Genomic DNA, 72,089 nt, shown 5'->3' on the forward strand with positions numbered 1-72,089 from the left:
TATTTCCCTTAGCATCCTTCTGACCTTACTTGCACCAACGATAAGAATTAAAAAGATGCCAACCTTGGTTGTCTTTTGAACAACATGAGGCTCCCTTATGGCCCTTGATTCTGCAGCCACCATGTCAATTGTACTGGTGGTGATGGCACAAGTAACGCTTACAGTAGCCAACACATCTAACTTCCTAAAAAAAAACAGGGTCATCAATGACTACTATATCCTATATGTGAAGTGGTTAATAGGTAGGTGACATTAACCTTCTTTTAGATTCAGTTTCAAGACCTAATTATCCAAGAGGTTTTCCTAGTATTTAAGTCTCAGAACATCTGAGATATATTCGAAAGAGAAAAGATGCAATTAACAATGCATATGTAATACCCTATTTTCTAAACATAATAAATAACCTTGTGGAAAATTTGGGAAGAATAAAACAGGCGAAAAGAAAAGGACAATGGGCATGTGACAAGGTATTAACTTGTCAATGCCTACGGATTGTAGACTAGGGTTTAGCTGGATGTTGAGGGCAAGTAGATCTCGAAGGTTTCAGCCGAAAAGTACTCGACGAATATGAAACTAGGGTTTGAGAAACAATGATCGATGCTTTCTTTGTCCCTCGACTCCCACCTTATATAGGAGGCGGAGCCGAGGGATTCGTATTGTAAAAGTTACAGAGTCCGGGAAGGTTTCTAACTCCTCCCGCAAGATTACAAATAATGCTTCCTATTATAATTCTAGCTTTCCTTAACAATATCTTGGGCTTCCGAGTCTTCTTATTCTTCGGGTAGTGGGCCTTCAATAAACCCCGGGTACTATCATTGGCAGGCCCATTGGGGATGCCTATGTCAGTAGCCCCCGAGATTTTGCTTGAATCGTAGAGTCAGGAAAAATCTCCACTGTTTATTTTTACTCGATAATTTAAAACTTTTCTATATTTCTTCACATAAATTTCTATATTGTGCAGGGATAATGGTAGTTGGGGCTAGTTCATCTGACGGATCAGGTACTAGTTAACTACTCTAGTGGCAATCCGCAAGAACCTACTTCAAAATCACGTCCCTGGACATGATCTCGGGATACTGGTGTAAACTTCGACAGGTGCCGCTTAAGGTCTTACCATTCTGTCGAGTCCCAGTCATATTTATCGGGTACCTAACGCGTCCGTTAGGATTTTTCTTCGTATCTGTTGATACGGATAAAAGTAGCAAACCGACGTCAGAGACGGCGCCACGCCTCACAGAACGGATCTGGGGTCTTACCTTCGCAAAGTTTTGCGGCATTCAGAAATTGATCGCAACTTTGGCGTTCTGAGAATATATTGTCGAGTGCTTATTCGGCTGTTGGGATAGCACATTTTATTGAGTCAAAGATGACTTATATTGCTCTCCCGATGGGAGTATATGCAGAGTTATTTATAACTCGAAATATACTCTTTTGCCCTTCTATCTTTCTTCTTTTCATCCTTCTCTTTTTTTTATAATTTCATCGGGCACTCGAACAGCGTTCCCGATGGGAGTAGCCCCCGAGGCTACAGCCAAGGACTTGTACTTGGTTGTAGGCTCCACGCCTTATGCCGCTATATTTTCTTTCTCTCCCGAGGTTTTATAATTTTTCGGGTGCGCGAACAGCGCTCCCGATGTGAGTAGCCCCCGAGGCTATGAACAAATATTTGTATTTGATCATAGGCTCATGTCATTTCTATTTTTTCTTTCTTGATCTTTTCATTTTTTCAAAGTAGCCCCCGAGCATTTGATCAAAAGCTCTCCAATATTTTTGCATGTCGCCTTTTTATGCCGCTGTTGAGTCGAATTTTTCTCTCTCACAAGGTGACGTTATTGCTGACGATAGCCACGATTGCGAATCCGAAAATTGCGAGAAGTTTTCTCCCGCTGCCTTGCGGGCCCAAATTATCCATTATCTTGACACGTCGTGTAGGTGGGGGACACACGTCCTCCGCTTTTACTGGCACACGTACCGTAACTTCTCCAGTGTTAAAATACTTTTTTACCCTTGTTTCTACGTGGTTATCATCTGCCACACACTTTTTCCATCCAACGGTTCGCCGCTTCGCCGCACCTCTATATAAGATCTCCTTCTTCTTCCTCGAGCACTTCCGCTCGCGCCACTCTCCTGCTCTTCTTTGCAAAACCTCCTCCTGCGCCCCACAACTTCCTAAGCTCATCTTCTCCAAGCTGCATCCTGCGCCATTGTTGATGCCACCGCGTCGGTTGATCAAGCGCAACACGCCTGAATCGTCAATGGCTGCCGTAGATCTAGGAAGCGCGGAGTGGGAAAGGTCCAAAATTTCCTCTCAGGACATCAATCTCTTGAAGAAGCTAGGGATTAGCAAGAAGCCCAAGGCGCTGTGCTTCCCTAGTGAAGAAAGCTACCCAACCCCACCAATGGGGTATCGGGTAAGTTTCGTCGACCATCTCATCCGCGGTCTTTCCGCCCCCATTCATCCTTTCCTCCGTGGGTTGCTTTTTGTTTATGGTCTTCAACTTCACCACCTCACGCCCAACTCAATCCTCCATATCTCCATTTTCATCACCCTCTGAGAGGCCTTCCTTGGCGTCCAGCCTAACTGGGCGCTATGGAAGCGCATTTTCTTTTGTCGCCGCAATGGCTCTCCCAATGTCGCCTATAACATAGGCGGCGTTGTTATTTCTGTTCGCCCCACAGTCGATTACTTCGACGTCAAACTCCCTGACTCAGTTCAAGGGTGGCGCAAGAAGTGGTTGTACATTCAGGAGGAGAACCATGGATGTGCTGAAGACAACATCCCTCCTTTCGATGGTGCCGAGAAAATCCTTCGCCGCCGCTCCTGGGATGCGGAGGCTACCGAAGAAGAAAAAACTTCGACAGAGGCCTTGATGACTCGCATCCATGAGTTGCAAAATACTCACGGCAAAGAGTTGTCAGGTATCCAAATTACAGCATATTTTCTTAGAACCAGAGTGCAGCCTCTTCAGGCTCGCAAATATCCTCTCTGGAAGTATGCTGGCGACGAGGACGCAGATCGGTTGTCAGCGGATTTGGAGGTCAAGGACTTGGAAAAGCTTGTCCGAAAAATCTCCTCTCTCAGCAAAAAAGATCCTGTCCCTTCTTCTTGTCGTGTAACACCGTACAGCGCCACCAATGCGCTTCCCAAGGTAAACATTGTCGATTGATTTGTTATTGCCTTGCTATTTTTTTATAACTCCTTTTTTTTACATCTTCCCCTGTTTTTGTATAGAACCATCCAAACCTTGTCTCGCTTCCTCCCCTTCCTGAAGGTGGAGAAGTCGAGGAAAGGGCCGTTGTCACCGACGACAACCAAGATGCCCCCCCTTTTGTGAATGAACCCGCAGATTCTCGAAAATCTGCGGGATCTTATGAAAAGGAGGCTGCCTCTGAAGGCACTGCATCGGCACAATCTCCTCCTCCTGCTGTTTCTCCAAAGAACAAAAGGAAAAGGAATAATGTCGAGGATTCCGGCACCTCCAACGCCGAAGAAACTGTTCCTTCACGTCAAAAGGCAGCTTATGATCCATACCTCGAGGCCCTCATCAGTTCGTAAGTCATCCTTAATTTTTCTTGTACTCGAAATTTTTTGTCTATCTTGTTTTTTTTTTACGCTGCCAACATTTAATCGCAGTGATGATGAGGAAGAAGTACCAGCTTTTGATGTGGCTGCTCGAACGAGTACGTCACATACTCTAGTTGTTTCGGAGACGCCAGTTGTAGGAGAGGAATCCTCGCCTCCTCAACAAAACGTCGACGTTCCTACACCTCCTTCAAGCCCCCTTGTCCCTTCACCGAAAAGGGCAAGGATTGAAACAATCCCGGAGCCTACTCTCCAATTGAGTAGCTCCTCTAACCCTCTCTTGGATGATGTAAGTTCTTAATTTTCTTGTTACTGTCTATATTTCCTCTGTTTGCTTCTTTATGCCATCATATTTTTCCCATATCAACATTTTTTCTTTGTCCTTCTTTGACAGCCTATGATCAAAGAGCTTATTCGCATCGGTGCCCAATTCATTGGGTACCGTGAGTATGCCAGTAAGACTGAAGGTAATGTCTTGCTGCTTCTTTTTGCCCGTGCCTTCTTACTCCTTTGTTGTCGATGTTTTTAACTAAATTTTATCTTTTCTTGGCAGAAAAACTGGCGGAGGTCAACGAGCGTGCCAATACACTTGCTCAAAAATTAGAGCAAAGTGAAGAGGCTCGTAAGAAGGCCGAATCAGATGCTATTCAAGCTAAAGCAGAGGCTGACAAGGCCAAGACCGATGCTGCTGGTGTCGAAGATCTTAAGAAGAAACTTCACGATGCCGAGACTTTGCTGAGCGAGCATATAGCCGCACAATCTGCTCGCGAGGATGCGATTGTTAAATGCGTAAGGTCGCAAAACCGTCGCTTTGTCAGTAAGTATCTGAACCACTTCACATCCTTTGGACTTTCTTTCCTTCACTCGTTTGTTGATCAATAAGTTTTTACCTTGACAGGCAAAACATCTCAAGAATTTGAGCTTGAAGATCCCGACAATGATCCTCTTCTTGACACCCTTTCATTCCTTGAGTTTCATGGAACAGAAGCACGCGAGGGCATTGATCAAGCTAAAGCAGGGCTGTCGCGACTCTTCCCCTACTTCTTCCCGAAGAAAGAGGAACCCGCAACTTTCCTTGCTCTTGCCAAGTGCTTTAATCCGCCAGAAGATCTTGGGCTGAAGGTGCGCCAGGAAAATATGAAGGTCGATGTTGAAAGCACTGTTGCCTTGGTCGCTGATAGCCAACAAACTATCGACTGGGCGAAAGTAGGCGACACAGAACAGATAGAGCAGACAAAATGGCGATCGTTGATCAAGGCGGCAAAGCCCAACACGAAGAAAATCCTGTCCTATCTCGGGATCAAGCCATCTTCAACTCCTAGCTCATCAAAGCCGGAGGTCTAGTTGAATGCCCCTTCTTTTTATTTTTCCTGTTTCTTTAGCTATTGTCGCCATATTAGTTTTGGCGACAATTACCTTAGTAGTCCTTTTGAAGAACTCCTTCTGTAACATCCATGTAAATTTCTTGAAGATCAATGGAGTTCTGTCTTGTGCAATCCTTTGATATTGGAATTTTCTTTTCCAGTTGATATTTGATAACTACTCTGCCAATCCTCATTCTGCCGATACTTCTCCTGCTTCCTCCTTCTCGAAGAAAACACTAGTTAATGATAACCTCATCGAAGGTTCTTCGAGACAACATTTGTCGCAAGATTTGCAAGAATTGCGCCAACAACTCCAATCCATGAAGAAACATACTCTTGTGATGATGGAACAATCTCGACAAGCGTCCGAGAGAGAGAATATTGCTCTTCAACAGGCAAAAGAAGCTATTGCTGCAAAGGATGCTGCTATTGCTGAGGCTACCGAAGCTTCCTCTCGAGAAAATTATATGCTTCAGCTAATGACTGACGCCAGCCTGGACACACTACAAGAAGAACCCTCCTATAGCTATACATACTTAGCAACGATCCAAATATTCGTTGCAAATTTTTACGTAGATACGGACGTATGCGTTGCAATTTACTTCCGTTGTCCATAACTCGATATACTGATTGCAAAGAGTAAAAATTAACAAGCCCAGCCCATTAAGGTCCCTTAGGTATTCGTCAACCCCACTACCCCATCAGATGCAGCCACTAAGGAACGCCTGCAACCGCGCGGTCCTCTCCCCCAAAACCTAGCCGTCTCCCTCATCTCCCCAGGGCGCCGCTCGCCGGTTATCTCATCAGGGATGCTGCTCAGGCTGACATCTCCCACCAGTCATGTCTCCCACTGCTCGCCTTAGGACGAGGAACAAGACATCTTGAAGGGCCAATTCAATGATGGCTTTGTAGTCACGTACCGTGAGATCCCTGGCAGATTTGCTCCAAGTGCAACGATTGATTCGGGCTATTCCACGATGCTACATTTTCTCGAAGAGCCGCGCCGCGCACCGGCGAGTTGGAGCAGATGGGTCGCGGTTGAGCAAGGAGCGGCGATGGTTCAGGTTCCACGCACAACTTCTAATTTCCAGATTCCTCTCACCTTTTCCCTTACTTGCTGACACGTGTTCTGCTGTTCACCAGTTTTCTAGGATTTATATGGCCTTGCCAATTCCTACCGTTGGCAGCTCATCCCCTGAACTATTCATTTTCTAGTTTCACGGAGCTTCTGGAGCCTATATGGATGGATGATGCATCGAGGACAACCGGGCGATTTACTTCTGGTACTCTCGTTCCTTCTCCAAAATATGTTCGTTAATTTTATATTTGGTCAGTAGTCACACCACTGGAGTATTTGCAGTTACCGTCAGCAGTTGTAGAGATATTGCATCCCCACGGAAGCTGAAGGTACGCATCATATATACTCGGCACCTAACTGATTGCAGTAGGCCAGCTTAAATCTTATTTAATATACCTTGATCCAGTTTTGCCTTTGCTTAATATTGAATATATGTTTATGGGAATTAAAATATTATTGTATAACACCAACTTATTAACCCTGACACTCCTGTTTTTAAAACTAATCTTGACACACCTGTTGTATGTGTCATATCATATACTAGGCGTATAATAAACGTGTTAGTAGTTGTTTATGAAGTTTATCAAGGAATACTTGTTCATTGTGGTAATTCTAGTTATGAAGATTGTTTACCTTGATATTTAATCATCACCTAATCGAGTTATTTGAGGGTTGGAGCAGCTAATAATAAGCACACTGAACAACTTTATCATGGATTGTCTACTTAGATAGGCATATATACGAATGGACTTGTAATTTTGGTTACTTATAGTTCTTCGCCCCTGCGCTGTTTTGTATCTCTATGTTATATGACTGCGAAGGAGACATGAATGTTTATGATGAGCAATCTGGGATATGAGTTTCTGATAAATATTTCATATCTAAAGTTACTACCATTGGACCAAATTATTGATCATTTTGTCGCCATACCCTTATTCTCTGTTTTCTGCAACTAGTAATTGGATTCACTATATATACCTTTCCGGCCAGTTGTTGCCACTTTCATACTTAATAAGAATTTTCTTTATTGCAGGACCAACATATCAACAAGGACTTGCTATACTTGGATATAAAGCTCGAAACATATATAAAGACAGATTATTAGTAGGAGTATATGTAGTAGTTAGATTGTCATATTCTGAATCAAGATGTGTACTCGTCAGATTTTTTTTTCATGTATTGTGATAGTGATTCAAATAATATACATGATTTATTTCTTCATGCGATGCATTATTCTGTGATTTCTGTGTGTGTGTGTGTGTGTGTGTGTTGTGTTGCAGCTCATCTAAATTATATTCTCTTGTTGAGAAAAAAGATTAAACCACTCAACAATGAGGTACATAAAATAATTTATTTTGACCGAAATCACACGATTAATTATTTTCAAATAACGGTTCAATACTTTTATATTATCTACCAACGCATACAATGGTTGCATGAAATCTGTTGTTATTTTGCAACACTTTATCCATGGATTTACCAACGGATCTATATGCGTTGCATTGTACCCTTGCAACACCCAAAAACGCAACGCATTTTTATCCGTTGGTAGAGGCGTTAGCAACGCCCATATATGCACTTAGATACGGATATATGTGTTGTTGTAGGAGGGGTCTTCTTGTAGTGACATGACAGGTATGTTTCCTGTTTATAACCATGTTGGATGTTATTTTTGCTATTTTTCCTTCCTTGTCAATTTATTTGCTGTACCAGGCTCATTTTTGGATACTGCTGCCGAAGATCAACGTGTTGAAGCTCGAACCAATGTTCTGCTCAGACTGGCTACACAACATGGTTCTAACTTTTGGGTTACTCCTGAGTGTACCCGTCAAATTGTCAGATTCCAAGATCGCGCGGCTCAGGTCCGTGACTTCCTTGACTTCTGTACGAAGACTTTATTTTTAGTTTATGGAACCATGTTCCCTCACAACAAGATGCCAGAAACTCTTCCTGCATTAATGGAAAAATTTCGAGATGCTCCTCGAATCCATGGCTTTGTGCGGGCTCAACTCTCTGCTGGCGCAAGATTTGCTATGATGATGATAAAGATTTGCTATCCAAAATTGCCCATGAATCAAATTGTTCCCACGTGCCTGGCTAAAATGTCGAAGAAAAAGAGAAACATGGGCAAGATTGATGATCTGGTGACTCCTGTAGCCGAGGATATGATGGATGAACTTCTTCGGATGGACGCTGAGTTCTTTGTGAAGGGTAGCTATGCCGAGCATAGTACTCGTCCCTCTAATGAAGGAATAACCATAGACCATGTGCTAGGTATCCATTGAGGGTTTTTTCCTTTTTCTTGCTGTAGTTTCACCATTGATACGTTTTTGTAAACATGATCTATATTGTAAAGCTGTCAACTTTGTAAGTATGTATTGTTTCTTTTTTTTGATCGTCGAGCCCCCGAGCCTTTGGCTGGATCTTATGCTATTTTGTTATCCCTAAGATTTTTCTCTTATTGCGAGAAGGTATATATTTCGCTATCAATGGGCACGAGCCCCCGAGTGTCTTGGTGGTGACGTTCTATATTTTTGTTGCGAGGTTTTCAGACCAAAGCAATAACATTTTGACGAGTACACTATATTTATAGTTGTTAGCTTCCGATGTTCTATTTGGCGAGGTATTCTTGTACCAAGGCGAAATATTTCGGTAAGTCTAGTTTGTCTGTATTGTATATATTTTGTAACTTGAAGGCATTGAGCCCCAGAGCGTGTCGAAGAATAAGAAGTATATCTCCACTATCTTTATTATATTGCAGCACCGCGAGCCCGCCTCATTAAAAACCTTTTCGGTCCCACTCGGTGCCCCGAAAAGGAAAAGAGTGCGTCTGAAAACTCGCGGGCGTTTCAGTACATTGTATTTTTACAGAGGAGGACTATATTTCGACTCTAAGCGTAGAACCGCCTGAGCTGTGCCACGTTCCAGGGGTTTTTCTCGGGAACCCCTTTCTTCTTGTCTTTTATCCTGTACGCTCCTCCTTCGATTACTTCCGTAATGACGTAAGGGCCAAGCCATGGCGACTCGAGTTTTTCAGTACGCTCTTGATTGAGTCGCAAAACTAAGTCTCCAACTTGAAAGGATCTTGGTCGCAAACGTCGACTGTGGTAGTTTTTCAGGTCCTGCTGATATTTAGTTACCCTTGACAATACTTCATCTCGAGCTTCGTCGAGTGCGTCGACGTCGTCTTCCAATGCTTTCCTGGAAACTTCTTCGTTGTACTCTATGACTTTGGGGGAGTCGTGCTCTATTTCTATCGGCAGTACTGCCTCTGCTCCGTGGACTAGGAAGAACGGGGTCTCCTGTGTTGCTGTATTTGGTGTTGTTCGGATGCTCCATAACACACTTGGTAACTCTTCTGGCCAGGTATGTCGAGCTTTTTCCAGTGGTCCTAACAAGCGTTTCTTGATGCCATTGCAGATGATACCATTGGCTTTCTCGACTTGACCATTGGTTTGAGGATGTGCAACTGACGCGAAGTGCAATTTGATGCCTACCTCTGCACAGTACGCATTGAACTCCTTTGACGTAAAGTTGCTACCATTGTCTGTGACGATGCTGTGAGGTACTCCAAATCGAAAAACGATGCCCTTCACGAACTTTATTGCTGATGCTGCATCTGGTGAATTTATCGGCTTTGCTTCTATCCACTTAGTAAATTTGTCAACAGCAACCAACATGTACTCGTATCCTCCTGGCGAAGCTTTGTGTAATTTTCCCACCATATCGAGACCCCATTGAGCAAAAGGCCAAGATAAGGGTATTGGCATTAATTCTGCTGCTGGAGAGTGAGGTTTTGCGGCAAATCTCTGACATGCGTCACAAGTTCGCACTATTTCCTTCGCGTCCTCAATCGCTGTCAACCAGTAGAATCCTGCTCGAAAAACCTTGGCTGCAATAGCTCGACTGCTTGCGTGATGACCACATACTCCTTCGTGTACGTCCTTCAGAATTATCCTTCCTTCTTCGGGTGTAACGCACCTTTGTAACACACCCGAAATACTTCGTTTGTACAACTCCCCTTTGACCACCGTGAAAGCTTTGGATCGCCTAATAACTCGTCTCGCTTCAACTGGATCGTCGGGTATTGTTTTTCTTAGGATGTATGATATGTACGCCTGCATCCATGGGATTTGCACCATCAGTACTAGATCCTGTTCCTCTTCTTCTTCTTCCAATGCTTCTTTCGCAGCCCCCGAGGGTTTCTCGCTCTTCTCCTTCTTTGTTAATTTCTTCGGCTTCGTGCATCTTTCTGTTATCTCTTCCCAGAACACACCTGGGGGAATTGCGAGGCACTGCGACCCGATGTTTGCAAGAACATCGGCTTCGTCATTGCTCAACCTGCTGATATGGTTTACCTCGCATCCGTCAAATAGTTTCTCCAGCTCATTATACATCTCTTTGTATGCCACCATGCTATCATTGACCGCATCACATTGGTTCATGACTTGCTGAGCTACCAATTGTGAATCGCCAAATATTTTTAGTCGAGTTACTCCGCAGGCTTTCGCCATCTTCATCCCATGTATGAGAGCTTCATATTCTGCCTCATTATTAGATGCGTTTGGGAACGTCATCCGTAGGACGTATTCCAATTTGTCGCCTTCAGGTGATATGAGTATTACCCCAGCTCCAGCTCCTTCTAACCTTTTGGACCCGTCGAAGTTCATAGTCCAGGTTCTCGATAAATCCGGAGGTCCTGTGTTTTGCAACTCCATCCACTCTGTGATGAAGTCTGGTAGAATTTGTGACTTTATTGCCTTTCTTTTTTCATACGTGATGTCCCGAGGAGAAAGTTCTATTCCCCAAAGGGAGACACGGCCTGTAGCTTCTGGATTATTGAGTATGTTGCATAAAGGCGCCTCATTGACCACTATTATCGGATGCGCCGAAAAATAGTGGCGCAATTTTCTTGCGGTTGTGAATACTCCATATGCTAGCTTTTGGTACTGCGGGTACCTCTGTTTTGAAGGCGATAATACTTCGCTGATGAAATATACTGGCCTCTGCACTCCATGGAGTTTTCCTTCTTCTTCTCTTTCGACCACTAGCGCCGTGCTGACCACCTAAGGTGTAGCCGCAATATATAATAGGAGCGGTTCTTTCTCTTTTGGCGCCACTAGAATTGGTGGTGTCGAAATTTTCCGTTTGAGGTCCTCGAAGGCCCTATCTGCATCTTCGTTCCACTGGAACTTCTCTCCTTGTTTGATTAAGGCGTAGAATGGTAGCGCTTTTTCTCCCAGCCTGGCGACGAATCTGCTTAAAGCTGTGACTCGCCTAGTTAGCTGCTGTATTTCCTTCAACTTTGTTGGCTTCCTCATTGTTACGATAGCTTGGATTTTTTCGGGATTTGCTTCAATCCCTCTCGCTGAAACTAGGAACCCGAGAAGTTCTCCTGCAGGGACGCCGAAAGAACATTTCGTCGGATTCAACTTGAGACAAAATTTGTCGAGGTTGTCGAAAGTTTCCTTCAAGTCCTCGATTAATGTTGCTCCCTTTTTTGATGTGATGACGACGTCGTCGATGTATACTTGTACATTTTTTCCAATCTGTGTTGCTAGGCACTTCTGCATCATCCGTTGATATGTTGCTCCCGCGTTTTTCAACCCGAAGGGCATTGTTTTGTAACAAAATACGCCATACGGTGTGATGAACGCTGTTTTGGCTTCGTCGTCTTCTTTTAATCTGATCTGGTTGTAACCAGAATATGCGTCCAAGAAGGAAAGACGTTCACATCCTGCCGTGGAGTCGATAATCTGATCGATCCTTGGGAGGGGAAAGTGATCCTTTGGACAATGTTTATTGAGGCACGTAAAGTCGACAAACATGCGAAGGACTTTCGTATTTTTCTTCGGCACCATCACTGGGTTAGCTACCCAAGTGGCCTCAGTAGATATCTCTTTGATGAAACCAGCTTCTCTAAGTCGATCAATTTCTGACAGCATGGCTTTGCGGTTTGGTTCCGAAAAACGCCGCAAAGGTTGCTTGATTGGTCTCGCAATAGGATCCAAGTTTAGGTGGTGCTCGGCAAGTTCCCTGGGTACTCCTGGCATGTCAGCTGGACACCATGCGAAGATTTTCCAGTGCTCACGGAGGAACTCGACGAGCGCGCTTTCCTATGCGATGTCCATGTTTGTCGTGATGGATGTCGTTTTCTTCGGATCGGTTGGGTGGATCTGTACTTCCTTAGAATCTTTAGCGGTGTTGAAAGTTGACTCTTTGTTGGGCCTCCCTACGTCTGGCAGCACATCATAATCAGTCATGAGTCTTGACGCTACGTACTCTGCCTGCATCCCAAAAGTTTCTGATAGTCGATGAAAATCTTTGTCGCATTTATCGGCCAGCGCGAAGCTTCCTTTGACTGTGATTGGTCCCTTAGGTCCAGGTAATCTCCAAAGCAAGTACGTGTAATGTGGTACTGCCATAAATCTGGCGTACGCTGGTCGCCCCAACAAAGCGTGATACTGCGACGGGAAATCCACAACTTCGAATTCCAACCTTTCTATCCTGTAGTTTTCTCGGGTCACAAACTGAACGTCGACATTGATCCTCCCCAGTGGGTAATTTGGCTTCTCTGGTGTGATGCCGTGGAAACGTGTGTCGGTTGGTTTCAAATTTGCGAGGGAAATATTCATCTTCCTTAGCGTATCTGCGTACATAAGGTTTAAACTACTGCCGCCATCTATGAATACTTGAGATACATCGAATCCCGCAATTACTGTTGGTAAGATCAGTGCTGACTGCCCTGGTCGAGGAACTTGCTGTGGATGATCAGCTATTGTGAAGCCAATATCTTGCCCTGACCAGTTAAGGTACTCGACTGTTGGTGGTGGCATCTTCTCTGCCATAAACACCTGTCGCGAGATTACTTTCTGAGCTCTATTGGATGGCCTGCCTTTCTGAATCATCGAGACCGCTCCGTTAGAGTTAGGATCAACATAGGGCGGTGGAGCAGGTGCTGCCGCTATTCTGAGCTGATGTCGATTTTCATCCGTAATCGCGGGAGGAGGTGGCAAGTGAATCTCACTCCTAGGTCCTTGAGGATTTCTGTGTGCTGCCTGAGCATTTTCATGTCCTGCCCATCTTAACATTGCCTGGAAATTTCGGCAATCCTTTTGCAAGTGTCCTGACTGTCTTTTTCCATTGCTATCGAGAAAGAAATGCATCTGACACGGCCCATTCATCATCTCTTCGGGGGACACAAAAGGTCTCTGGAACCTTGGCCCGCTAGTTTGCCTGTTATCTCTATTGTCGCCTTGCTGTGCATTACTTCTCTGGTAGTCATCTCTACTGTTTCCTCCATTGTTTCCCCGAAAGCCAGCCGATATTTGGCCAGGTGCATCGTAACTTGAAAATTGACGGGGAAATCGGCGTCTATTTTGAAAATTTCGACTGCGATCCTCCTCTGGGGACCTATGTCGTTTGTTATGTACCACATCTTCACCATCTGCCCATCTGTTTGCTATCTCCATTAAAGCTGATACTGTTCTTGGGTTTGTCCTCCCCAAGTCCTCCACGAAATCTCCTCGTCGAACTCCTGCAACAAATGCATCTATCGCTCTTTCGTCAGATATATTTTCCGCTGAGTTTTTGATGATGTTCCACCTTTGGATGTACTTCCTCATTGATTCGTCATGCTTTTGTCGACATGACCTCAACTCTTCTAGTGTCGCAGGTTTTTTGCAGGTTGACCAGAAATTCTTGATAAACACGTCCTCAAAACTTTCCCAGCTGTCGATGGAACCTGGGGGAAGCTTCTTTATCCATGATCCGGCGGCTCCGCTCAGATGTATCTGGATGCTTTGCATGGCTGTCGCTCTGGTCCCACCTATCAATTTTACTGTCTCGAGGTAATCGACTAGCCAATCCTCAGGGTCTTGCAGTCCATCGAATTTCTTGAAACTATCGGGTAGCTTGAATCCTGATGGAACTCGAGTTTTTCGGACCCGTCGTGTGAAACATGGAAGTCCACACATGTCCTCTTCAACAAGTTCTGGTGAATGCCGACGTTCCCTTCTTTCTTGTCGCGCTCTATCAACTCTGGCTTGAGTTGTTGTGTCTCTGGCTCCACTTGCTCTTGGTGGATCTTGCACTGCTGCGGTAGGTCTCGGACTATTTTGCCTTGCAGTTCCTTCGGGAGGTGTAGCTGTGAATGCTGCTCCCATGGCTCCACATCCTGCCATGGCCATGTTGTACAACGCTTCTCTTGGATCTCCGGGAGGTGGCCTGGACGCTAAGATGAAAGCTTGTGTCGCCATGTATCCTGCTTCCGGTGTTTTTGGGATAATATTCCCCCTCGTGTCGATTGACATAAAGGACATGTCGAGGTTTTGGATTAGGGTCTCTCTTTCAGCTTCCGATATATTTTGCAGCCGAGATCTTGCTCTCCTCCGAGCTTCTCTATGACTATCTCCCGAAGTTTTTGAGTGTCGACTTAATTCCGCTCGTCGCCTGCTTGATGCGGAAGCTGCCTCCCTTGTTCTGTTCAAAGCAGCTGTCTTTTTTTCCAATTCTCTCCCAGCTCGGGCGAGTCTATATTGATAAGCTTGTAGTTCTTCGACCGTAGCCGTTGTCTCCATTGGTTCAGAACCATCCAAAGCTTTCGCAGCTCTATCCCAGGCTGCTTGTGGAAGTTGAACTCTGACACGTGGTGTGGGCCCGACATATTTAGTGCCCAAACCTCTCCTTAGATCTGAGGGATCGACATAGGGGTTTCCCAAATCGTCGAAAGCCTCTGATGTTTCCTCTTGATCGCGACTTGCTTCTCCAATGGCATAAACTTGGTGATATTTTGGAGTTTTCACTTTGCTTGGTTTGGTGACATCATCATAGAGATTGGTGAAGACCTTCCCAATAGAGATGGATTTATCGATGAAGTCGAAGCTGTCGGTGTCGCTTGAATCATCGCTTATATAGGAGTCCGCAGATGACTCGAAGGACATGTCGCTGAAGATCTTGGCGAGTTTTTCGCTTGCCCTGCTGCCGATGAAGCGTGGCGACGAAATCTCTTTGTCGTTTGATTCGATGGATGATACTGAGTTTGAAAAATCAGGACCAACCACCGATAATCCCGACGAGATCGGAACTTCGAGACGATACGCTCCTTCTTTCTCGACGCGGAAGTGGAACTTTCCAAACGTCATCTTCATGGGCTCCTCCAGATACGCATATGCATCCAAACGGGAGGGCGGGTGAGGAATAAAATCAACGAGACCAGTTTCGATCTGTTTACCTCTCTCCATGATGTTGCTTGCTACTGATGAAGTCGACGATCTTGAACGTGCCATCGAGATCAGCTCCTTGTCGCCTCTAGACCCCACAGACGGCGCCAATTGACAAGGTATTAACTTGTCAATGCCTACGGATTGTAGACTAGGGTTTAGCTGGATGTAGAGGGCAAGTAGATCTCGAAGGTTTCAGCCGAAAAGTACTCGACGAATATGAAACTAGGGTTTGAGAAACAATGATCGATGCTTTCTTTGTCCCTCGACTCCCCCTTATATAGGAGGCGGAGCCGAGGGATTCGTATTGTACAAGTTACAGAGTCCGGGAAGGTTTCTAACTCCGCCCGCAAGATTACAAATAATGCTTCCTATTACAATTCTAGCTTTCCTTAACAATATCTTGGGCTTCCGAGTCTTCTTATTCTTCGGTGAGTGGGCCTTCAATAAACCCCGGGTACTATCTTTGGCAGGCCCATTGGGGATGCCTATGTCAGCATGTGAAATAAAATAGGGTGATATGTGCTGACCCTGGCATGTGAAATTTATGGCACTCACTCCCTGTGAAATGCCATTCAGAAACCAAGGAGTGCGAAATGACAATTTCCTATATTATCTAAAAAGTAATCTCGTTGAACCAAAACAGTGAGTCGGAAGTTCTTTGAGAGAACTATACCAGAGAGCTTCTTAGTATGAGCTGCTTCAGTCGTTAGTCTGTCTAGGAAAACAAAACATTGACAGTATTTTTATTTGAAGCCTGAGATACTGTTTGGTTCCACCTTAGTAGGTGCTGAACTATTAGATAAATTTGTATATATATCATGGAGTTTGTTAACACACTGTTATACACAAGTACTGGTGTAACTATCTGTCAAACCATGTAAATGTGAAAACTATCTGTCGCCCCGCATCCCTCGAGTCTGCGCCGGTGCTCAATTTCACACAGGAGAATCTAACAATTTTATGTATTTATAGGAGTATAAGACCCTAAGAAAATTAACAAATTTCTTGCTGCGCAAAAAAACAAAATATGGAAGGAAGTCATCCAATAGAAGAAAAGATAAAGATACTTACGGGTCGCAAACTACTATTTATGATGTAATTAATCGAGGTTGTTCTTTCACCAAGTCGCACAAATGCTTGATCGGTAGGAGTGTTGTGATTAATAAGCAGTTCAACATACAGTAGAAGATAGAGAGAAAACTGAGATAGGGAGAATGGGAATACCTGTAGGCTGCAGCCCACCATGGAATCCACTAACACTAAATCCTAGCTGCAAAACAAAAATTTGTTCTTTCAAAATTCCAGCCGAAAAAGTCGAGAATACCACAATTACTATAATACACGGCAAGGTACCCAACTCTACCGCTAACAGTTTAAATGGTTCAACTATAGAGGCAACCTCTTAGTTACCTAGAACCTAACCAATTGGCGATCATGTAAGAATTCCAGAAATAATAATAATAACACCTACATGCGTGTCAACGAATAAATAACTTCCGGTTACTGAATCATTCGTGGACTATCATCCTACTTACCATAAATGTACAAATACATCACACAAATGATTAGGGCCATATATCCATGGTATAAAACATCATTTTATTCATGGTAGATCTAAGAAAAAAACAATCAAATATGCTACCAATTCCCACATATCAGTATGGATCATTAAGGGAAAATAAGAGAAATTTCCATTAGTTTTGTTTATTCCTCTAAAAAGGTTCAACCCAGCTATCAATGGTGAAAGAGGCATCAATGATGGATCATGTCCCTGCCTAAGCAAATCAAACAAGGGTGATAATCACAACAAATGAAATTAAAAACCTGAAGCGATACTCGGCACAAACAAGCTGCAAAGTAGATGTGTTGTGCTTGTCATTACCTTTTCCTATGCAACTAACCATGGGCTGCTGGTTGCTATCACTGACCCATCTGTACACAGGAAAAAAAAATTGGTCAGCTATTGTGCATGTGCATCTCTACTTGCACTTCAATGTTTTCCTAATGCAAATTTAACTACAGCTAAATTTCTTCAATGGAGCAGCTCAACACATGCAAAAAGATTAGACAAGCACCTCTGCACCCGATGTTCCTTGCTCACATCAAACATTAGAAAAATGGGAAAGTAAAGCTGAAGCGTAATGTCAGAGTAAATTAGTAAAAGCATTATGCAAGTAAATAAACTTCTTCCAACTCCACACCCCTGAACCCAAGAAATTAAGCCAAGTTCAAAACATGCTTTGAGAAAAACCACATATGCATGTCACATGTCAACACATAATTTTCCTTCTCAGGCAACAAATACTTGCTGAAAACACATCATTTCATACAGAACTTAGGTCTGAACTGTAACATCACTTCATACTGTGAACTGTAATTCTATACCTTTATATGTTACAGATTTTGTAATTCTAAGCTGAAAAAACATGAGGTTAAACCAAATTTAGTTAGTTTCAAGTTTCCAAAAAAAGAATGGTGTATTGACTAAAACAACAGTGAATCAGTTCTCAGATTTCCTAATTCCTAATTATTTAGTGTGCGAAGGTTCCGGCTGCAAGCCTGCAACCTCAAAAGACTAATGCTACCAAACCAAATCTCAAAACATGCAGCTGAGCATAGAACAATAGCCCAGGACAAGGATACCAAATCCAAGATTCTGCAAAACGCAAGAGTAGAAGCGAGGAGAGAAATATGAGTCAAGTAGCATATGGTAAAGCAGGGCAGCACCAAACGAAAGAAACACACATGAATACCGAGGCACAAATTGCAGACATGGAACCTCCAGATGAAGCACTGACACAGGGACAAATCAACTGAGAAATAAGGAAGAAAACACGAAGTATTCAAAAGAGGTGACCGCCATAGTTCCATATATATTACAGCGACAAATTAAACTAATCTGGCACCATCAAGAATGCAATACTTCAAGAGAGTTATATGACGAGGTTCGCGAAATCTAATCCGCATCATTGATACCTCCATTAACATTTTTTTGGCGGGGGATGACAAATCATACATAAAAGAGAAATCTTTCAGGAAGCGAACATATTCATGATGAGTTCCTCCATACTAATAGTCTAGTGCTTTTTAATAACATATCTAAACAACACTCCAGAAGCTGCTTTCATATACTGCAGGCACAAGAAAAACCATTTAACTTCAGGTACATCAGAGAAACTAATAATTATTGCACAATCCGTAAGGACAAGAGCCAACTTTTAACACGATGAAATATGCTAGCACCTTTCTTATTCTGCCTACCCGAATAAAAAAATAACAGGAGCATCTCACCTGAAACAGAGGTAGAATGACAGACATCGCAGGCTCGCAGATACAGAACACTTGCAGAGTGGTGCTCCGTTGATACCCCGAACCATACATCCCAACGCTGCACCCACCTTGTACTACACCACAAGCGCCTCCCACCTCCGCTTGCACTCTCCGGCCGCCCTCCCCCATGATTTGAGGAGGACCCTCCTGCGTTAGAGGAGGGTCAATGGCGGTGGCCACTTCTGAAAGGCAGAGATGCAGCAGGCCCATCGAGCTTCATAGATGGTCCACTCCCCAAGCTGCACCCGTGGTCTTGACCACCATTCCTACCGCATGTCCAGTCTGCTGCACCGTCCGACGCTCGCCCAGCCCCGTATCGCTTGAGCCACCGCTCGCTGATTCCTATGATGGGCCACGCATGAGCAAAATACTGTAAACACTAACCAACTCAGGGACCTACAAAGGAGAATAGGAGATTAAATTTCTGCAAGTTACATATATTAAACATCTCCGGTGCATATTGATGAACAAAGCACAAATGGGGCAAAGAACCACATGGAGTATCCTCTTTCCAATAACCCATTTAGAAAATAAAAACTATAGATTTTCTATTGATAACCAGTAGGAAGCAGCCTAAAGGACTACATGTTTTGTGTTGATACCCAATAGAAAATATTTTGCACATAAGCATGTCATTGGCACAGTTAATTGTACATTATCAAGCACTTCCACAACAAAATGGACAGGTGCTTATATTGTTGCAAGCTAAATGCATAGATGTACGGAATCATAGCTAGTAGCAAAGCAAGCCAAATGTTCATGATCACTCAAATAATTACATAAAAATGAATGTTTATGAACAGGAGATGAATTTTCACCTGAGATTTAATGAACAAAATAGGATGAGCTCACCTTGGATCTACAATTGCACATTTAGGAATTAGGAATAACCAGTTCCTTTCTCTATCATGCAAGTACTGAGAACAAAACACTTCCAGATCATTGGTGAGCAACCCTGCCAACGCTCCTACAAATAGGGAAATGTTGATTTCAGGAGGGAAGATGACACCAATAACTGTCAGTTATTGCCATACTGGTATAGTGGCATGGCGTGCAATATAGAGTTGTTTCCATTTGCAAAATTGGTACTCATATCAGTTGTAACAATAAATAAAAGATGCAGCAATATATAAGGTCAGGCCGGTGTAAGCTAAAATACATCTCTACATGGAAATAAAAGCCTTAAAAAATGTAAGAGAACAACGCAGTTGTATTTCCTCTGGTTGAGAAACAATTTTCAGCTCTAATGATAAACAATAGCAGAAGGGGAAAACAGGACTAAAGCTACCATGCCAGACAATAGCATTCAAGCTGTGTCGAACTGTCCCTATCAATATAAGCAGCTACAAATTTTAACCTGGACACCAAATTATATGGAACGGACATCAGTTACAAATTACAAGATGTAGGCGAAGGGAAGGAATTCCTACTAAATAAGGAAGTGTTCCTGGATTCAGTTCAATAAGACATTTTAAGAGGAAAGAGGCATGCATTCAGGCTACATATGACCTAACACAAAGCATGCATTCAGGCTATATATATGACCTAACACAAACATAATATCATAGCTAAGCATCTCCACCAGATCTAAGCTAGGAACAGAGTGCACAAGTGATCTTGTATGTGTATGGCCCCTTCTATTTTCATTCCTAATCTCTCTAAACCTGAATTGTATGATTGATGCAGCATCTTCCCCCAAAAGAATTTAAAGCATATAACCTTAAATTATATAGCAGATTCACATCCTATCATCTTGAGCACATGGGCATAGTTCTCACAAAAAGCATATAGACAGCTAATTCACTTCAAAACTACGGATTTTTTATATGTTCCAATTATATGAATCAAAATCTTAATACAAACAAAGGGGACTGCTAAGAGAAGTAATTTTTTATACAATTCAGTTTTTACACAATTCAGGTTCCAATTATATGAATCACTTCAAGACAGCTAGTTCACTTCAAATCTTGAAATCAAGACTGCAGAATTTCTGAATTTTTATATTTGTTTCAATGAGAAGTGACCAATAATCTTGTACTCCCTCCATCCTAAAAAAAAAGTGCTCAACTTTTTGTAGATACGGATGTATCTATAACTAAAATATGTCTATATACCTCCATATCTACACAAAGTTGAGCAGCCTTTTAGAGACAGAGAGTACAATAGTTAGCCATGTCACCCACAAAGGGTACAAAAAGACAGAACTTGAATCTCTCTTATATCAGTAGTCTGTACTAAAGCATCTAATAAAGGGGAGTGATATATTCAACACACGAGTGCTAGTCACCATTCTAACTCATCCATACTCCCGTTAAGACAATCACTTCTAAAATGCAGAGCTATGGCTTTTCAGAATAGTACGAGCAAAGCTCCATGTTCCATTGCAACGACAAAACTAGCTTTGGAGGATACATATTGTCTAGCTGCTTGGTATAGCTGACGACACCTGAAATATAAACAAAATGCATTCTCCCTCCAACATTGTGGAAAAGGGCACCCAAGAAGAAACTCGGAGATCTGAAATGCAGAAACATGTAGTTATCAGGAGAAGCCATGTTCTGGAAATATCAAAACAATACTGCAGGGAAGGAAAAGCTCAGTTTAAACATTAATTAGATAATTCAGAAAAGGCACAGTTAGACGAAAAAACGATGGAAGCCAAGATCACTTATTGTACTATTTTTAGTTAGAAGTTATATTAGGACACTTTAAAGAAGAGGTCAAGAGGATACTGGCAGAATGTTTCTACTTTTCTAGTTTCCCATATGTCATAGGTATATGGTTGTGCACCTGTACTGCATTTCTACCTAAATCTGCAGTAAATAAGCATATAATCGCTTTGATTTGGTTTCTAAATTCCATGATCAAAAGCGTGAACTTAAGATATATATGGTATGATTTTACATGTCGTTTTGCAGAATCTAATAAACAAAAGAACAAAAAAACCATCTCATCTAGTAACTGCAAATAGCATCCTAAAATAACCTTGTCTCGTACGTAGAGGTCGTGCTGACAAAATGAGGCAGAAACACATCATTCTTTTCACCCCTGGCAAGCATAGGAGCATCCCCACATAATTCAGATAGGCCTACATAAGATAAGATGGAAGAGAACCTGTTTTAGGATCTGCTCTTTTCAATGAAAAATCAAATCATAGTGTCGCTAGTAGAGCTCGGAAAGGTAGGGGGACAGAGGGGCAGGAGAAGGAGCGGCAGCTAGCAAATGAACATAGGAGCCTCACCTCTTCTCTCGTGCAACATAACTGGTGCTTGCTAACCCAATACTAACCAATATTAACCATGATAGCATCAACATAGCCATAAATCTCCGTGCACCAACGTTTGTTGTTGTCCCAGCCAGCGTAAGAATTTCCTGCCACCCAAACCCAAACATTACAAGTCATAGCTCACCATCTGCAAAGCAGCCAAATAAAATAAAAAATGTCAGCACATATATCTTAAAACCGAACAGTAAATTTGAATCATATGAGGCAGTCTATCATCGTAAGTAACCTGTCGAGTCGCTGAAAAAGGATATGAAAAGTTTGAGTCGGGCCATAGTGTTTGATTAGTGTATGAATCTGGTCTAGATTAGACATGGCTCTCAGATTCAGGTCAAAGTTCTTCAAGCAGGGAATGCCTAATTCCTCACTAATATCCGAATTAGTTTGACAGAAGAATGTACCAACAGTTATACCTCGTCCTGTAATACCAAACTGAGAAGGCCTTGTGTTCCAAACTTGGTATGAACTTTTCATATTCAGGACATGAACAATTTCCAGTCATGGCTTATTTAGTCCTCTAGTGACCACATAGGCAAGGGCTTCATAAACCCTCCGGTGGTGATGCCGACCAAATGCACCCACATTCACTATTCTTATTTTCATACAAGTCAACATTAGTCCAAACGAGGGTGTAATCCAATGGTTTCACAAGAGCAGGCTTGCTATTGATCAACTGACAGCTAGCCGCTTCCCTTGCAACAAAAAAAAACCCTGTAAAGGCTGGTCATTCTGTTGGGTGTAGTGCCCAAGGCTGTGGAAACCATCAGGAACTTCTATTGGCTCATAGAATGTAGCTCCAGAGAAACTACATATATTCTGGAATTTGCTAACATTTGCAACATAGAGCTCTCCTATGCATATCACGCTCTTAGTGAAGTCCCCTCCTGTGAAGTTTCAACAAAGTTACTACAATGTTCGAGTATTCTGGAAATAAAATCTATTTGGCAAAATAATGACAAGCAGTTTCAGAAACAGAATAGTTTTGCTCTTCTATCCACAGAAAAAACAGAGCAGCCAACAAAATAGAAGTGCCCTACAATTTTTGTCTCGTCAATTAAATTGTATCTCTTCTTGACTGAAAAAGTATGCTACTACCAGTGCTACAATCTGACTATATTTCTATAAGATGTAACACTGTTCTGCAAAATGCGTTTCAAAAATAAATAAATAAGACAAAAAAATCATTTGTTTGTTGTACAAGATCAGAGAAGAGCATAAATCCACAACCTATACTGCAACCTATGTGTACTCCTCTGTCTCACCAAAATAAGATCCTTACAAAACCATGTTAGCAACCATGGGTTGGAGAAACAGTCATACAACGAACACCGAGGTTGTGCATAGCAAGCTTAAAACTGTAGGCATGAAGCCTGACAGAAGCGAGTAGGAAAAGAGAGATATGAAAGAGCTAGACTACTAATAATTAGATGTATAAGTCAAGATCATTAACTATAAATAAATATCCATAGATTGAAATGGTGATAATCCTATGACACAACCACGAAGATTTGCAACATGAAAAGGTTCACATTGGCCAGAGCCCAGAGGAATAAGCATGACCTCCGAAGCAATTTGTTTTGTACACAGAACATGCACCCAACAAAATTTAGATAACCATCCACGATACAGAAAAGGGTAAACTAAAATACCTTTGTTGATAATTAATTCCCAGGTAGCCAGATTAGCAATGCCGCATAAGTAATTAATTCACAGAAACCAGAAGAAACCGCTTGAATTTTATCAGGCAACATACAAACCCTGCCATGAACTAACCCATCATTCGAACATGCAAACCCAGGAAAGGAAAGACGTTGGAAACCAGAAGAAGCCACTTGCTTTTGATCAGAAGACGTACAAACCAGTTATGTGCTCCTAAAAACAAAGCGAACATCACCATCTTTGACAATTTGGTCGCTTTTATCATGAGTTTGAACATGTCCTACCAGAAACAATTTGGTCACATTTATCCTTGGGCCACAACACATTGTGTGACGCCCCTCCTTCTCGACGTGATGTTGTTCCTTCTCCCACCTGAGGCTGCCTAGTTATTTCAAAATAAACAAGATGTAAGCACACACACCCGCCTAGAATCAAGCACCACTTAAATGGAAGCGACGAGAACAACATCACAGAATATTTGGAAAGAGAGGGGATGCAAATATCAGTAAGCATCTAATATAGGATTTACTTTAAATCTAGCATAAAAATTATATGCTTCAATTCAGCAATAGGAAACTTTTTTCCTCCTAGCCTGAGAACTCCAACATGAATATGAATTAGAGAAAATCATTGTAAGAGTATCCTACAAGAAGGAAAAGCGCACCTGCAGGCTACAGACTACTGTAGTTGATAAGGAAGATGTCAAAAGCAGACACCGTCGAGAGCACTAGGGCCAGGCTACAACCTCCATGGCTGCACATCCATCTCCCACCCTCCTCACAAGCAAGTTGTCAAATTGGCCGCTGCAACTGTGGATCGAGGTCAGAAAAGGGGAGGCCAGACTACCTACGTGTTGTGCAGCACAAGACAATTGCAATCAACGACCACCAACAAGACTTGACACAAGCCATAAGAAGGAGCTTACCTGGTGAGGCTAGGAGACGGCACTGTACTCCCTCGAAGCTCAACAATGGCTGAGGAAGTGGTGTGGGCCCTCATCTTGTTGTCATCGTTGCTTTGAAATGCCCATAATTGCGTTCTAAATAAAAGAAACAAAAGCGTATGCAGATGAGACACATTACACACGTGAGAGAGCAAATAAGCAGAGGTGGGCAACGATCATCTACTTTACTCACCAATGACAAGGGAGACGAGCAGGTCAGGAATCTGCTGGCAAGAATTCATGGCGCCACTGTCCTGACCACATGCCAACGCAAACACCAGCTTCAGCTATCCTCACCCACCACATCTGAGCTCCTCCCCCAACTTCACCTCATCCTCTCTTGCCCCTCCTAGTTGCAAAGTAGAAATTAATTTCAGATAATAGAATCAGGCTTGAGCCCAAGCGGAAGGAAGGAGATGGCCATGATTTTTCTTGGCAGAGGCCATGGCCAGCACGGAGCAGCCTTCCTCGCCTACTATTCCTGTGGGGAGAAGAGGAGGAGCTATGGACAAGATAAAAAGAGGCAACAACCTACCTCGTCCTAATGGGAGTCAGAGCCGAGGATATGAACGAAGGAGAGGGAGGCTTCCATCCACTCAAGGTCGCCGTCGCCTGCGCTCAAAATACGCCGCCCACCACGGTTTGGCCGGCCCTGTCCCGGATCCCGCCCGTAGGCCGCCCCTCCTCCTTCCGCCAAGGCATGCCCCTGCCTCATTCGCGCCCCAATTTCTAGATCGAGGCGGAGAATGGAGACGAGAAGGGGATCGACCTTGGTGCGGTCGGATGCGAGCTGCGAGGCCGGATGTTGACATCAAGGAGGGAGGAAGACGAGAGGACGAGGAAGAGGAGAGGGCAAGGTGTAGCTGACACCCTCCTCCTCTATGTGCGCTCCTGCAGTACCTCATCCTGCCCCCGACCGGCTCGATCTCGGGGGAGAGGCGGCGCGCCGCTGGCCTCCTCCACTTGTAGTGCCCTCTGCAACCTCACGTGGGGATGGAGCGGAGGAGAGAAGTCGGCCGGCGATTGGGGAGAAGGTGAGACGAGGATTGGTGAGGAGGGTGGGCGGGGATTGGGGGGCGGATTGGGATGCCTTGATCTAGGTTTCCTCTGCAACCTCACGTGGGGATGGAGCGGAGGAGAGAAGTCGGCCGGCGATTGGGGAGAAGGTGAGACGAGGATTGGTGAGGAGGGTGGGCGGGGATTGGGGGGCGGATTGGGATGCCCCGATCTAGGTTTTCACCGTCTCGTGGAGGGAGACGGAAGACGACCCAAACGATTGTCTGTGGCTGTCTCTGATCGTTGGCGCCCGCACGTAGCTGGTCCCAGGCGTCATCGATTCAGTAGGAAGCTCGGCAAGTGAGAAAAAAAATCACCGATCGGACAGCTGCAGTGAAAAGCGGGATTGTGCAGAGTGTAACGAACGAACCAGATGCATTTGCCCCTCTCAGACCCCCTAGATGGCTGGGTAGTCTTGCAACCTTTATAGGAGAAACTAGTACGGGTCGGGAAACTGAGAATAATAGGTATAAGAAGAAAACTAGGGGGAAGAGAGGAACTGCGTACCCTAGTGGTCGGCGGTTGATCTGATCGCCGGCAATCCCCTTCCTTCACCGGACGCCCTCCCGCGTCAATTAATTACATACAGGTAACACCAATTTCCCCTCTCCCTCTCCCTCCCTCTCTCTCTCTCAGATTGCGTGGGTTCAATTAATCGACGATCTGGTTTGTTTAGGTAAATTTGCAATGACTGGGTCGATCCCGACATTACCATCCTCACCGGCTCTCGGCGAGCGTGACGATGTCGACGGATTGGAGACCTGGGAGGATCCCATCCCTCGACGATTACAGTTTACTGTTCAGGACCTCTGCGATGCTTTTGTTGCTGCACTACGGGAAAAACAGGCTTTGCCGTGCAACTATTTGCACGGCAAAGAGCCCTATTTGCACGGCAAAGGCTTTGCCGTGCGACCCCGCACGGCAAAGATCGCACGGCAATGTTATCGACGGCAAAGGCTTCTTTGCCGTGTGACTCGCCAACGTTGCACGGCAAAGGCTTTGCCGTGTGACGCCGCACGGCAAAGGTCGCTTCTTTGCCGTGTGTCTAACATGTTTTATCTAAAAAAAGGCCCCAAACTGGCTGGTCTGGGAATCGAACCTAGGACACAGAATAGGGAAAGCGTGCAACCTTGCCACTGAGCTATGTGTTCGTTTGTTGATAACTATACCATGCCATGCCTTTTGAGATGAGAAAAAATCCAGTTTCTACATCTTTGCCGTGCACTTACACTAGGCAAAGGCTTCTTTGCCGTGCGTTTTTTCAAAAATACTAGGCAAATGCTGCTTTGCTGTGCAACCCAGCTGCGCGCACGGCAAAGGATGAGGCACGGCAATGCCCAACGCCTTTGCCGTGCACCAAGTCTTTGCCGTGCGGTGTGTTGGACCATTGCCGTGCACCTTTCTTTGCCGTGCGGCCTCTTCCATCTTTGCCGTGAGTCGTATCTTTGTCGTGCGCTTGTGTCTATCTTTCCCGTGACCAAGGTCTTTGCCGTGCGTTTTTATCTGTGCGCACGGCAAAGATTTCTTTGCCGTGCGGGGACACACGGCAAAGAAATGCTGCACGGCGACGCATATTTTTCCCGTAGTGCTGCCTCCAAAGCACAGTTCAGTAAAAGGCCCAAGCAGCCGCCCCGTGAGGAGCGGGCCAAGCGGATAGAGGAGCGTCAACGCAATATCTTGCTCACAGCGCTCAAAAAGTACGCCAAGCAAAATAATATACAGGTACCGTATGCATGTATGTATATGTGGTGCTGGCTGGCTTCTCATGTAGTGGGTATATTTTCTTGCTTTCATGGTCCACACATTTTACAGCCATTTGATGCATGTATCCACTTGATTCGATTTGGCTGATGTTGCTTTTGTCCCTGTATTTGTATTTTACCTACGGAATCAGAACACAATGATGGAATTGAAGATGGAGTATATAGTTTAGATGTGCGATTTTACTTCAAATGGAATTGACTATGATATAGAGAAATAGCTCACTTACCTGCTCAATCAATTTTGTGGCATCACCGCTTTCATGAAATTTGGAGTAACCTGTATGATTATTATCATTTGAATCAAAATTGTTATTTTTTTATTACATACACGGTTGAAGCCGAATGTGTTGTACTGACTGATTTGATTTCAGCCTAGCGAACTAGAGTTTATGGAAGTGAAAGAGATGAGCCTTGTTATTGAATGCCCGAGAGAGTATGTTCACTACAACTTCCTAGTGAAAAGAGGCTTCTCGGATGGTGAACCCACTATGTTCTTTGCTGAGGTGAAACCTAATTGCAAGGGAGAGGGGGATGTTTATCACTGCACCCCTTTGGAAGAGACTGACTCTGGTAAGTGGTAACTATCTATATGGTACTATTTGAGATAAATTTTCTTCTGCATTGTCAGACATCAGCAGCTAATATATTCTAAATATATAGGTCATTGTTTTGCTTGCAATCATGGAGCGAAGGACCTTATGCATCCCAATGCTGGTGGCTACTTGGGCGGGCACAAGGAGAAGGGTTCCTTCCACATGGAGTTGGTCCTGGATAGTGATGATGATGTTTGTTATCTTTAACGGCTAGAAACTTGCAAAGCAAGATCCTGGGGAATTCGGTTTCTGGATTGCATCATGGGCTCCAGGAGGAAGCAGCGTTTAATTTATGTGAGCAACAAAGTGCTAGCTAGAGCTTAAATGTTGAACATGAATTATGTTTTTTAAATATTGTTTGGTACTCTTCTTGCGGTCATTTTATAACTTGGTGTGATGACAACTTCCAAGTAAGTGATTACTAGAGGTTTTATGTTAATTCTTCATGGTTCATGCCAGTTAGTCCCGGAGAAAGTGTCCTGCGTATTGGCAGTCGGGTCCAAAATGTTGGATGATGCATGTGAATCCTTACGGTGATGTGGCGCTTCGCTGCTAATGACAGTGCCTCACAAACAATGTTCATTCGACAATATTAGTTTTGAATTTGAAACGATACCATGGGATGACTCCTTGGCAGTTCACAAGAACAGTAACAATATCAAACAGTTGGATCAGCAATCCAGCAAAGCTTCTGTCTCTTACTCTAACCAACTTTGTGTTTATGCCATCTTTTTGAAATGCCTAATATTAGGGAAAGGGAGAAGGAAAAGATAAAACTGTTTACAGATTGTTATCTGCCGAACATGTCTGGCGAAGGTTCTTCAGATTTTTCACCCAAACTGCCTTAGCAGTAAACCTTCCATCAGGAAATTAGAAGCATAGTGACAAAAAAAGTACAGTAGAAAGAAGGTAATGCAATTAAACAATTGCATGCTGTGATCAAAATTGACCAAAAAAGCAACCAATAAGGAAGGCAAACTAGTCACGCAGTGCAAAGATGATATCACATTTGCAAATTTCAATAAGGCTCCAAGCGATCCAATATGCTTTCGTGAAATGTATTTCATGATGAAGTGTTACAGGAGATGGATGGAAGATACTATACACAAGGTAGAGCTTTTTAGAAAAAAAGCTAGAGCACCAGAAGGATCCAAATGGAGTTGTCACATCATGAGTATACCAAAGAAAACTACAAAAAAACAACAAAAACCGTAAAGAAACCTGAGAAAATCGAGAAAAAACTGGAAACAAAAAAGACCCCAGTACATACTAGGCGCTAATGGGCCGGCCCACCGCGTCCGAATCCCGCACTGAGCGGGGAATAGGAATTGCCAGAGACTTCGGAAACTGAGGGATAAGTAACTCGCAATTGTGAGGGGGCCTTTTTTATTTCACCAATATCGACTAGAGGCATGCTAAGTAACCTCTTGCTTCAAGTGATTTGGTCTGCTCTTTGCATCTTGCCTTCTTTGAACTGGTAGTGTTTTGCCTTCTGTAGAGTTGATAGCATAAAACCACCACTTTGATGGTGAAATTTACTGAACACCACCACTTTACGTTCACGGGACAAAAACCAACCACATTTTGCGACGTTTTTCACAGAATGCGGTAAACACGAATTGAACGCGAATTTACAGGGAAACTGACAGGTGGGTCCCATTCTCCCACACTATGTAGTAGTTTGCTGATGTGGACAGAGCGCCCACATGTCAGTCCAAATTAAAAAATAAAAAATCCCAAAAAGCATAAAATTGGAATAAATAAAAACCCCAAATTGTTGGCCGTGCCTCCCATTGCGTCTTGGCCACCGCCGTCGCGCCATGCGCGTGGAGTGAGGGCACGGCGGCGCGGGCGCCCCTCCTCCCAGGCCTTCCCGCTACCGAACCCGGACCGTCTCCCTCCCCAGCCCCATCGGGGAGCCCTGGCCAGAACGCGAGGGGGCGACAGGGTCATCGGCGATTACGGGCCGCGCGGCGGCGGCGCTTGGCCGCGAGCTTGGGGGTGCGGCGGCAGCGCATGGCCGTGGAGTGATGGGACGGTGGCGCGGGCGCTGCAGGGGCGGCAGCGCTGGTCAAGCATGGCGGCACGGGTGCTGCGGGGCGACGGCGGCGCTGGCCCGGCACGGCAGCGCGGGCGCTACAGGGGATTGCACGGCGGCGGTGTCAGCAGCGGTGCTGGTTCGGCACGGCGGCGCCGGTCCGGCTTGGCGGCGGCGGCACTACTCCGGCGCGGCGGCGGCAGCGGGTGTTCACGGGAGGAGTTTCCCCAATTTTATGCCATTGTGGTTTTTTATTTATTTTTAATGTGGACTGACACGTGGGTCCTCTGTCCAAATCAGCAAGCTACTGCATGGTGTTGCCACCTCAGCCCTGACTAGTGGGCCCGACTTACAAATTTCCCTGTCAATTCGCGTTCAATTCACGATTAGTGACTTTTGCTAAAAACTTCGCGAAATGTGGTGGTTTTTGTCCCGCGAACGTATAAAGTGGCGGTGTTCGGTAAATTTCACCATCAGAGTGGTGGTTTTATGCTATTAACTCCCTTCTGTACCACCCATATCAGTTGTTCCTCGACGACGGCCTTGAGTCGCGCTCACAGTTTCATGAGCTTCAGTGGTGAGTGAAGGCAGTGCCATTCGAACTTCCGGCTGCATGTAATCCGAGTGAAATGCTGAGGCGATTTGGTGCTTAGACACGTCAACCATTTCTATCTTGGTATCTTAGTGCCAGTGGTAACTTAGGACACCGTTATTTACTTAAATATAACTGAAGTTTGTAGAACATTTTTAAAATGCTTGATTGGTTGTAAGAGAAAAGAGATGATTTATGGAGGCGCAAAAAATGAGTCTGAGTGATATATTACAAACGTGTCCTTTGTACTTAGAGACAAAAGTTTTTAATAACTCAACTTGTGGTTTAAGAGACGTCGGGATAAGTTACTCTCATGGACGATTGTGATGGGGGCCTTTTTTTTATTTCACCAATACAGTCTAGAGGCATGCTAAGTAGGCTCTTGCTTCAAGTGATTTGGTCTTCTCTTTGGCTCTTGCCTTCTTTGCATTGGTTGTGATTTGCCTTATGTGCCACCGAGATCCGGTGTTCATCGACGACGGTCTTTAGTCACGCTCACAGTTTAATTTCCTTCAGTGCTAAGTGCAGTAGGAAGCGCCATTCGAACTTCAGGCTGCAAGTAATCCGAGTGAAATGCTGAGCAGATTTGGTGCTTAGACACATCAACCATTGCTATTTCGCTCTCTTAATGGTAACTTAGGACACCGTTGTTTACTTGAATGTAAACTGAAGTTTGTAGAACATTTTTAAAATGCTTGACTGGTAAGGATATAATCCTCTCTAACTTGAATTATTGAATGCTTGATTGTTTTGTGGAATTCAGTGTGTCTTTCTCTTTATGGTTCAATAATGTTGGGTACAAGAGAGGTCTAATGGATTAACACACATGATCAACATATTTTCTGCAATAAATATTTGTAGAATGCATTAAATAAAGATTTTGCGCAAATATATACTAAATTCTTACTGTAATTAAAGTCCTAAAATATATGGGGAATGCATTAAATAATTGTTTGCACGGATATATATTAAATTTTTACCATAATTAAAGGCCAATAATATTTATAGAATGCACTGAATAAAGATACATATTAAATGTTACCCTAATTAAAGGAAACAATATTTATAATATGCATTGAATAAATATTTTGCCCAAATATATATGAATTGTTAAAGGTTGTTTTATGAAATTATTTAAACCTCCCTCTCCCTATATAATACGCACACTGCTTACAATTTAATCTCACTTCTCAGTGCATGCATTTATCTTCATCTTTCACATAGAAAAATGTTCAGACTTACTCCACTTCGACCAACGATTGTTCTATGTTTTTTTCTTTATATACTTCAAAGTAGAGGACTTCAGTTGTACCCTACTACCAAAGAGGTAATCCTACGATGAGTTGCAATACTATGTTATTTTATATTGCTATTATGTGTTTTGTATTGAATTGGGGACCAAGATTTTCTTGAGGGTCATAAAGTGATACTAGCGTTAAAACAAAATCAAAGAGATGGTACAGTTATCAATAGACAAGGGATCGGGGTTGGAGGGTCTGGTTTATAATTTTTTTTTACATCATGTAAGGTTGGTAGTTATACAAAATTGTTATTTTCTACAGATCATGATGATGCAAGATAGTGTTAGTAGATCTGATGTTAAACAAGCAATTTTGTTTTCCCTAGGATCTTTGTGACTATAAAATTTATTCACTGCTTTCATATCTATTTGTGGAGCCCTAGTAGTGATATTATAGACTCCCTCTTGTTGTCATACCATCGCTCACTTTGGTTTCTACCTAGGTTTACATCTAGTGTGCAAAATCATGTGGGCAATGTGACAAGACAGTTTCTGTAGGTCATGTTAATGTGGGCTTGTTATAATATTTTGTTATCCTTGTTCCCACCATTTTCGTATTTTCCTATTTGTTTCTCTTTCAACCACTTTGTGTTTGTATAAACATTAATTAATATGGATTTTGTGAAGCTAAGAATATGGAACATTTGCAGATATAACTACTATTAACATATATTTATGTTGAATGGACTAAATGCATTAGTCGATGTACACTCTATAGTAGTTTACTGAAAAGTTCAAAGGACTATGGTAGGTTCTACTTTAAAAGTGGTTAGCATCTTTACTTGTGCGGCGTTAACAAACTCAAGGAAAAAAATTATGTCGGATTGAAGTTCTTTGTTCTACATTAGATACTCGATTTATAGTATTTCCCACTTAACAAACAATTACCGTTTCACTCGAAGGTAACTGATTCTATAGCACAAGATTTTTTACGTGGTTCAACAAAACTATCGTTGACAAGTTCAAAGTCAAACTCCATTGAAGCAATAATATCGGGACAAGGTTCTAGTTCATGGAATGAAGCATATGTGAGTTAAATTATATTATCTTCACTTCGTTTACTTAACTATTGTATCTCGGATTATGTGAGGTGCAATGAACACAATATATAGTACTTTAAATGTTAAGCATGTATGTTGGCTTTGTTTATTTAGTAATAGAACACACATTCTAATATTCTATTGTTGTAAAATAAACACATGTGTATATTATTTCATACAAGTTGAATATGATGTACATTGCACTATAATTGTTTCATTTATTTTCCATTTGGTCTCTGATTTGTTTTTAATTGTATACCTATGCATTTTGCATGTACCTAGGTAATTATTTATTTGAATTTTTGCAAATGTACAAAGAAACACATATCCTCCAAGAAAAATAGAAAATTTAAATCATAATCTTGAGCAAACATAATATTGTGGTAACCTAATTGCCATCGGATTATGAAGAAACTATAGTTCTTTCACTTATCCTACTTATCTTTACCAATTTAAGAAGTTAAGAAAATTATAGTGCAGTGTGAGTTTTTAATCTTTATCTTCCTTTCTCAACAACAAATTTAGCACAATGCTTGGAACTCCTCATTGTATTTAGCTACTATTTCTAGATAAAATCATATTGTTGTGGTTAACAGGTGGGATGAATGACATATTTGCGAGTTTATATTTATGTTTTTCTTTCTTTATGTTTGAGATATTTGTTGACATTGATTTAAATTAATTATTAACAAATATTAATAAAACATTCCATGTAAAAGATATTTCCCAAAACAAATCTTATAATCCCACAATGTTAGTAACTCCTTTTTATTAATAGTTTAAATGATTTATAATTTAGAATATAGAAAATTGCAACCAATATGTATATCTCAACAAGGTATTATTAAATTTTGGTGTAAATACTTCCATAAATGAACCAAGTTATTAGTAAGGATGGTGTTTGATAGTATAAGAGCGACAATATTGTGGGATGTTGCTCATCCTGAATTGTAAATAGTGTTTCATAGTTCTTTCTATCCTTTGCTCTTTCAATTCCCCTATACATTAGTGTCAAAGAACTAAATCCAAACATTAATAATGTGTTCCTAAACCTTAATTTGGTTATTCCACCCTTTTATTATTGTATAATCATCAAGGGCTGCTTAAATATTCTTCTTCACGAAATGAAGCCATCAATTTTTTGTCGTGTAATTACTAATTGTCTGAGAAGCATACATGATTAATTGTACATGACGGGTTGTTTCTACCTACCCTTATTTTCTCTCTAAGACAAAGGTATCTAAAATATGGATTGGACATGATTAATATGGCATTGTTTATGTTACCTACGTTTAAAAAAACACCCATAAAAACATGGACTCATATTTTTCTATTTGAGATGATTAATACGGCATTGTTTATGTTACTGCCCTTTTTTCTATTTGATTTTCATTTATATTTTTCTTCCTAAAAGATACACACAAAAAGTATTATAAATTGATGCTGAGCATACTTTGTTGTTCATTTCTTGGCCTTTTATACGTACATTACTTTGATGCTGAATAGCACATTGAGTATAACGTATCAAGTTTCTTCATACTATGCATACAGGTGGGTTCTGCTATTGACTAATTGAATATTCTCACTCTTAAACAAGAAAGGCATCAATAGGGATGTTTATTTCATGTTTCAAAGCTATACTCTCTTTTAATACCCTTTTATTCCAAAAGGGCCCTTGCTTTTGTACCCAGGAAACTATTGTATTTTCTTCATGCAATATGATTTGTTGCACACAAGTCACGTTAGCACTGATCCACCGATAGTCTTTCCAGCATAATATGACATGTGTTTGATCCTCTAAGCTCTGATTCTCCCCAATCAACCACCTATTTAGTCTAACATGTACTACTAGTATAACTCTGTAGTAACGCCTCCTTGCGTTTCTAGTTTTTCTCTAAATTTCTTAAATAAACGTACAATGTGCTAAACATGTACTACTAGTTATAACTCTGTAGTAATGCCTCCTGCGTTTCTAGTTTTTCTCTAAATTTCTTTTAGAAAATATTGTACTCAAATCATGATACTATATTAATTTGTTATTAATTATCCACGCCTTCGATTTTTATTAACTTGGTTGAGAGATTTCCTTAGGAAGAGAGAGTCACAATGAATTTGGAGAAGAAACAAATACACGAATGAGCATACAAGTAAAATTATTGACATGTTAGTGTGGGAAGAAGTAAATTAGTTGGCCTAATGGTACCTATACCTCGTGTAATTCTCAGATATTATCTTATTTTTAACACTTTACTTTATGATGTCTTGATTCACGTGTTTTAACGCAAAATCAAACAATGTGTAACTTGCATACTATTTTCCAAGAAAATTTAGCGGAACACCGAAGTGTTGTCCTGAGTTTTGGAATGTTTTCTAGTTTAATTATTATGTATTTATACAACTTACCATTTCTTTAGGCTTTTGTTTTTAATTCCTGGGTGCCTTTATCTTGTATAGTTCGCAGGACACCAAACACCATCTAGTGGTCCTGACGATACCTACTATGGCTTACATGTTACCATGGATGTGTATGACCATGAACTAAAACGTGGCCAATTGAGTTCGACTACATTTTGGATTTTTCATGATGGAGACGGCAATACATCAAGCCTTAATTCGATTCAAGTTGGCTGGCATGTAAGTGTCATTTTATCTCTTCTTTCACACATAGATTCTCAATTCAAACAATAATTTGGGTATTTAATTGCCAACAGTATGATATTGCAATAATCACCTCACATTAAGGCTTTATGCAAACAAGAAATGTTAGGAACATCCTTGTTCTCAAATCAAATGTGCATAATGTAACCATAATATTATTTTAACCTATTTATTTCTTAGCTAAAATATACCCTTCACTAGTGCAAAATGGGTGCAACTTTTCTCCCGATGTAAATTTTATACGAGGAGTATCCGAAATATTTTCAATAGAACCCCCCTTATTAAATTTCACATATATGTTTGGAAAGTCTAGATATACATGTGAGATTGTTTATTGAGTTGTAAGAAACAATAAATAGAATTGTCCAATTCTAAAACTTATGGCCTCATTGGAATGGAGTCAAACTTTAATACTGAGAATCTTATGGCTTAATTTATATTAATGTTTTCGGTTGGTTTTTCATATGTTCCATATGTTCACCCATTTCATGTGACACAATGTTCATATTATGTGTACCTTTTGTTCAACAGATCCATCCAGATCACTATGGCGACTCGCATCCTCACTTCTATACCTCTTGGACGGTAATGTGATAACAATCGTTGTTATACATGCATTATGCTTTGATGATTGATCTCATTATTTGTAGCAAAAATTGATCTTATCCAAATAGAAAATATACATATATAAGGTTTTTTGACCCACACACAAAAATGTATGCAACAGAGAGATGGAGATGCTACAACCGGCTGCCTCAACATGGAGTGCCCTGGTTTCATCAAAGTGAGTGGCGCTGTTATAGCTCCAGGTGATATTGTACACCCAGTTGATCATGTCCCGGGTGGACCTATACAAAATATCACTCTAAAGGTGAATAAGGTCAGAGTTGTAACTTCCATCTATTCATTTCATTGTCATGTTATTTCTCTGGTGAAAATCTCACTTCATGGCTGATAAAGGTATATAATTTGCTTATAAGATGAAAAATGCTTCACACAAATTAAGGTATAAATTAAAGGCAAAGAGTATTGAACTAAACCCCAACCAATTGCAGGACAAAAAGAGTGGAGACTGGTGGGTGTATTACGGCTTCAACAACATCCCCACAGGGGTTGGATACTTTCCAAAGTCGTTGTTCAACTACCTAGCAAAAAAGGCAACCAGAGTGGCTTTTGGTGCATATGTCCGTTCCAAAAAGGGCTCTCCTATTCCTCCAATGGGCAGTGGTGCCCGCCCAAATGGTGGTATGGGTCGAGCAGCATCATTCACTGACCTTCGATTTATTGACAAGGATGGAAATAGCAGCCCAATCATGGCAGACTTACCCATGACAGTTACCAATGAAAAATGCCACTCTATTACTCCTATTGATCATGCTAACTGTCTTTATGGTGGGCCTGGTGGTTGCATTAGATAAGATATGATAACCTCTTATGAGCTTGGTGGTACTGTAGTGTTAGTTGCCGAATAAACTCACAAGGATGGAAACAAAATATTTAGAGAATATGCACCTTTTACATTAAGCTATATTAAGAGCACTTTCTTACAATATACTAGCTTCTCTCGTGCTTCATTAATCGAACTATGGAATCCATCTACATTTTCAGCTGGCGATGTGATCATTTTATGTCCGATATCCTCACATGTCACCAAGCAACATATGGTTGACACACAGTTATAAAATAAAGATACCTAATGCAACGATGGTAGTAAAAACACACCATACAACTAGCTCAATATATCTAATTTAGCAATTTTTTGTCATCTCTACAGCTTGCACCCTAAACCCTCATAACTTAGCATTTGACATGTGTTGCCAAGTTGCTTCACAAAATCAGTAGGCTGCCAAGATGATAACATTACAAAATGGAAGTTGTCTTTAATGGGAGCCACATGGTCTCTGTCCATGGAAACGGCAGAAAATAGTAAATTTGTTTGTATAATATTACTCCGTTGGCTAATATTTAACGGAATCTCAATTTCCGAATGAGTTGTTGTATCTCTATAACTCGAACACAATGGAAAATAGAATAACACATGGGATGAATGTGGAGCCAATTTCAGTGGCTAAACTCAGTAGACTAGATAAGACTCATGAAACTACAAATCAAAAGTAAGAATTTGCATGCCCGTTTATTAGTAGCCTCCATTAAATCACGTGCTAAAAGAAATAGCTAAGTTGCTTTTAGCTTCCTAGGTTAGAGGTTTTTCTAGTTTTTTTTTTTTCTTCTAGTGGCCTTGCTCGCTTGTATAGCTTGTTTTTTAGCCCCTTAGCTCTTTTTGTAACATAACTCTGTATTTTTTGTACCCAAAATCAATTAAAAAAACACAACATAGTCCTGCCGTTTGCTCAAAAAAAAATCAAATCATACTCGTCCAAGTCACCACCCAAATCATGTTATAAACGATAGCATAAAACAAAAACATATTTGGCACCTGATAGTTTTTTCAAGCGGTCAGAGACGAAAGAAGGAAGAAAGAAAATTGCATCCACTACCATATTACAAAGTTATCCTTTGTATGGGATATCAAAATTTTAGCAGCTCAACTTGTGAACTTGAGATTTGTTGGGAACTCAGTAATACGTTAACATAAGTGCCATGGCTTTGACCAATTGCGAGTGGAGATTTTTCTTTGTCAATTAGTCTAGAGGTATGACAAGTAGCCTCTTACTCTAGTAATATGTTAGAGCGAGTACAATAAGATAATGTTAGTTGGCTATAAGAATTTAAATATTTTTTTTTGAATTTTCACCGGGAGGACTAATCCCCACCTGAATATATTTTCATTCAAAGTTGCCTATGAAGCTTCACAGCCTCTACAAGATAGGTTCAAATGAACCAGATTCTACAGGGGTTACATGAGGAGAGAAATAAAAGAAGAAACACACACACGCCAACAACACACAAGAGCTGAGAGATAAAAGGGGCCACTCCGAGAATCCTCGGAGATAGTTGACTGATGAGAAGACCCATCATGACGCAAGCACAACGATCACAAGGAAGAGCCAGCACGACATGACAGCAGGAGAGACAACCCAGCTCGAGGCATCGCCGGAGTAATCGAACGGCCTTGATCAGCCGAGGCTCAGCCGCGACACTGCACCGTCGACGTAGTCGAAAGGCAACGCCCATCCGAGACCACACAGCGCACCAACACCACCTGTGTCGAGGGTGTGGCCGAAAGGTCAGGCCCAGCCGAGACGACGCCACGACGCCTGTGTGCCACCAACTGGAGGGAGACGAAGGGCATCACAGAGCAGAGACACACCATAGAGCACTCTCACATGGGGCACCCTCACCGCACGCGGGGCTCGCCGCCGTAGTCAAAAAGCATAGCACCACCGAGGGCAACCCCAAACCCACCTGGGTCCGATATACCCGAAGGGTGGGCAAGCTGAGAGCACGCGTGAAGATCACCCGCGCCAGACACGCCATAGACCTTCGACAAGAATCCGACGCAAGAGCCTTGCAACCAGCAAAGAGAAGCCACCACCACCACTGCCACGGCTCACCTCACAATGGAGAGAAGACCGCACCCATGGCCGCCATCTGCAGAACCACGGGGCACACCAGTACAGAGGGACCAGCGCCTTCTGCAACTGATGGCAAGACAGAGGGAGCTCAACACCCCGTCACGACGGCCCCCGGGTAGGGAGTGGCGTCGCTACCATGGCCGCCACTGCGAAGCCATGGATCCGTCAGCTCAGCGGCACAACGCCAAAGACTGATGACAGAGCAAAGAAGTGGTTCCTCACGCAACCACCAGCACGGCAGAACAACCCGGGAGCCTGGATGACACCTCCCATCCGAATCAACGGAGGCCAAGAGCACCGGATTTGGAAGGAACTCGGAGATCCCATCGGAGGGGCGCCCAAAGCTGCGGCAGCGCGAAGAAGAACCGACGTCATCGACCATCCAGCACCACGCCGGCCAGAAGACCAGCTACCGGCCTAGCACCCAGGCAGAGACCGGAGAAGAGCGAGCGGGAGCACCCCGCAGCCTGAAATCGCCAGATCTGGCGCAGCACACCGACCGCACCTGGACCCGGCCGCCACGCCAGAGCGCAGCAGCCGCGAGAGGCAAACTCAGGCAGGGGGCGGGGGCTCGCGCGCTCAGCTCGCCGGGACGCCTCCACGGGGCACGCCGCGCCGCACACCAGGACGCTGCAGGAGCAGGACGTTCGCACACGAGCAGAGGACAGGGGGCCGCGACCTCCTTTGGAGGGAAGCAGCAGCTACCGGCGGCGGCCAGATCTGCCGCCGCCGGCGAGGGGAGGGCCGGAGGGGAGGGGCTCGGGGCCGGAGCGGATGGGGGCGCCCCGGTGCCGCCGTAAGCAGCGACACGGGAGTGAGTCTTTCTTTTTCTAAATATTATATTTGTGCTTAATTATAATATAAGAGAAAAGATAAACGAACTCTAAATTAAAATCCAGCTAGATGGCCTTATGGACAAGGAGCGTCGTCTTATCCTTGATTTTCGTTCTGCACCTGTACAAACTAAGAGGAGTTCCATTTGAAAATGAATTCATTTTTGGTAGTCTAGATGGCCCATAAAATCAGCAAGATAATCTCCATTCAGGAAACACTTTTTTTTTCCAAACGATCCAACTGGGGATCCAATTTTCATTACCAAGAAGATAATGAAAATACAGAGGTGTTCACGAAAGAAAAAAAAAAACAAAAGGCGAGAGGGGATCGCCGCCTAATGCTAGCGTTCATAATAAGCTATTACAGGCCACCACAAGAGTTTAACTGACAGGGACTTAAACCACTGCCTACAGCCGAGGGGAGTTTTCAAAAGGAACAGCCAGAAGCACGACTGAACTAGCCAAAAGGACAACACTAAGGTGAGCAACAACTTCTTCAGGAGGCTGCGCCATCATCAGCGACATCAGGTTTCTTGTTCTCCAATCGAAGTGGAACATCTTGCCCAGGATTTCCAGAGGATCGAGCTCCAGCCGCCGCCGCCAGGCGCATGAGGCCATCCGCACCAGCACGAAGATCAGAGGCATCTTGTTCGCCGTGTAAACCTGACCAATAGTTCATAAACACAGCAGCGTAGCTTATTAAATCAAAAGGAGAACTAATCAGCTTGTTCTCAAAACATGCTCTATTTCTAGTTTTCTAGATGGCCCAGCAAATAGCTGCCAAGCCAGCAATTTGAGTGTTACGACTGGCAGGAACAAATTGGGGAAACCACCAAAAGAACTGAAAAAAGCTCCCAGGACGAGTGGGAGAATTGATAGCAGTAGCAACCGAACTCCAAACGAACTTGGCTGCAGAGCAACCAAAGAAGAGATAATTGATGGTTTCCAGTTCATTACAAAATTGGCCATTCAGGAAACACTACTATAGGTAACATGCTAATGTGCGATAGCCACCAGTTTGCTAGTTACTCCTCTTAGGTTATCATCAACGGAGGCTCGCATACGTACATATTTTGTTCGCCGCGCTCCGTGGAGGCCAGAAACGAGGCCTAACGGCCTGCCGCAAACGCGTATCCGCCAAAGCCGCATATCCAGCCCAAATTTAGACTGAATTTGCGCTGGGCGCGGCCGGCACATGCGTCCGCGTGCGTGCATCCTCTCGGAACAAGCTCAGCCCACCGGTCAGAGGCGACGAGACGCGGGCGGCGCGCACGTGCCAGCTGGTCTTAAATGAAGACAACGGTCGCTATCCACTCACCATTTGTCCCCACCGTCGAAGCTTCCCAAAGCCCCAAACCATAGCTGGAGACCTCGAGGCCATGGCGAAGGGCAGAAGCTGGTCCTAGAATGGCCGCGACGACCACGAAGCCTCCGGGTTCGGTGCCTCGCGTGCTGGCGGCAATGGCGGACACCAGATCGCTAGCGCGCCGACGCCCAAGTCGTCGCTTCTGCCTCCCGTATCACGCTTTGAGTGGCCCGTGTACGTCGATGTGTTGACGGCGCGCCTCTACGACAAGATCGGCACGCCGCTGCCATGGCCCGACGCGCAAATGCCGCATGGGTGGAGCTTTAAACCAGGCTCGGGTGCGAGTCCCGGCCATTCCCACGCGCGGCCCCGCGTGACGTCAGGAGATCCTCCGCCGCTGGGCCCACCTACCGTCGGATCTACGACGGGATCCGATGTACACTCTTGACTTCCTGCTGCGGAGCGGGCTGTTCGAGGCCGAGCGGCGAGCACGATGCTCGGCGAGGCGCACCTCTAGGGCCTCCACGACGACAATGATGTCAACTACGAGGTACATGAGGTGTACCAGCCGCCACCACCGCCGCCCGTGGAGGAGGGGGATGCGCCGACGGAGGACAAGCGGTCGGGGTACATATTCCCCCACACCGCGCCCCAGCCGCGGTGTGACTGGTCACAGTACCGCGGGGCGGACACCAACTACGTGGAGCCGCTCCCATGGGTTCCGGCGTTCCCACCGGAGCACTACATGCAGGCTAGCATCAAGGACCTGCCGGAGGACGACGACACGGACGGACTACGAGCATATGTAGGAGGAGCCCTAGCTGACACCGTGGACGAAGCCGTCGAGCGCGCCATGGCCATTTCCGGGGCCGAGGAGCGCGTCCAATGAATTAGCCTCGGAGAGGCCATCCATGCATCGCAGCAGGAGCCACCGCCACGGCATGCACCGGAGAACCTACCTCCTCCACACCTCCCACGGCTAGTGTGTTGCCACCTTGGCGACGAGGAAAATTGATTAAGAGGTAAGCACCCTTGCTAGTTGCTACCAGCAGCGCTAAGCGCTTAGTTGACCGCTAGTGTCAATGGCTAGGTGCCCACCTGCCCAACGCGTGACACTAGGGAACCTTGCTAAGAAAGCCAGAAAGTCTAGCCAAGTCTTGGTTTTTTTAGCGCCCCCTAGATAGCGCCCGTCGCTGGGCAAAGCGGACCTGAGAGAAAAAAGAGTCCTAGCCCCGGCGACAAAGTTTGAGTCGACGCAAAATTATTTTGTGAGATCGGGTGGAAATCGACCGTATAACTACCAAGAATTTCATCTTTTTTGAAGCTTTCACCGGGGGAGGGGGGAGAGAGAGGATCCCCACTTGAATATATTGCATTGCATCAACGACAATTCATGAGTTACAGTGGGAGAGGTGGTTCCGCCACTGGTCGGCATCCACTCTTAATTCCGATTTCTTGAAACGGTGAGAACATAAAGTGAGGTCGGAGAGGATGTTTCTAATTGTTATTTGCGGAGTCATGTCAACATCTCTGAAGACTTTGGCATTTCTTGGGTCCCATATCTTCCACAATATGACAAGTGCGACGGTGTTCCATACCGTTCACGGGAGGTTACCGGGTAGCGCGGTGAACCAAATGTCCGCGAAGGGAAGATCATTTGGTAGGATGCCTAGCCGTTTCCATATTGCTGTTGAGGATGGACATGTAAAAAAGAGGTGTGAGTGGTCCTCAACTGGAGCTTGGCATCTGAGGCATTCCATCTTAGCGTCGGAGTTGTAGATGTCCTAAGGGCTTCCGTTGTACATGCTCTAAGTTGGGGCTTGCTGGTGATTAAGCACATCAACCACCCCTATTAGCCCGTTTATTTCTTAGGATTTCAGTGCAGGTGCGTAAAAAAACATGTACTACCTCTGTCCCGGTTTACAGGGTCTACTCGCATCTCTAGATCATTAATTTGACAAATATAATATAAATTTTAATGCACAAAAATTATATCATTAAAAAATAGAACATCTAAAATTTCTAATGATACATATTTTTGTAATATTTACATTACATTCTGTTGATTAATTTTACGATCTAGAGATATGCGCCGTACCTATAAACCGAGACTGAGGGAGTAGCACGTTTGAAGTGTCAGGACATAATACTGTGTAAATGGTTCGATGTGCACGAATGTTGGGGAAATTCTAGTGTGAGACAAAAAAATAGACTGAAAAATGTTTAGTACTGTACTAATTTATTGGAGTTCTTATGTACTACTAAATATAAGGATTCTGACCGAAGATAATTATTTTAGTGTGTATCGAAATCACATAAATTCAATGAATCTCAATAGGACTTCATTTTTTTCGATAAAGAAAACATATTAATATCGAGAGAACCCATTACACCCAGCCTCTGCAATAATGCAATACCTTAATGGCGGTACAAATGCACACAACCAAAAATAAAAGAAATTACGAAAATAAAAGATCGGCTAAGATGTTCTAGCCCATGAAGCAATAGTACATCCACCACCAAGACAACACCTGAAATCCAGCCTCTCCAAAAGAGATGTCTCCAAGAAGAGAACAGTGCACAAGTAGCGCCGTCATCCGATCAAAGATCTTAGTTTTTCACCCTGAAGATAATCTCCGCTCTCGAAACAATACCTCCACCAAAGCCATAGCCAGGCACAACCTATTAAGACCAGACCTTGAATTTTCACTCTGAAAGGTTAGACTATAAACTTCAATAGGACTTCATGAAAAGTGATTTCCGATTTTCCAGGCTACAACTAAGGTACGCTTACGGGCGGTACATCAAAGGAGAAAACTAGTATCTGGATTTTTTTCGGGCTTAACAATGGCTGCATATTTTTTATTTATTTTCTTTTTAGGAAAAGGGTCCAAAAACATTTACAAAGTGGAGCTAGAAATAGCACCAACTCAACGGACATGGTGTTTTGGCTCATAGGTGCAAATGCCCCTATTATGAATAATGTATTTAAATTTCTTTTCAAATGTCAAAAAATCATGGGGAAAAAATCTAGGTGTACATCTTGATATGCTATGTTTACATACAAAAAAATTGTGAGAAAAGGATAATTTTTATGGGTTGTGCTTGTGCAGAACAACATCTCGTAAAAAGCTATTTTGCAGGACCGGAAATTGTCTTTTTTTTACACTAGTCACAAAAAATATCATTTTTTCTCGAAATGTTGTGTGCGGACATACAATGTCCGGATGTGCACCTAGATTTATTTTTCAGATTTTTTCGACATTTTGAAATATGTATTTTAAATAATGGATGCATCTACACCTATGAGCCAAAAGTGATATCCGCAACTCAACCAACTAACATCCTAGTTGAACCTACAATGCCTATACAAAACTCTGAACCCAAGATTTTAAACCAACATAAGATTTCATCTTGGCCTTACCGACAAGCAGAGCCAATTCCTCTTTAAAGAGTATCTGAATTTTTCCTTGATCTAAAAAACCAAAACTCTGCTTGTTTTTATCGAGCGACAAAAAAAAAGTACCCGAAGTCCTGAATCGTATATACTCTTGCACAAGACAAGAATAGTAAGGAGTCGTTTGGAAGCCAGGCTTTCATTTCATTTGTAGCATTTTGAAATGAATACATGCATTCATTTCATTTACATTGTAATTCCAAAAATAGACACTTGTTTGGTTGTCACAGGAATTGCAAATGACAACATAATTCAATATTGAATTTGTAAATGGCTTCCACAAGAATTGCAAATGACAGGTCTCAGTTTGGAATTGTGTTTACCCATGGTGTCATTTTGCTGGATTTCCTAAATGAAATGATGAACCAATTCTGTGACAACCAAACAGCCCACCTATGGAATTCCAAAATGAATTCCAGAATTCCAGACCCAAATGATGGATACCAAACGACCTCTAATGTATAACGGATATGCTGATTGTGCACGGGCATGCATGCGAGCAGCAGGATCACGGGAGAGCCTGAGTCCATGGAAGTTTTGGCGCCGGGAAGAAGGAACGGTTAAGCAGGAATAAGAAGTTGGGCTTCCAAGGAATGAAGTCTGGAATATTCTCACCTCTCCGCATATACATAACAGATCGAACGACACTTGTACCTTCTCCCTCAGTTCACTCCGATCGCAACAAAACCTCCAATACAGTCCAACATCGCGGCGGCGGAACTCGCGAGCACTGGGACACGCGCACACGTACCTACCGGAGCTTGGCGCGCAATGGCGGGCGACCAAGTCCACGTGCTCTCGGCGCTCGACGGCGCCAAGACGCAGTGGTACCACTTCACGGCGATCGTGGTCGCCGGCATGGGCTTCTTCACCGACGCCTACGACCTCTTCTGCATCTCCCTCGTCACCAAGCTGATCGGCCGAGTCTACTACACCGTGCCAGGGTCGCCCCACCCTGGCAGCCTGCCACCGACCGTCGCGGCCGCCGTCAACGGCGTGGCGTTCGTCGGCACGCTCTCCGGGCAGCTCTTCTTCGGGTGGCTCGGCGACAAGGTCGGCCGGAAGAGCGTGTACGGCATGACGCTGCTTCTGATGATCATCTGCTCCGTGGCGTCCGGGCTGTCGTTCAGCCACACGCCCACGACCGTCATGGCCACGCTCTGCTTCTTCCGGTTCTGGCTCGGATTCGGCATTGGCGGCGACTACCCGCTCTCCGCCACCATCATGTCCGAGTACGCCAACAAGCGCACGCGCGGCGCGTTCATCGCCGCCGTGTTCGCGATGCAGGGGTTCGGCATCCTCGCCGGCGGCGCCGTGGCGATCGGGGTCACCGCGCTGTTCAAGAACCGGTTTCCGGCGCCGCCGTACGCCGTGAACCCGGCGGCGTCCACCCCGGCTGAGGCCGACTACGTGTGGCGCATCGTCCTCATGCTCGGAGCGCTCCCCGCGGCTCTCACCTTCTACTGGCGCATGAAGATGCCGGAGACGGCGCGGTACACGGCCCTCATCGCCAAGAACGCCGAGCGGGCTGCCGCTGACATGTCCAAGGTGCTCCAGGTAGAGATCACAAAGGAGCAGGCCGGCGATCTGGAGGTGGCGCACAAGTACCGCCCGTCGCCGTCGTTCGGCCTCTTCTCCGGGGAGTTCGTGAGGCGGCACGGGCTCCACCTCGTGGGCACGGCGTCGACGTGGCTCCTCCTGGACATCGCCTACTACTCGCAGAACCTGTTCCAGAAGGACATCTTCAGCGCGATCGGGTGGATCCCACCGGCGGCGACGATGAGCGCGCTGGACGAGCTGTACCACATCGCGCGTGCCCAGACCCTGATCGCGCTGTGCGGCACCGTGCCGGGGTACTGGTTCACGGTGGCCTTCATCGACTCCGTCGGCCGGTTCAAGATCCAGGCGATGGGATTCTTCATGATGACAGGCTTCATGCTGGGTCTGGCCGTGCCATACGACTACTGGACGGGGAAGGGCCACCAGGCGGGGTTCGTCGCCATGTACGCGCTCACCTTCTTCTTCGCCAACTTCGGCCCAAACGCGACCACGTTCATCGTGCCGGCGGAGATCTACCCGGCGAGGCTCCGCGCGACGTGCCATGGCATATCGGCGGCGTCGGGGAAGGTGGGCGCCATCATCGGGTCCTTCGGGTTCTTGTACCTGGCCCAGAGCCCGGACCCGGCCAAGACGGCCCATGGCTACCTGCCTGGTATCGGCGTGCGCAACTCGCTCTTCGTGCTCGCCGGATGCAGCTTGATGGGGTTTATGCTCACGTTCTTGGTCCCCGAGCCCAAGGGCAAGTCCTTGGAGGAGATGTCACGTGAGACCGAGCCTGACAAGTGCTAGTCATTCGGGCGAAGATCCACTACATTAGCTAGTCTACTACTACTAGATAATCGACCGTGAATTTTGCATTTAGTTTTAGCAGTTAGGGGATGATGAGATGGACAAATAATCGTCGGAGTTATTTTTGGAAGTATATACCTCTTCTCTTTACTTGTCGAACTTGTCTTCGTCCTCCCATGGTGCTTCGGTCGCAATCGAGAGCATCAACAACTACAAGCTGGTTCTTTGTTCGTTGTTGTCTCTGATGTTGTAAGCTGTTTATCAGCACCTTGTATTCTTTTTTTCCTTTCAAATGGAGGAAATATCACCCTAGCTTCAGCATCCAAGAGATGTACACGGTTTTTTATTAGATTATTCACAACACCTTATAAGAGCAATACAAAAGATCAAACTCGAAGCCACTTCGCTAAACCTACAGAGGGATGAAGGGGGTGTGACAATTCACCAACTCACATCATCAAAAAACCAAATGTCTTCCCAGGCCGCCCAATAGCAGATGAGAAGCATATTCCAGTCAAGCAGACTCTCAGCGCACTCCAACACACACGCCATAGAAGTTGCTACCGCCGTCTTCCTCGACTCCATCTTCAAAAGAGATCATCGCATTGGCCATACCAGGCCTACCATCGATGCCGCCACGACGTCAGACGACTCCACCATCCTGCGCGTGTCCATCACACTGCATCCGTCTCCGAGACACCACTGCACCATGCCGCAGCGACTCGACAACGCTGACACAGCAAAAGCACACCACTCCACCTCAGCACCACCACCATCCGTTGTCTGCTCCAAAAACGATGCCCCCAACAGGTAGAACGGTGTTGCGCGCCGCCATCGTCCGATCCGGGAGACCCGGGTCTAGGGTTTCCCCTGGAGCAGCCCATGCGAAGAACGCAGACTGCATAGACAATGCTTTCAACAAGGTAACGAGGAACAGCGTCGCCATCATCCGCCATGACCGAAGTCCAGGCCGGCTTTCACCGGCAGCTGAGCCTCGCCATTGGGAGCTAGGCGACGGATCGCGAGATCCGCCAAGGCTTGCCACACAACTACCCGATCTCCTCCGGCGAAAGAGAAGACCACCACCGCGGTGCCACGGTCAGCAGCACCAGACGCCCGCCACTCGCCACCAGGTCGACATCCTCCCCGCCACCCAGGGCCGCCGCCCTTGGTTCCGTGATCCCAAACCTGGAGGATGAGGAGCACAAGATCCGCCCCCATCATCGCCCGCCCGGCAAGGTCGAGGCGAGGAAGGGAGGAGGGGAGGACCGCGCCGCCTGGAGGGAGCAACACGAGATCCACCCCAATCACCGCCCGCCCGGCGAGGCCGAGGCGAGGAAGGGAGGAGGAGAGGGCCGCGCCGCCAGGTACCGGGACCATCCCCCAGCGTGGAGGCTGATACGTCCAAAACGTATCTACTTTTCCGAACACTTTTGCTGTTGTTTCGCCTCTAATTTGTGTACTTTGGATGCAACTAACACGGATTAACGCTGTTTTCAGCAGAACTGTTCTGGTGTCTCGTTTTTGTGCAGAAATCCAACTTTCAGGAAAAACCTCGGGATTTTGACAGAAGGCCCTATTTTCCCAGAATACTGACGGAGCCAGAAGGACAAATCAAGCGGAGGCCCGAGGGCCCCACACCATAAGGCGGCGCGGCCTAGGGGGGGCCCGCGCGGCCCTATGGTGTGGCCCCCTCGGTCGGCCTCCGACGCCCTCCTTCGGACTACTTATTGGCCTCGACCTAAAAACGCACGGGGAGAAGTCGAAGTCGCCAGAAACCCTCCAGAACGCCGCCACATCGCGAAACTCCGTCTCAGGAGCCAGAAGTCTCCGTTCTGGCACTCCGCCGGGACGGGGAATTGGAGGAGATCATCGCCATCATCACCGCCAACGCCTCTCCATCGACCAGCCATGTTTCCCCCATCCATGTGTGAGTAATTCCCCCGCTGTAGGCCGAAGGGGATGGTAGGGATTGGATGAGATTGGTCATGTAATAGCATAAGATTGTTAGGGCATAGTGCCTAGTATCCGTAGATGTTACTTTTATGATATTGTTGCAACTTGTTATGCTTAATGCTTGTCACTAGGGACCGAGTGCCATGATCTCAGATCTGAACATGTTATTGATTCATGAAGATATTCGTTGTTTATGATCTTACCTGCAAGTTGTATACACATGTCGCTGTCCGGAACCAATGGCCCCGAAGTGACAGAAATTGGGACAACCGGAGGGGATGGTAGTGACGTGAGGATCACATGTGTTCACGGAGTGTTAATGCTTTGCTCCGGTACTCTATTAAAAGGAGTACCTTAATATCCAGTAGTTTCCCTTGAGGCCCGGCTGCCACCGGCTGGTAGGACAAAAGATGTTGTGCAAGTTTCTCATTGCGAGCACGTACGACTATAATTGGAACACATGCCTATTGATTGATTAGTACTTGGATACCGTTTTATTATTATCTGCAAATGCCCTGCTATGACTGTTACATGAGTTTCTCTCATCCATGCAACGCCCGTCATCCGTCCCCGTGCCTACAGTATTTTAATCCTGCTGTTTACTAAAATCACTACTGCTGTTTCCGTTACTCTGCTGCTGTTATTTCACTACTGCTGCTGCTATAAAACTGTTACTACTGATAAACTCTTGCGAGCAAGTCTGTTTCCAGGTGCAGCTGAATTGACAACTCCGCTGTTAAGGCTTTCAAGTATTCTTTGTCTCCCCTTGTGTCGAATCAATAAATTGGGTTTTACTTCCCTCGAAGACTGTTGCGATCCCCTATACTTGTGGGTTGATACGTCCAAAACGTATCTACTTTCCCGAACACTTTTGCTATTGTTTTGCCTCTAATTTGTGTGTTTTGGATGCAACTAACACGGACTAACGCTGTTTTCAGCAGAACTGCTCTGGTGTCTCGTTTTTGTGCAGAAATCCAACTTTCGGGAAAAACCTCGGAATTTATGCAGAAGGCCCTATTTTCCCAGGAAACTAACGGAGCCAGAAGGGCAATTGAAGTGGAGGCCCGAGGGCCCCACACCATAGGGCGGCGCGGCCCAGGGGGGGCCCGCGCGGCCCTGTGGTGTGGCCCCCTCGGCCGGCCTCCGACGCCCTCCTTCAGACTATTTATCGGCCTCGACCTAAAAACGCACGGGGAGAAGTCGAAGTCGCCAGAAACCCTCCAGAACGCCGCCACATCGCGAAACTCCGTCGCGGGAGCCGAAGTCTCCGTTTCCGGCACTCCGCCGGACGGGGAATAGGAGGAGATCATCGCCGCCATCACCGCCAACGCCTCTACATCAACCAGCCAAGTTTCCCCCCCCCATGTGGGAGTAATACCCCCGCTGTAGGCCGAAGGGGATGGTAGGGATTGGATGAGATTGGTCATGTAATAGCATAAGATTGTTAGGGCATAGTGCCTAGTGTCCGTAGTTGGTACTTTGATGATATTGTTGCAACTTGTTATGCTTAATGCTTGTCACTAGGGCCCGAGTGCCATGATCTCAGATCTGAACATGTTATTGTTTCATCAAGATAATCATTGTTTATGGTCTTACCTATAAGTTGTATACACATGTCGCTGTCCGGAACCGATGGCCCCGAAGTGACAGAAATCGGGACAACCGGAGGGAATGGTAGCGATGTGAGGATCACATGTGTTCACGGAGTGTTAATGCTTTGCTCCGGTACTCTATTAAAAGGAGTACCTTAATCTCCAGTAGTTTCCCTTGAGGCCCGGCTGCCACCGGCTGGTAGGACAAAAGATGTTGTGCAAGTTTCTCATTGCGAGCACGCACGACTATATATGGAACACATGCCTATTGATTGATTTGTACTTGGACACCGTTTTATTATTATCTGCAAATGCCCTGCTATGATTGTTACATGAGTTTCTCTCATCCATGCAACGCCCGTCATCCGTCCCCGTGACTACAGTATTTTAATCCTGCTGTTTACTAAAATCACTACCGCTGTCTGTTACTCTGCTTTGTTATTTCACTCTACTGCTATAAACTGTTACTACGATAAACCCTTGCGAGCAAGTCTGTTTCCAGGTGCAACTGAATTGACAACTCTGTTGTTAAGGCTTCCAAGTGTTCTTTGTCTCCCCTTGTGTCGAATCAATAAATTGGGTTTTACTTCCCTCGAAGACTTGCGATCCCCTATACTTGTGGGTCATCAAGACTATTTTCAGCGCCGTTGCCGGGAGCATAGCTTTATTTGGAAGTTCACTTGGATTAATATTGTTCGCTGCAAATTCTCCATCATGGGTAAATCTCGCGATACTAAGATCGCCATATTACCATCCACTACAAGAAAAGGTACAATTCTGAATACCTCTGCTGCTCTTGATTCACCATCTGTGATTGATAAACTTGTTTCACCGCCACATGCTTCGCATGCGGGTACATCTGCTGAATCTGAACACTCTCATAATATTGATAATGTTTCTGCTGTGCTTGATGATAGTGGTTCATTGGGATCTTTTCTAGATGCTACAATTGCTAGGTCTAGACAAATTGAAAATACTGAAACTCCTAATGCTACTACACCTGTTAGTTCACCTGAACTTGGTTATTTTAGTGATGATCTGAGGAAGATTATGTGGAGCTTAATGATGATTTTATTGAAAAATGCAATGCTACTACTGATGCAAGAAAAATTAAAAAGTTGCTTGCAGAACATGCTGTTAGATATAAAGCTGTCTCTGATCCTAAGTTTGCCACATCTCCTATAAACATTAGGGATAAAGATTATGATTTTTCTCTTGATCTATCTCATATAGCTATTGTTGAGAAAACACCCTTTTGTGTTACAGAAAAAGAAAGTTCTGTTGAACACATGACTTAGCTATATACTCTAAGTAGTTTTTTTTCTGATTATGTTAATATGCGTACTTACTTTTTTGCTAAAATATTTCCATTATCATTAAAGGATGACGCTAAAACTTGGTATAATAATTTGCCACCTAATTCTATTAAAAGTCCGAAAGAATTGCTTGATGTTTTCTTCCGCAAATACTTTCTGCTAGTGCTCAACATATTGCTTTGCGAGAATTTATAATTTTAATCAGGGAGATGAAGAGAAATTGCACGAGGCTTGGTCGAGATTCTGCTCTCTTATTAGAGCTCGACACTGAGCATGATTTGGAAAAGCATGATTTACTTGATATATTTTATAGTGGACTAACCATTGAGTCTAGGGCATACCTGGATAGTTGTGCTGGTTGTGTTTTCAGAAAAGAACTCAGGGCAACGACTGAAGAATTATTGGCTAAAATAAGCCGGAATCATGATGATTGGACTACGCCTGAACCGACTCCAACTCCAATATTGAAGAAGCGGGGTTTAATTAAATTGAATGATGAAGATATGAGGGAAGCCAAGAAGTCTCTCAAGGAGAAAGGTATTAAATCTGAAGATGTGAAGAATCTACCTCCTATTGAAGATATATGTGAGATAATTCCCCCTTCATCCATGATTGAGGTAAACTCCCTTCAACGCTTTACTAGGGAAGATATTCCGTATTCGAAACCTCCTGCACAATGCTTAGATGAGTTTGATAATTATATTGTTAAGCAAGAAAATTTTAATATGAGAGTAGAGAATCATTTAATGGAAAATTCTCAAGCTATTAGTGAATTGCATGATATTGTGGAGAGAACCTCCAATGATGTTAAGATGCTTGTTAAACATTTTCAAATGATTCAAACTCAAATTGATCAACTCACTAAAGTGCAAAATGACTTGTTAGGGAATAATTCTAAAGAGAAACATGCTTATGAAGTAACAACTAGAGGTGGTGTCTCTACCCAGGATCCTCTATATCCTGAAGGGCATCCCAAAAGAGTTGAACAAGATTCTCAACGCATTGAACCTAGTGCTCATTCTAGGAAGAAAAAGAAGAAGAAACATAAAAATGTTGTAGAATCTTCTGAACCTGTTAATGATCCTAATAGTATTTCTATTTCTGATGCTGAAACTGAAAGTGGTAATGAACATGATAATGATAATGATAATGATAAGAATGATACTCATGATAAAGAAGAGGTTGAAGAAGAACCTGAAAAGCATGCTAAAAATAAAAAGTACACTAAAGAAGATTTTATTGCTGAGAAACATGGTAATGAAAGAGAACCTTGGGTGCAAAAGCAAATGCCTTTTCCTGCTAAGAAATTAAAATCAAAGGAAGAAGAACACTATAATAAATTTTGCGATTGGATGAAACCTTTATTCTTGCAAATCCCTTTGACTGATGCTATTAAATTGCCACCATATTCAAAGTATATGAAAGATATTGTTACTAACAAAAGGAAAATCCCCAATGAGGAAATTTCCACTATGCTTGCTAATTACTCTTTCAATGGCAAAGTTTCGAAGAAGTTGGGCGACCCAGGTATACCTACTATTCCTTGTTCTATTAAGAATAATTATGTTAAAACTGCTCTATGTGACTTGGGAGCCGGTGTTAGTGTTATGCCTTTTTCTCTTTATAAGAGACTTTACTTAGATAAGTTGATACCTACTGATATATCTTTGCAAATGGCTGATAAATCTACTGCTATTCCTGTTGGTATATGTGAGAATGTTCTGTTCAAGTTACTACTAACTGCTTAATATTAACTGATTTTGTTGTGTTGGAAATGCCTGAAGATGATAATATGTCTATTATTCTTGGGAGACCTTTTCTTAACACCGCAGGGGCTGTTATTGATTGCAATAAAGGAAAGGTTACTTTCAATGTTGATGATAGGGAGCATACCGTTTATTTTCCTAAGAAGATTGAGAAAGCGTGTGGAGTTAATACTATTTCTAATGTGAGAACTATCAAAGTGGGAACTATTGATTGTCCTATATATGAGCCTAAGGAAGAATATCAAATTCTCGTGATTGGATCCATATCAATACAATTCAAGGTAACATGATTGATTTGAGGTTTATTTCTTCTTATGCTATGTAAAATTTATTTGGTGACAAGACTTGATCAACCTTGTTAACGGATACTTTTTATATGCATAGAGGAGGTAAACAACATATCTTTCTTCCTCCACTTGCTCTAGTTGCTGTAGCACTTTTAATTTGCAAAGTTCTTTAGTTATTTGAAGATTTCGAAATTTTTCCTGGCCAGTAATAATAAACTAAATACCCAGAAATGTGCGTTTTTCAAAGTTTTCAAAAATTCACAAAAATTATACCGTTGGTCCTAATTTTCGACGAGGCACCTGGGAACACCAGAGGATGACCTGTGGGGCACCAGAGGCGCCGGACCACAGGCCGGCGCGGCCAAGGAGGTGGCCGCGCCACCATGTGGTGTGGGCCCCCCTCTGCCCCACTTTGTCATCTCTTTCGCCCAGAACAGTCTCTCTCCCGAAAAAACTCGTACCAAGTTCCTCTCACTCGCGTTTTTGCTTTAGAACTCCAGATTTTTCGATCTCTTTGCTCAGCCCAGATTTCTGTCTGAAATTTGGCACATTTGCTCTTCGGTATGTGACTCCTCCACCCATCCAAGTAGAATTTCGTTTGGTTGAGTATATCTTGAATATTTTGCTGCTGTAGGTAACATGTTTAGTGAGCTTGCATGCTTGTTCTAAGTGGTAGAAACTAGTTTTGATGCATGATTAGTACTCTAGCAAGTTCCTATGGTAGTTTCCCTCAATTATATGTCATCAAATCAAATTTCTATATTGGTTGTTGAAATTTCAGAAAATGGAGTGGAATAGATATCACTTGAACCAGCAAGAATTGGAAGTCCAACAAGTTATGATAGTCAATCGTGAAGAGGGAGTTTACCCCTCTTACTACCCGTGCGCGGATTTCATGAGAAGCGCGGGGATACTTGAAGATGTTCAAACTCTAATTTCTCGTGCAGGGCTGAGTGACTTTGTTGAAGGAGAGCCAAGACAATATGTGAAATTAACTATGTCTTTTGTGTAGGACTTCAAGTTCAATTGGTCGCGATCTAACCCCACGGTCCAGTATAAAATTTACAATAAAGCTGTCAACTTGCCATTTAGTGCTTTCTGTGCAGCAATTAGAGTACCGCAATGGGGATCATGTGAGAAGATAAAGGGATCGCCGCAAGAACTCTCGGATCTCTACAAGATGATTTGCGATGGAAGGAGTTTCTCAGGTGAAAGTGGTAAAATCACTAGTATTCAACTCCCGGCTATCCGCTACTTTGCCTATTTTATTACCAAATGCGTTCTTGCTAAAAAGATTGGTGGTAAGCTTTCTATCCCGGATTTGGCTTTTCTAGCTGCGGCACTGCAAAATAGTAGGTCTTATAATTTGGGGGCATTGATAGCTTATAGACTTGCCACTAACCGTGAGAAAGGTGGAATTTGTGGAGGTCTCATCGCCTCCCGTTTACTAGCTTTTCATAATGTAGAACCTCATCATTTTGATATTCCGTTCCCCATAGAAAAACTTGACATAGCCTCTATGATTAAACATGAATTTGTTTCAGATTCCTCCAGCTTGGGTAACCTGTATTATAGGATGATATTTTATAAGAAAGTTTGGAGAATAACTAAGAAAACTGAGAAATTAGTAAGATTGCCTGCGCCTGTTCTGTCTAACCTTGATTCCAGGGGAGATTGGTCGGTTACAGAAGGTGCACTGGATGCACACATAGAGAGAGGAGGCCATCATGCAAGAGACGACATAGAGGTCGAGGAGCACCTCGACTCATCATCCGATGCAGCAAGTTCCTCACATCAACATGGTGGATATGCGGAGCCTCCACGCTTTTCTTCTGCACAGGAGCTTTACTATGACTACTCCATGGACTACCCACCGGCGAGGAACAACGACCCTCGTTGGGGTTGAACTCCACTTAGGCCAAAAGCCTAAGCTTGGGGGGAGGTATACCGGCATCACTCATTCTTTGCATATTATGGTTGCTGGATACTCGCACATACTTGTTTTGTTCGTTTGAGTGGTTTTCTAATGAGAGGAAGATGATATTTGGGGAAATGCTGCCTGAAAACAGATTCTGGAACGTTACTGTAAAAATCGTCAAAAATAGCCAGAGCGTCATTTTGAGCTGCAAATTTTTGTGTAGGTTCCCCAGGTTGTTATCTAACTTTCATTAGTTGAACACTTTTCGATCTGAGCAACGTAAGATTTTTGTTAAAATCGATTTCTGTACTGCTGTCAGGTTTTGGCAGATTCCTGCCATCTCGCTTTTCTGTGTTTCTTTCAGTTTGCTATTTCTTGATTTCGCTTTGTTTCCTTCCCAAAACACAAAAAGACCAAAAATATTTCTGTTATTTATCTTCACCATTTGTTTGCTTTAGTTTCTTGCATTTGTTTCACTTTATTTGCTATTGCTAGTTTGCTATAAGAAAACCCAAAAAGATTTTGCTTTGTTTGTTTGTTTCCTCTTGTTCTTATTTGCAATTTGAAAACACCAAAAATATTTGCTGTTCTTCTCTGGTTTGTAAAGTTCTTTATGAATTCAATGGTCTTCGGTGGCTGGAGCGTGGTTTTCATTTCATATTATCCAAGCTACACAAGTGAAAAGGCAATAATGACGATCTACGACAATCTGATTGTGGTGAGAGGCTGGTATGAACTCTATTTGCTTTCATTTTTGCACATATACTCATCCATGTGAGCATGCTTAGTTGGTTCGTGTGAGGTATATGTTATTTGAGAAAGTCTAGTAGTTCATGATCTCTCTTGTTTAGCTCCAATTTATTAATATGAGTAGCATGTCATGTATGTTTGTTTGCATTGTTTTATTCATAAGTAAGTATGGCATTGTGGTATCCTCCTCTGAATAATTCATTTATATTGACTTGGCACATGCTCACGCATGCATATGACTGAACAAAAAGTCAATTAAGCCTCGATGATTTATATTGTTTCAGAGTTCTTGTATCACTTTTATGCCTCCGTTAATTTATTTTGCCGCAAGCATGATTATGACAGTTACTGCTCTCTTGATTTGTCGCTCCCTAGTCTATTGCTAGCCTTCACTTGTACTGAGCGGGAACGCTGCTCGTACTTCCAAACACATGAAAACCAAGTTATTCCAGAGTGTCCACCATAAATACCTATGCATGGCATTTCAAACCATTCCAAGTAAATTCTCATGCGCTACCTTTAAAACCTTCAAAATGCTTCTCAATTTGTGTTTATGTTTCATAGCTCATGAGGAAGTATGTGGTGTTTAGCTTTCAACCTTGTCATTTACTTTTGACGGACTCTCATATGGACTAGTGGCACATCCGCTTATCCAATAATTTTGCAAAAAGAGCTGGCAATGGGATTCCCAGTCCCGAATTAATTAACTTAATTAGACACTCCTCCATGGTTTGTGATTGTTGGACGGCACCCGAAGGATTCGGTTAGCCATGGCTTGTGTAAGCAAAGGTTGGGGGGAGTGTCATCATCATAATAAAACCAAAATAAAAAGGCACTCCTTCATGGTATGAGATTGTTGGCAGGCACCCGAGGATTCGGTTAGCCATGGTTTGTGAAAGAAAGGTTGGAAGGAGTGCCAAATAAATATGCAATAATTCATGGGAGCCGCTCTTGAAAGTCCGGTTGGCGAGGTAGTTAGTGTACCCATTACAATTCGTTGACAACAACAAACACCTCTCAAAATAATTTTACTCCTGTCTTTATAAAAATGAAAAGCTCTAGCGCATGTTAATCCCTGCTTCCCTCTGCGAAGGGTCAATCTTTTACTTTTATGTTGTGTCTCCATTATTTCTTTGAGCACTATCTTGAGAGCACAACTGTCATTCTTAGTACAATATGCTTGTCTCAAAATATGATTGATTGTGGTATAACTTTGATGCATTTATCTTTTGACAATCACTACTTCTAGTCTTTCTATGAACTCCAGAGGTGCCCGGGCATTTATGTTTTGCCAACCAAATACAGGCCAGCGAGATACCACTATATCATACTCTCTTATGAACATTGCGATCTTGCTTATACACATGATTCATGATGCTTCTTATTAATTGTTGGTACCTCTCCATGATTGACATAGCTGTTAGATGATCTTATTTGCATGTATCTCATTATGAACTGCTCGAGTATTAGCCATAGCATGAGAATATATACATCATATGAGCAAATGTGTTCGTGAAAGTTCTTTTATCGCTCAGTTGTTAACTGAATTGCTTGAGGACAAGCAATAAGCTAAGCTTGGGGGGAGTTGATACGTCCAAAACGTATCTACTTTCCCGAACACTTTTGCTATTGTTTTGCCTCTAATTTGTGTGTTTTGGATGCAACTAACACGGACTAACGCTGTTTTTAGCAGAACTGCTCTGGTGTCTCGTTTTTGTGCAGAAATCCAACTTTCGGGAAAAACCTCGGAATTTATGCAGAAGGCCCTATTTTCCCAGGAAACTAACGGAGCCAGAAGGGCAATTGAAGTGGAGGCCCGAGGGCCCCACACCATAGGGCGGCGCGGCCCAGGGGGGGCCCGCGCGGCCCTGTGGTGTGGCCCCCTCGGCCGGCCTCCGACGCCCTCCTTCGGACTATTTATCGGCCTCGACCTAAAAACGCACGGGGAGAAGTCGAAGTCGCCAGAAACCCTCCAGAACGCCGCCACATCGCGAAACTCCGTCGCGGGTGCCAGAAGTCTCCGTTCTGGCACTCCGCCGGGACGGGGAATTGGAGGAGATCATCGCCGCCATCACCGCCAACGCCTCTACATCAACCAGCCAAGTTTCCCCCATCCATGTGTGAGTAATTCCCCCGCTGTAGGCCGAAGGGGATGGTAGGGATTGGATGAGATTGGTCATGTAATAGCATAAGATTGTTAGGGCATAGTGCCTAGTGTCCGTAGTTGGTACTTTGATGATATTGTTGCAACTTGTTATGCTTAATGCTTGTCACTAGGGCCCGAGTGCCATGATCTCAGATCTGAACATGTTATTGTTTCATCAAGATAATCATTGTTTATGGTCTTACCTATAAGTTGTATACACATGTCGCTGTCCGGAACCGATGGCCCCGAAGTGACAGAAATCGGGACAACCGGAGGGAATGGTAGCGATGTGAGGATCACATGTGTTCACGGAGTGTTAATGCTTTGCTCCGGTACTCTATTAAAAGGAGTACCTTAATATCCAGTAGTTTCCCTTGAGGCCCGGCTGCCACCGGCTGGTAGGACAAAAGATGTTGTGCAAGTTTCTCATTGCGAGCACGCACGACTATATATGGAACACATGCCTATTGATTGCTTTGTACTTGGACACCGTTTTATTATTATCTGCAAATGCCCTGCTATGATTGTTACATGAGTTTCTCTCATCCATGCAACGCCCGTCATCCGTCCCCGTGCCTACAGTATTTTAATCCTGCTGTTTACTAAAATCACTCTCTGTCTCTTACTCTATTCTTTGTTATTTCACTACTACTTTGCTATAAACCTGTTACTGCGATAAACCCTTGCGAGCAAGTCTGTTTCCAGGTGCAACTGAATTGACAACTCCGTTGTTAAGGCTTCCAAGTGTTCTTTGTCTCCCCTTGTGTCGAATCAATAAATTGGGTTTTACTTCCCTCGAAGACTGTTGCGATCCCCTATACTTGTGGGTCATCATGGGTCATCAAGACTATTTTCTGGCTCCATTGCCGGGGAGCATAGCTTTATTTGGAAGTTCACTTGGATTGATATTGTTCACTGCAAATTCTCCATCATGGGTAAACCTCGCGATACTAAGGTCGCCATATTACCATCCACTACAAGAAAAGGTACAACTCTGAGTACCTCTGCTCTCTTGATTCACCATCTGTGATAAGTAAACTTGTTTCACCACCACAAGCTTCAAATGCTGGTACTTCTGCTGAATCTGAAAACTCTTATAATATTGATGATGCTTCTGCTGTGCTTGATGATAGTGGTTCATTGGGAACTTTTCTAGATGCTACAATTGCTAGGTCTAGACAAATTGAAAATACTGAAACTCCTGATGTTACTACACCTGTTAATTCACCTGAACTTGAATACTCTAGTGATGATCTTGATGAAGATTATGTGGAACTTGATGATGATTTTATTGAAAAATGCAATGCTACTACTGATGCAAGAAAAATTAAAAAGTTGCTTGCAGAACATGCTGTTAGATATAAACTGTCTCCTGATCCTAAATTTGCCACATCTCCTATAAACATTAAGGATAAAGATTATGATTTTTCTCTTGATCTATCTCATATAGCTATTGTTGAGAAAACACCCTTTTGTGGTACTGAAAAAGAAAGTGCTGTTGAACACATGATTGAGTTATCTACTCTGAGTAGCTTGTTTTCTGATGATGTTAAGAAGCGTACTTACTTTGTTGCTAAAATCTTTCCATTCTCATTAAAGGATGACGCTAAAACTTGGTATAATAGTTTGCCACCTAATTCTATTAAAAGTCCAAAAGAATTGCTTGATGTTTTCTTCCGTAAATACTTTCCTGCTAGTGCTCAACATGTTGCTTTGCAGAGAATTTATAATTTTGACCAGGAAGATGGAGAGAAATTGCCTGAGGCTTGGGCGAGATTTTTCTCTCTTATTAGAGCTCGGCCTGACCATGATTTGGAAAAGCATGATTTACTTGATATATTTTATAGTGGACTAACCATTGAGTCTAGGGCATACCTGGATAGTTGTGCTGGTTGTGTTTTCAGGAAAAGAACTCCAGACGAAGCTGAAGAATTATTGGCTAAAATAGGCCGGAATCATGATGATTGGACTACGCCTGAACCAACTCCAACGCCAATATTGAAGAAGAGGGGTTTAATTAAATTGAATGATGAAGATATGAGGGAAGCCAAGAAGTCTCTCAAGGAGAAAGGTATTAAATCTGAAGATGTGAAGAATCTTCCTCCCATAGAAGATATATGTGAGATAATTCCCCCTTCATCCATGATTGAGGTAAATTCCCTTCAGCGCTTTACTAGGGAAGATATTCCGTATTCAAAACCTCCTGCGCAATGCTTAGATGAGTTTGATAATTATATTGTTAAGCAAGAAAATTTTAATATGAGAGTAGAGAATCATTTAATGGAAAATTCTCGAGCTATTAGTGAATTGCATGATATTGTGGAGAGAACCTCCAATGATGTTAAGATGCTTGTTAAACATTTCCATATGGTTCAAACTCAAATTGATCAACTCACTAAAGTGCAAAATGACTTGTTGGGAAATAATTCTAAAGAAAAACATGCTTATGAAGTAACAACTAGAGGTGGTGTTTCTACTCAGGATCCTCTATATCCTGAAGGACATCCCAAAAGAATTAAACAAGATTCTCAACGCATTGAACCTAGAGCTCCTTCTAAGAAAAAGAAGAAGAAACATAAAAATGTTGTAGAATCCTCTGAACCTGTTAATGATCCTAATAGTATTTCTATTTCCGATGCTGAAACTGAAAGTGGTAATGAACATGATAAAGATAATGATAAGAATGATACTCCTGATAAAGAAGAGGTTGAAGAAGAACCTGAAAAGCATGCTAAAAATAAAAAGTATACTAAAGAAGATTTTATTGCTGAGAAACATGGTAATGAAAGAGAACCTTGGGTGCAAAAGCAAATGCCTTTTCCTGCTAAGAAACTAAAATCAAAGGAAGAAGAACACTATAATAAATTTTGTGATTGGATGAAACCTTTATTCTTGCAAATCCCTTTGACTGATGCTATTAAATTGCCTCCTTATTCAAAGTATATGAAAGATATTGTTACTAACAAAAGGAAAATCCCCAATGAGGAAATTTCCACTATGCTTGCTAATTACTCTTTCAATGGCAAGGTTCCAAAGAAGTTGGGCGACCCAGGTATACCTACTATTCCTTGTTCTATTAAGAATAATTATGTTAAAACTTCTCTATGTGACTTGGGAGCCGGTGTTAGTGTTATGCTTTTTTCTCTTTATAAGAGACTTTACTTAGATAAGTTGATACCTACTGATATATCTTTGCAAATGGCTGATAAATCTACTGCTATTCCTGTTGGTATATGTGAGGATGTTCCTGTTCAAGTTACTAATAACTGCTTGATATTAACTGATTTTGTTGTGTTGGAAATGCCTGAAGATGATAATATGTCTATTATTCTTGGGAGACCTTTTCTTAACACCGCAGGGGCTGTTATTGATTGCAATAAAGGAAAGGTTACTTTCAATGTTGATGATAAGGAGCACACCGTCTATTTCCCCAAGAGGATTGAAAAAGCGTGCGGAGTTAATACTATTTCTAATGTGAGAACTATCAAAGTGGGAACTATTGATTGTCCTATATATGAGCCTAAAGAAGAATATCAAACTCTTATGATTGGATCCATATCAATACAATTCAAGGTAACATGATTGATTTGAGGTTTATTTCTTCTTATGCTATGTAAAATTTATTTGGTGGCAAGACTTGATCAACCTTGTTAACGAATACTTTTTATGTGCATAGAGGAGGTAAACAACATTTCTTTCTTCCTCCATTTGCTCTAGTTGCTGTAGCATTTTTAATTTGCAAAGTTCCTTAGTTAATTGGAGATTTCAAAAAATTTCCTGGCCAGTAATAATAAACTTAATACCCAGAAATGTGCACTTTTCAAAGTTTTCAAAAATTCGCAAAAATTACACCGTTGGTCCTATTTTTCGACGAGGCACCTGGGAGTACCAGAGGATGACCTGTGGGGCACCACAGGGTGCCACACCACCAGCCGGCGCGGCCAAGGAGGTGGGCGCGCCACCCTGTGGTGTGGGCCCCTCCTTGCCCCATTATTTCATCTCTTTCTCCCAGCATCTTCTCTCTCCCGAAAAACTCGAACCAGCTTTCTCTCACTAGTGTTTTTGCTCAAGAGCTCAGGATTTCTCGATCTCTTTGCTCAGCCCAGATTTCTGTCTGAAATTTGGCACATTTGCTCTTTGGTATGTGACTCCTTCGATTATCCAAATAGAATTTTGTTTGGTGGAGTATAACTTGAATATTTTGCTGCTGTAGGTAACATGTTTAGTGAGCTTGCATGCTTGTTCTAAGTGGTAGAAATTAGTTTTGATGCATGATTAGTACTCTAGCAAGTTCCTATGGTAGTTTCCCTCAATTATATGTCACCAAATCAAGTTTTATATTGTTTGTTGAAAAATTTCAGAAAATGGAAGGGAGTAGGCACCAACTTAACCAACAAGAATTAGAGGTGCAACAGGTCATGAGAGTTCACCGAGAAGAAGGAGTATACCCCGCTTATTACCCATGCGTGGATTTTATGAGAAGTGCGGGGATTTTACAAGATGTTCAAAGACTAATCTCTCGTGCAGGATTGGATGATTTTGTTGATGGTGAACCATGCCAATATGCAAAACTGACTATGTCAGTAGTGCAAGATTTTAAATTCAATTGGTCACGATCTAACCCCATGGTTCGGTACAAAATTTATAATCAAACTGTCAACTTGCCATTCAATAGTTTTTGTGCAGCAATCAGAGTGCCACAGTGGGGATCATGCGAGAAGATAAAGGGATCGCCGCAAGAGTTCTTGGACCTCTTCAAGATGATTTGTCATGGAAGAAGCTTCTCAGAGGATGGTGGTAAAATCAGTAGCATTCATTTCCCAGCTATTCGTTACTTTGCTTATTTCATTACCAAGTGCGTTCTAGCAAGAAAGAATGGAAGTAAAGTATCTATCCAGGATCTAGCCTTTCTCGCTGCTGCATTACAAGGTAATAGAACTTATAACTTGGGAGCTTTGATAGCCAACAGACTTGCTACTAACCGTGAGAAGGGAGGAATTTGTGGAGGTCTCATCGCCTCTCGCTTATTAGCTATGCATAATGTAGAACCTCACCATCTTGATATTCAGCTCCCCATAGAGAAGCTTGACATAGTCTCTATGATTAAGCATGAATTTGTTTCTGATTCGTCTAATTTGAGAAACCTGTTTTACAGAATAACATTTTACAAGAAATCTTGGACAATGACTAAGAAAGTTGAAAAATTAGTAGGATTGCCTGCACCTTCTCTGTTTAACCTTGATTCCAGGGAGGATTGGTCAGTCACGGAAAGTGCAGTTAATGCATACATAGAGGGAGGAAGCCATCGTGCAAGAGGCAACACGGAGGAGGCCGAGGATCACCTCGATTCGTCATCCGATGCAGCGAGCTCTTCGGATCCACAAGCTGGGTATGAGGAACCCCCACGTTTTTCGTCTGCATCGGTACCTTATTATAACTACTCCATGTATGATCCACCGGCGTGGAACCCAGACCCTCGATGGGATTGAACTCCACTTAGGCCAAAAGCCTAAGCTTGGGGGGAGGTATACCGGCATCACTCATTCTTTGCATATTATGGTTGCTGGATACTTGTACATACTTGTTTAGTCTCTTTGAGTGGTTTTCTAATGAGAGGGAGATGATATTTGGGGAAGTGCTGCCTGAAAACAGATTCTGGACTGTTACTAGAAAAATTCGTGCGCACAGCCAGAACGTTATTTTGAGCTGCCAATGTTTGTGCAGGTTCCCCAGGTTGTTATCTAACTTTCATTAGTTGAACACTTTTCGAGCTGAGCAACGTAAGATTTTTGTAAAAATCGATTTCTGTACTGCTGTCAGGTTTTGGCAGATTTCTGCCATCTCGCTTTTCTGTGTTTCTTTTAGTTTTCATTTTCTTGTTATTGCTTTGTTTCTTTCCTAAAACACAAAAATACCAAAAATATTTTTGTTGTTTCTCTTCACCATTTGTTTATCTTGGTTTCTTGCATTTATTTCGCTTTATTTGCTATTGCTAGTTTGCTATAAGAAAACCCAAAAAGATTTTGCTTTGTTTGCTTGTTTCCTTTTGTTCTTGTTCTCAAATTCGAAAACACCAAAAATATTTGCTGTTCTTCTTTGGTTTGTAAAGTTCATTATGAGTTCAATGGTCTTCGGTGGCTGGAGCGTGGTTTTCATTTCATATTATCCAAGCTACACAAGTGAAAAGGCAATAATGACGATCTACGACAATCTGATTGTGGTGAGAGGCTGGTATGAACTCTATTTGTTTTCATTTTTGTACATATACTCATCCATGTGAGCATGCTTAGTTGGTTCATGTGAGGTATATGTCATTTAAGAAAGTCTAGTAGTTCATGATCTCTCATGTTTAGCTCCAATTTATTAATATGAGTAGCATGTCATGGATGTTTGCTTGCATTGTTTTATTCATAGATAGATATGATATTGTGGTATCCTCCTCTGAATAATTCGTTTGAATTAACTTGGCACATGCTCACGCATGCATATGACTGAACAAGAGTCAATTAAGCCTCCATGATTTACATTGCTTCAGAGTTCTTGTATCACTTTTATGCCTCAGTTAATTTATTTTGCCGCAAGCATGATTATGATAGTTATTGCTCTCTTGATTTGTCGCTCCCTAGTCTTTTGCTAGCCTTCACTTGTACTGAGTGGGAACGCTGCTTGTGCCTCCAAACACATGAAAACCAAGTTATTCCAAAGTGTCCACCATAAATACCTATGCATGGCATTTCAAACCATTCCAAGTAAATTCTCATGCGCTACCTTTAAAACCTTCAAAATGCTTCTCAATTCGTGTTTATGTTTCATAGCTCATGAGGAAGTAAGTGGTGTTTAGCTTTCAACCTTGTCATTTACTTTTGACGGACTCTCATATGGACTAGTGGCACATCCGCTTATCCAATAAATTTTGCAAAAAGAGCTGGCAATGGGATTCCCAGTCCCGAATTAATTAACTTAAATAGATACTCCTCCATGGTTTGTGATTGTTGGACGGCACCCGAAGGATTCGGTTAGCCATGGCTTGTGTAAGCAAAGGTTGGGGGGAGTGTCATCATCATAATAAAACTAAACTAAAAAGGCACTCCTTCATGGTATGTGATTGTTGCAGGCACCTGAGGATTCGGTTAGCCATGGTTTGTGTAAGAAAGGTTGGAAGGAGTGCCACATAAAAATGCAAATAATTCATGGGAGCCGCTCTTGAAAGTCCGGTTGGCGAGGTAGTTGGTGTACCCATTACCATTCGTTGACAACAACAAACACCTCTCAAAATAATTTTACTCCTGCTTTACAAATGAAAAGCTCTAGCGCATGTTAATCCCTGCTTCCCTCTGCGAAGGGTCAATCTTTTACTTTTATGTTGTGTCTCCATCCTTTCTTTGAGCACTCTCTTGAGAGCACAACTGTCATTCTTAGTTTAATATGCTTGTCTCAAAATATGATTGATTGTGGTATAACTTTGATGCTTTTATCTTCGACAATCACTATTTCTAGTCTTTCTATGAACTTCAGAGGTGCCTGAGCATTTATGTTTTGCTGATCAAATATGGGCAAGCGAGATACCACTCTATCATACTCTTTTATGAACATTGCAATCCTGCTTATATACATGGTTCATGATGCTTATTATTAATTGTTGGTACCTTTCCATGATTGACATAGCTATTGGATGATCTTATTTGCATGTATCTTATTATGAACTGCCTAAGTGTTAGCCATAGCATGAGAATATTTACATCATATGAACAAATGTGTTCGTGAAAGTTCTTTTATCGCTCAGTTGTTAACTGAATTGCTTGAGGACAAGCAATAAGCTAAGCTTGGGGGGAGTTGATACGTCCAAAACGTATCTACTTTCCCGAACACTTTTGCTGTTGTTTCGCCTCTAATTTGTGTACTTTGGATGCAACTAACACGGATTAACGCTGTTTTCAGCAGAACTGTTCTGGTGTCTCTTTTTTGTGCAGAAATCCAACTTTCAGGAAAAACCTCGGGATTTTGACAGAAGGCCCTATTTTCCCAGAATACTGACGGAGCCAGAAGGACAAATCAAGTGGAGGCCCGAGGGCCCCACACCATAAGGCGGCGCGGCCTAGGGGGGGCCGCGCGGCCCTATGGTGTGGCCCCCTCGGCCGGCCTCCGACGCCCTCCTTCGGACTACTTATTGGCCTCGACCTAAAAACGCACGGGGAGAAGTCGAAGTCGCCAGAAACCCTCCAGAACGCCGCCACATCGCGAAACTCCGTCTCAGGAGCCAGAAGTCTCCGTTCTGGCACTCCGCCGGGACGGGGAATTGGAGGAGATCATCGCCATCATCACCGCCAACGCCTCTGCATCGACCATCCATGTTTCCCCCATCCATGTGTGAGTAATTCCCCCGCTGTAGGCCGAAGGGGATGGTAGGGATTGGATAAGAGATTGGTCATGTAATAGCATAAGATTGTTAGGGCATAGTGCCTAGTATCCGTAGATGTTACTTTTATGATATTGTTGCAACTTGTTATGCTTAATGCTTGTCACTAGGGCCCGAGTGCCATGATCTCAGATCTGAACATGTTATTGATTCATGAAGATATTCGTTGTTTATGATCTTACCTGCAAGTTGTATACACATGTCGCTGTCCGGAACCAATGGCCCCGAAGTGACAGAAATTGGGACAACCGGAGGGGATGGTAGTGACGCGAGGATCACATGTGTTCACGGAGTGTTAATGCTTTGCTCCGGTACTCTATTAAAAGGAGTACCTTAATATCCAGTAGTTTCCCTTGAGGCCCGGCTGCCACCGGCTGGTAGGACAAAAGATGTTGTGCAAGTTTCTCATTGCGAGCACGTACGACTATAATTGGAACACATGCCTATTGATTGATTAGTACTTGGATACCGTTTTATTATTATCTGCAAATGCCCTGCTATGACTGTTACATGAGTTTCTCTCATCCATGCAACGCCCGTCATCCGTCCCCGTGCCTACAGTATTTTAATCCTGCTGTTTACTAAAATCACTACTGCTGTTTCCGTTACTCTGCTGCTGTTATTTCACTACTGCTACTGCTATAAAACTGTTACTACTGATAAACTCTTGCGAGCAAGTCTGTTTCCAGGTGCAGCTGAATTGACAACTCCGCTGTTAAGGCTTTCAAGTATTCTTTGTCTCCCCTTGTGTCGAATCAATAAATTGGGTTTTACTTCCCTCGAAGACTGTTGCGATCCCCTATACTTGTGGGTCATCAGAGGCGTGCCTCCATACTGCCGCACCAGGGGACCGCGCGCAGATCCCCGCCGCCCCCATCCCCGGCTGTGCCAGGCTTCGCCGGTGGCAGCCTCAGGGGACGGCAAGGAGAGGGGAGAGGGATGGGGAGGGCGGCGGCAGAGGGTTAGGGTTCCGCCCCTGAGTTGCCTAGAGGAGACGACCCGGGGTCTAGCTATGTCAGCACCTTGTATCTGTTGTGTGTTTTTGCTGGAACGTTTGTGTTGTGTCGTGTCGTGTGGTGTGGTATTGTGTTGTGTTGTGTTGTGCTGTGGTTTGTGGCCTTGTGTACTAACTTGCCAGTTGAAGGCTTCGTTATTTCAAAGCCAGGCTCATCTCGAGCCTCTTGTTTAAAAAAGTAGGCTAAAAAATGTTGTACCTCACAATCACCCAATTGTGAGCTAGGGTGAAACTTGAAACATTCTTTTACAGTATTGAAACATTCTTGAAACTTGAAACATTCAATGTGTTCCCTTTAATTAAAATACCACACAGGTTCGTGCCTCTTGTTTGGCAAAGGTGTATTAGAGAATATTTAGGAGTATTTTCTTAAGGTCATTTGGGTGATAACACTTTTGTCGTCGAAAACACTTGATAATCCCCTTGTTTATCAATACTCCCCATTGATTTATGTGTTTGGAAGGCAAGGACTATTCAACAGCCACAAATTCAACTTTCACAACAGTGTAAAGACCATAGTAATTCAAATAATATACACCCGGGTGCATATGCACCCTTTATTTGAAACGCATATTAAATATATTTAAAAATGTTAAATACAAATAAAAATTCCTTGTGTATACTTTGACATGTTATATGTTTACAAAGTTGTTTCAGCAAAAACCGATATGTTTCATGCCTTGTGCAAAAAAGACAAATCTTAGATGGTAAAATAGTCTAGTGTCCACTAGTGAAAGTAGGATCCCTAGGCCTTGTTTCCAAATACTGTAAACATCGCTTATTTATTATTTTACTGCATCTTTACTTCCTGCAATATTTACTTCAGATCGCAATTACCGTTTACCAACATCTATACCACCTGCGTTTTACTGTCTCTTCGCCGAACTAGTGCACCTATACATCTGACAAGTGTATTAGGTGTGTTGGGGACACAAGAGACTTCTTGTATCTTAATTGCAGGGTTGCTTGAGAGGAATATCCTCGACCTCTACCTCCCTGAGTTCGATAAACCTTGGGTGGTTCACTTAAGGGAAACTTGCTGCTGTTCTACAAACCTCTGCTCTTGGAGGCCCAACACTGTCTACAGGAATAGAAGCGTGCGTAGACATCAAATCCATAGATCAAATCATCTCTACCCAAAATAAGGTTTTAGTACAGATCACAATGAAGTTTATAGCGCTGAACTTGATGATCTAATTCAATTCCAGCAAGTCCAGTGAAACTTCAGTTACTGTGACAGGTTTTATTTGAAAGCGCGAAAATTCCCCGGATTTTCTATGCATGAATACAATGCACACATCTCTATTCTCTCTTTTTGTAGCCTCTAAACCTGGGATATTACACTGTGGCATCTTGTTAATAGGTTAGTTCCAGAAAATGCATAAAAATGCCACGAAGTGTAAACAAAACATATAGCAATTGGTGCAAAACAAGCATGGAGCATCAAAACTTATAGATACGTTTGCAACTTATCACAAGTGCTCGGCGACAAACCTTTAGCACCGGTTCGTGTCACGAACCGGTGCTAAAGATCCCGCACGAACTGGTGCTAAAGCTCTGCTGGTCCACTGCGACGTCCTGGCCGCACGAACCGATGCTAATGCAACCTTTAGTCTGGGTTCGTAGCACAATGATACGTCTCCGACGTATCGATAATTTCTTATGTTCCATGCCACATTATTGATGTTATCTACATGTTTTATGCACACTTTATGTCATATTCGTGCATTTTCTGGAACTAACCTATTAACAAGATGCCGAAGTGCCATTTGCTGTTTTCTGCTGTTTTTGGTTTCAGAAATCCTAGTAAGGAAATATTCTCGGAATTGGACGAAATCAAAGCCCAGGGGCCTATTTTCTCACGAAGCTTCCAGAAGTCCGAAGGAGAGACGAAGAGGGGCCACGGAGGGGCCACACCCTAGGGCGGCGTGGCCCCCCCCTTGGCCGCGCGGCCCTGTGGTGTGGGGCCCCCGTGCCGCCTCTTGACCTGCCCTTCCGCCTACAAATAGCCTCCGTGACGAAACCCCCAGTACCGAGAGCCACGATACGGAAAACCTTCCAGAGACGCCGCCGCCGCCGCCGATCCCATCTCGGGGGATCCAGGAGATCGCCTCCGGCACCCTGCCGGAGAGGGGAATCATCTCCCGGAGGACTCTACGCCGCCATGGTCGCCTCCGGTGTGATGTGTGAGTAGTCTACCCCTGGACTATGGGTCCATAGCAGTAGCTAGATGGTTGTCTTCTCCCCATTGTGCTATCATTGTCGGATCTTGTGAGCTGCCTAACATGATCAAGATCATCTATCTGTAATTCTATATGTTGCGTTTGTTGGGATCCGATGAATAGAGAATACTTGTTATGTTGATTATCAAAGTTATGCTATGTGTTGTTTATGATCTTGCATGCTCTCCGTTACTAGTAGATACTCTGGCCAAGTTTTTGCTATTAACTCCAAGAGGGAGTACTTATGCTCGATAGTGGGTTCATGACTCGCATTGACACAGGACAGTGATGTAAAGTTCTAAGGTTGTGTTGTGCTGTTGCCACTAGGGATAAAACATTAGTGCTATGCTCAAGGATGTAGTCACTAGTTACATTACGCACCATACTTAATGCAATTGTCTGTTGTTAGCAACTTAATACTGGAAGGGGTTCGGATGATAACCTGAAGGTGGACTTTTTAGGCATAGATGCAGTTGGATGACGGTCTATGTACTTTGTCGTAATGCCCAATTAAATCTCACTATACTCATCATGATATGTATGTGCATGGTCATGCTCTCTTTATTTGTCAATTGCCCAACTGTAATTTGTTCACCCAACATGCTGTTCGTCTTATGGGAGAGACACCTCTAGTGAACTGTGGACCCCGGTCCAATTCTCTTTACTGAAATACAATCTACTGCAATACTTGTTCTACTGTTTTCTGCAAACAATCATCTTCCACACAATACGGTTAACTCTTTGTTACAGCAAGCCGGTGAGATTGACAACCTCACTGTTTCGTTGGGGCAAAGTACTTTGGTTGTGTTGTGCAGGTTCCACGTTGGCGCCGGAATCACTGGTGTTGCGCCGCACTACATCTCGCCGCCATCAACCTTCAACGTGCTTCTTGACTCCTACTGGTCCGATTAAACCTTGGTTTCTTACTGAGGGAAGTGCGCATCACACCTTCCTCTTGGGGTTCCCAACGGACGTGCCAACCACACGCATCAAGCAAATTTCTGGCGCCGTTGCCGGGGAGATCAAGACACGCTGCAAGGGGAGTCTCCACTTCTCAATCTCTTTACTTTGTTTTTGTCTTGCTTAGTTTTATTTACTACTTTATTTGCTGCACTAAATCAAAATACAAAAAAATTAGTTGCTAGTTTTACTTTATTTGCTATCTTGTTTGCTATATCAAAAACACAAAAAAATTAGTTACTTGTTTTACTTTACTTAATATCATGCATGTTTTTATTTCACTAGTTTGGCATAATGGACAAGAATGATCTTCTTATTCTATTTCCTGATTTAAAACATGGATTGTTTGATGCGAAAATTAAAAAACCTATGGAATCTTATTTGCATGCTGGTAGTAATATTAGCATGAACGCTTTGAACACCATTGTTGATAATGATATAGAAAGTTCTAAGCTTGGGGAAGCTGGTTTTCATGATCTATTTAGTCCCCCAAGCATTGAGGAGAAAATTTTCTTTGATGATACTTTGCCTCCCATATATGATGATTATAATGATAGTGGTCTTTTGGTGCCACCTACTATGGAGAGTAAATTTTGTTGTGATTATACTATGCCTCCAACACTTGATGAGAATAATAATGATAGCTACTTTGTTGAATTTGCTCCCACTATTACTAATAAAATTGATTATGCTTATGTGGAGAGTAATAATTTTATGCATGAGACTCATGATAAGAATGCTTTATGTGATAGTTATATTG

At 43.3% G+C, this 72,089-nt stretch overlaps 3 protein-coding genes across 7 annotated transcripts; 2 read left to right on the forward strand and 1 right to left on the reverse strand.

Moving 5' to 3' along the window:
* Positions 1 to 15,578: 15,578 nt before the first annotated feature.
* Positions 15,579 to 25,515, reverse strand: LOC127297138 (uncharacterized). 5 transcript variants are annotated; one of them, XR_007848895.2, is made up of 14 exons: positions 25,000 to 25,515; positions 24,658 to 24,813; positions 24,447 to 24,560; positions 24,186 to 24,330; positions 23,806 to 23,903; positions 23,512 to 23,734; positions 22,092 to 22,746; positions 21,821 to 21,992; positions 21,565 to 21,667; positions 21,026 to 21,096; positions 19,432 to 19,546; positions 18,541 to 18,975; positions 17,132 to 17,181; positions 15,579 to 16,519 (listed from the first exon to the last, which is right to left on the reverse strand). XR_007848895.2 is itself a non-coding variant. In XM_071819500.1 (11 exons), exons 7-11 carry the CDS (start codon positions 21,837 to 21,839, stop codon positions 18,846 to 18,848), a joined length of 438 nt encoding a protein of 145 aa, XP_071675601.1. In that variant the 5' UTR covers positions 21,840 to 21,992; positions 22,092 to 22,746; positions 23,512 to 23,903; positions 24,186 to 24,330; positions 24,447 to 24,560; positions 24,658 to 24,813; positions 25,000 to 25,515; the 3' UTR covers positions 17,199 to 18,845. The 5 variants fall into 5 exon arrangements, 1 of the variants encoding a protein (XP_071675601.1); XR_007848902.2 differs by having other exon boundaries at positions 18,541 to 18,921; positions 23,512 to 23,903; XR_007848894.2 differs by having other exon boundaries at positions 23,512 to 23,903.
* A 446-nt stretch (positions 25,516 to 25,961) lies between these two features.
* Positions 25,962 to 28,242, forward strand: LOC127348047 (uncharacterized). Its single transcript, XM_051374160.2, has 5 exons — positions 25,962 to 26,109; positions 26,197 to 26,374; positions 27,041 to 27,242; positions 27,655 to 27,853; positions 27,944 to 28,242. Exons 2-5 carry the CDS (start codon positions 26,208 to 26,210, stop codon positions 28,081 to 28,083), a joined length of 708 nt encoding a protein of 235 aa, XP_051230120.2. The 5' UTR covers positions 25,962 to 26,109; positions 26,197 to 26,207; the 3' UTR covers positions 28,084 to 28,242.
* Positions 28,243 to 45,312: 17,070 nt separating this feature from the next.
* Positions 45,313 to 47,297, forward strand: LOC127297139 (probable inorganic phosphate transporter 1-7). The gene has a single exon (XM_051327417.1). It carries the CDS (start codon positions 45,408 to 45,410, stop codon positions 46,983 to 46,985), a length of 1,578 nt encoding a protein of 525 aa, XP_051183377.1. The 5' UTR covers positions 45,313 to 45,407; the 3' UTR covers positions 46,986 to 47,297.
* The last annotated feature ends 24,792 nt before the right edge of the window (positions 47,298 to 72,089 follow it).

Source organism: Lolium perenne, chromosome 4 (assembly GCF_019359855.2).
Source record: "Lolium perenne isolate Kyuss_39 chromosome 4, Kyuss_2.0, whole genome shotgun sequence".
NCBI lineage: Eukaryota > Viridiplantae > Streptophyta > Magnoliopsida > Poales > Poaceae > Lolium > Lolium perenne.

Coding starts and splice junctions, on each gene's coding strand:
- LOC127297138 (XM_071819500.1), bottom strand. Junction 21,097..21,564: donor ACCTCTACGTACGAGACAAG/GTTATTTTAGGA, acceptor TCTGCATTTCAG/ATCTCCGAGTTTCTTCTTGG. Junction 18,976..19,431: donor TGTGCAATTGTAGATCCAAG/GTGAGCTCATCC, acceptor TCTCCTTTGTAG/GTCCCTGAGTTGGTTAGTGT.
- LOC127297139 (XM_051327417.1), top strand. CDS start 45,408: ATGGCGGGCGACCAAGTCCACGTGCTCTCGGCGCTCGACGGCGCCAAG.
- LOC127348047 (XM_051374160.2), top strand. CDS start 26,208: ATGACTGGGTCGATCCCGACATTACCATCCTCACCGGCTCTCGGCGAG. Junction 26,375..27,040: donor CGGGAAAAACAGGCTTTGCC/GTGCAACTATTT, acceptor CGCACGGCAAAG/ATTTCTTTGCCGTGCGGGGA. Junction 27,854..27,943: donor TTTGGAAGAGACTGACTCTG/GTAAGTGGTAAC, acceptor CTAAATATATAG/GTCATTGTTTTGCTTGCAAT.